At 50.8% G+C, this 65,065-nt stretch overlaps 1 protein-coding gene across 1 annotated transcript; it reads right to left on the reverse strand.

The window, feature by feature from the left end:
* Nucleotides 1-23,841: 23,841 nt before the first annotated feature.
* On the reverse strand, nucleotides 23,842-44,329 carry LOC144275266 (E3 ubiquitin-protein ligase TRIM39-like). The gene is made up of 6 exons (XM_077834460.1): nucleotides 43,858-44,329; nucleotides 38,689-38,784; nucleotides 34,436-34,666; nucleotides 33,920-33,942; nucleotides 33,717-33,820; nucleotides 23,842-26,366 (listed from the first exon to the last, which is right to left on the reverse strand). The coding sequence occupies exons 1-6, from the start codon at nucleotides 44,275-44,277 to the stop codon at nucleotides 25,807-25,809; spliced, it is 1,434 nt and encodes a 477-aa protein (XP_077690586.1). The 5' UTR covers nucleotides 44,278-44,329; the 3' UTR covers nucleotides 23,842-25,806.
* Between the last annotated feature and the right edge of the window lie 20,736 nt (nucleotides 44,330-65,065).

Raw genomic sequence — 65,065 nt, forward strand, 5'->3', positions numbered from 1 at the left:
CCCAAGAGGACTCCAGGCTTAGGAAGAGGGCACCAGGGAATCCAGGGTTATTTCAGATCATTCAAGAGAGCTGGAGCTGAATGAAAGAAGTCTCTGTCATATCCCTGCTTAAAGATTACCTACTATTTTATAATTTCCCTTTCATTTTCTCTTATTACTGAGCTGATTTCCTTGGAAACTAGCTGTGATCACATGAAAGACCTGACAGAAACCATTTCTGGTTCTGTGAGTTGAGTTTCCCACAATTAAAACTGAAATCACCACCTGCTAACCGGGAATGGGATAGGCCGTGAACATTTGACTCTCAAGTAATAAAGCAGGGAAGTTTTACCATAAAGTCACTCTTATCAGTTCCAGTTGCATTGCTCACTATTTACTTGCTGACATTTTCATTTCCACGGTGAAACAGGTGAATTTACTTAGCTGCCCCTTTTCTCAGAAATACCAATGCAAACTAGACAGAACTGGTCTCTAAGATTGCAGGCAATAGGATACCCTAAAGGCTACATGGCATTGTGGTTGTTACAGGCCAGCCCAGTGAGCCGTTGTACAGTCACTCATCTGTTGTGAGTGAACTGAATTACTGGGTCTCCTATACTTCTGAGCCAATTGGCTCTGGGCAGAGTCTAGTCACTATATCCAGCCCTGGGACTCTAGGGCTCACTCCTGGGCTCAGACCATTTATCTACTGTCCTCCCTTAGGATGTGGGGGATCTGTCAGCAGCTTCCTAAGACTCTGAAACCAGCGTTTGAGCCCCTCTAGCCTCCACATCACTTACACACATGCCCTCAGAACTCCCCCTAGGCTGTGGGCACCCCAGACTTACACGTTAACCATTTCAGAAACAATGTGGAGGGGAAGCAAGGCACACAGGCTTAGCAAAGGAATTTCTTAACCATGGAGTCTTTACTCATAAAGCACAGTTGAGTAATATAACAAGTCCAGAGATGCGCCCTCCTGTAGTCTGAGTTCACCCCTTCTTGTACGTCGGTGGTTTGTTAGTGTTTCACGCTGGCCAATGTTGCCCCTGCCCTCCTTCTCCTTCTTTCATGTGGCAATGGTCAGCCCCCTTGCAGAGAAGGCCCCCCACCCCTGAATAGGGCCATTGTGTCTGTGCAATGTGCTTGATCTCCCCACCAGGGCCATCCTTAGGATTTATGGGCCCTATGCGATATTATTAAACTGGTGCCCCTAAACCGGCACATTCGGCTCTGTGAATACGGCCCCGGCCTTCTGCCTCGGAAGGAGACTGCCGCTTGCACTGGGTGTGCAGGACCAGACCCGCTCTTGCCTGCTGTCCCGGTCATAGGCGCGGACTCCAGGGCTGGAGCATCCACAGGGAAATTTTAGTGGGTGTGGAGCACCCACCAGCGCAAAGCTCCCCCCTTCTGCCTCCCTTCCCCAACACCTCTTGCGTGCTGGCAGCCCCACACTGACCAACTCCTCCCCCCCATCCCCCAATGTTTCCAGAGCACCGTGAACAGCTGATTCACATGTTCAAGCTCTGTGAGGGAGGGGGGAGGAGGCGGGGCGGGGGTGGAGCAGGGGCAGGGGTTTGGGGGAAGGAGTGGAGGGGGGAGGGGCCTGGAGTGGAGTGGGGGGGGTCAAGCATCCCCTGGCAAGATGAGAAGTCAGCCCCTATGGTCCTAGTGGTGCCCCAAATTTTCAGGTGCCCTACACAGCCGCGTATGCTGCATATGCCTAAGGACGGCCCTGCTCCCCACTGGTCAATCTGTGTACTTCCTAACAGCCACTCATGCTTGTCCCCCAGCTTCTGTATAGAAATTCTTCTACTCCATAGAGATGGGTCAGTAGCTTTGAGTCATTCAAAGTTGATGGCCCCAGACTGCAGCCTTGATTGATCTCAGGGATGGTCCTTCAATGCAGTATCAAATGCCTTTCCCAGGCAGGGTAGCCTTCTGGAAGGCAGCACTATAAACTGCCCCAGGAAAGTCCAAACTAGTAGAGTTTGAAAGTTAACCCTTCAGCACACAGTGATCTTTCTGTAGTTAATAAATCAGTTTTATATTTTATCTAAAACAGTGTGTTTTGGTTGAAGTGCTTGGGAAATCTCAGGTCAGTTTACAATAGCTAGTTAGTGTGTGTCCTGTCCACATCGAGGGAGGGGCGGACTGGGTGAAATGAACTGACTCTGGCCAGGCTTCTGTGCAAGATGGTAAAGTTCTGGGGTGCAAGGCTGAGGAGCTGGGGGGAATCGGCTGGAGCCTCTCTATTGTTGGTTCATGAGTGGCTAATAAAAGCATTCATGTAACTCAGTTGGATGAGTCCCTGCCGGTGGATGGTGGAGTAAGGGCAGCACCTGCCAGAGGTTTGTAGCTTCTCATCAGCATCACAGTGTGAGGGGCAGCTCAGGTTGGTGGGACAGAGGGCTCAGCAGTCCCACAGTCTGGGGACCCTGTCACAGTGATTAACATGCCCATCTGAGTGGTGGGAGACACAGGGTTCAAATACTTCCTGGTAGGGAGGTGGGACTGAATTTGGGTTCCCCATATTCCAGCGCAGTGCTTTAACCACTGGGATAGACGTTATAAGGTGGGCACCACTATCTCTTCCATTGGACAACTGCTTGAACGGGACCAAATCTGGTAGGCATGCTGGGAGGATCAGGCCCCATATGCGAAATCGGCAGCTGAATGCCAATCTTCCCCGGTCCATGACTCACTTGGGGGCTTAGGTGGGAGATAGGCATCTCACACTCCTAGAATGGGGCAGCCGTGCACACGGCCAGAGGCAGAAACATAGGTGCCAAGGGAACTTGTACCCTGAAAACAGGACATGCATCTTCCCCTTTCTGAACCCCAGCGCCTGCACCCTGTCCCTGATTTCGCCCATCTGCCCCTCTCCTTCCCCTCCCTCATGCTCCCTGTTTCACTCTCCTCTGGACTCCTTTTGGCTCCTACACAAATTCTGCCCATCCCACCCCTCTCATTTTCCTGTGTTAGCCCCCTTTTATTGCAGGAAGCAGATTTTTGTCTCAAATGAGGGCAGAGTGAGGGCAGTGGCTTCAGGGGATGATTTATTATTATTATTCAAAGAGTTTTATTCAATTAATCTTGAAAAGACTTTGGATTCTTAAAGGTTCAATCGTGATCATAGGTGCTTCTCAGCTTCTAGGACAGTGATGGAGTCATAACAGAGGATACTATGTTCAATCGTGATCATAGGTGCTTCTCAGCTTCTAGGACAGTGATGGAGTCATAACAGAGGATTCCTCTTAGGGTGTGCATGGGAGGGCTGCTCCCTGGACAATGACAGACCACATATAGCAAGGGAGGGAGATAGAGCCTGTATCTGCACTGCCAGATTCTGTTTCCTACTGGTCCCTTGATGTTCAAGCTCCCACCCCCCACTATCCCGGGGTCCCACATTCTTACAAGGAACCCCTTGGGTTAGATGTTAACAGATGTTTTGCTGTGTGTGTGTTCCCTTCGTATGCTGCCCCAGCCTTGTGCAGACAGCTAGCACGGCAGACGTTGAGCGAACCACCCAATGACCACAAATTCCGTTAAGGGACGAAGGAACCAGGCTAGGTTTATTGTCGACAAAGCACAGTAATAGCACCTGGCAGCCTCTATGAGGATACTATGACTTGTATGCCCACCACTATGGATGCAGCTCAGTAAGTGGCGGGACTTTCCACTGCCACCTAGGCCGGCCAAAGATACTCCCTCTGAGACACAGCTTTATACAGTACCGGATTTACCATAGTGCCGGGCCCAAGCTCAGAAGGGGCCCCATGACATTTACTTCCTCCCCTCTCACAGCGCTGCAGAAGCGGAACCTCAGAGCAGCAGGTATCTAGCATGGGAGCTGAGAACCCATGGGGCCCTGGGAACTGTAGTTGCTTGGCCAGCTCCCTGCCAATAGAGCCGGCCCTGGAGCAGGGAAGGAACTACATTTCCCAGCTATCCCTTGGCAGCTATCAACAGGTACGGGAGGGCGGAAGCTGAGACCCCATGCACTGCAGCTGATTGTGAATGGAGAGCTGGCTGCTAGAAGGGGGTGGCACTTTGAATGGGGTACAAGTATGCCCAAGGAGTCGAAGGCTTTTGGCCCAGATATCACTTCCCCAGACTGGATTAGCGATGCTTGTGTGACCTCGCCTGGCAGCCCCCAAAGAAGGAACTGGGTGGACTAAATGGACAGTGCACCTCTCCATCAGAAGCCTAGCAGGGGAGGTATGTGGATCCCACCAGGAGAAGTTAAAATGAAAAGGGAGGGAGGGGAGGCTCTACTAGAAGACCTGGGCAGCTTTAGATACAGCAAAGGAGGATTTCTACGTCTGAGCCATGAAAGCAGAAATTGACTTTTCCTTTCCAGATTCATCTAATAGTGAGAAAAGTAATCTTGCACATGCTTTCCAGATTTGAACACCCTCAAAATTCAGGACTGCTCAAGCTCAATTTTGGCCGCTGTCACTTCATTTCTCCCAAATCAAACATGCTGATCCACTGTAATTTGCTGTAGGAAGAGTAGGATAAAATTGAGCAACAAATGCTGGGGTCTTCCCAGTGCTAACTAGGACTGGAGTTGCTATTTTCAACAGCCATTGCCATTTTTCTTAGTTTTATTTGTTTAAAAAGAAGACCGTGATATTGCATTGGCAAATTCCCCACAGAAATGAAGAGTGGAAGAAAAGAATAACAAAGGCACCTCAACTTTTCCTCATTTATGTAGGACAGTATATGGATCAGCTATCCTCCAGTCACACAAGCTGAAAATTGTTCCACTTGACTGCAGTTCTGCAACCACGCGGGAACCCATCCTTTCTGTGTTCTGGACACATCCAGAATTCCTGCTGAATTCAGAAGTCCTTGCTTTTGTGACCACATGGGCTGATATTTTCAGCCCTGGTAAGCGAAGCAGGTTTACACTTAGTAATTGGGCGGGAGGCCTCTCAGAAAAAGTTAGGTGCTGTAGGAGGTGTTGCTTATTCACTAGGTCACGTGAGACCTTTCTGTTTCCATAGTAAACCAGTGCAGCACAGAATGCACCTTGCTCCTGGAGTCTAGAACGGGGTCCTTTGCTTCTATACACAGCCCATTAAAGACAATAAAAAGACTCCCACTCACTTCAACAGGCTTTGGACAGAACTGGTTATACACAGGGTTACTCCACTGTCTTCACAGGGTCCTGGTCCTACAGTGGAGGGGGGCCCTGTGAGTTTGTTGCAGAGCTGCTGCTCAGGGATGGGAACCTCTTGGCACCCCAGCCTCCAAAATCATTCAGGCTGCGCTTTCTGCACGACTATGTGCTAGCTGAGGGGTGCATGGGAATTGGTGGCCTCTGCTGCAGGTGATGGGCATCTCAGTTCCTTAAAGCCATGGCCTAGAGGAGGGAAGCGCCTAACTCCAGAGTCTGCAGCTGCCTAGGGCCAGTGCTGAGGATTTAGAGTCCATAGTGCAGCCATTGCAAGGGTCAAGCATGCTCAGCCTTGGAATTGCCACCCCTCCCTTGCTAGCAGCTGCAACTGTCTAAGGCTGACCTCTGACGATTGGCCCCATGGCTGTAGCCAGAGAAGCTGCAGGTGGCTCTGTGACTACTGGGGGCCATTAAGCTAGGAGCGGATAAAGAAACTGGAGTTAACCTCAAGGAGCAGAGGTCACCTGTAGGAAAGGAATGTCCAGGGGAGCAGGGAAAGAGGAAGCAAATCAGGCTTGCAGGGGAGAATAGCTCCAGCCCAGCTGGCTAGGGAGCATGTCCAAGGTAGAAGGGAAACAAGCATGGGGCGAGGTGGTGGTGGCCAGGCAGTAGACTAGCATGTAGATGGGAGCGGAGGGAGAAAGGCTGGTGACTTGAGGTTCCCAGGGGCTAAGTCCTCACTTTGGGGAAATGATGTTTGCAAGTGGCTTCCTCAAATGGCAGGATGGGTGCTAAGGGAGGGATTTGTCAGAATTGATCAGGTATCTGCTGGCTGTGAAACTTTATTGAGCTGAGCCCAGAACCACACACAGTGACTGGTGACATGGGGTGGTCCTGCAGACATGGCGATAGAAGGTCTGAATGAGGAAGGAGTCAAGGAGCTACATCTGTGGGGAGTTTCCCCTGATCACTATGAAAGTTCTGCTCACTGTGGACACTGGTAAACCCACCTGGGGACAGCTCAGTGAGAAGAACTGGGGGCTGAGGGAGCTGTGTATGGCAATGCAGATAGCCAGGTAGAGGTGTGTGATCAAAATGAAAAATGTCTCTGAGATGCAGCGCCGGCTGCCTGTCACAGGGCGTACTAGGGCAGCAAGGGCATTGCACAGCAGGCCCACACTCGGAGCCCACGACGACGACATGGAGGCCCACAAATATGTTTGGCGCCAGGGCCCACAAGAGGTTAATCCAGCCCTGTCTTTATACCCCAACACAAACACGTTAGTGCGGCCCCCTGACGTCGCCTTGTACATGTTGGTTCCATTAAAATATTGATTGTATATTGTGATCCTGACCTTAGCTTTTAGGAGAGCTCAGGGTGTTCCTGTTGTCCTTGGGGAATGTTTTTGTACCATTCTTGATGTCCGAATGTTTTGGCACTACTTGACATCGGGGTGTGTTTGCGTGAGTGCTCTGTGACTAGCACTTCTTAGTCGGATTCTGTGAACAGCTTCTGCCTCCTCTCAGGCCTCGAATACAAGGGCTTATGTCTCGGGATCTCTTCTTACTGCAGGGTGTAAGCGAGCAGTGCGTGGGCAGGAACCCCTCAAATGACCAGAGTCATCACGCAGAGGATATTTTCTATTTTCAGAGGTAGAAACAGTGTATAATCCAGAGGCGCCAACTTTTGGTTTTCCCAGGAGGTGCTCCATCCCTGCTCCGCCCCAAGGCCCCGTTCCCGCTACATCCCCTCCCCCAAGGCCACACCCTTTCTCCCCATCTTCTCACCCCCACTCCGTCCCTCCCCCAAGGCCTTGCCCTCACTCTGCCTCTTCTCATCCATGCTCTGCCCCCTCCCCGAGGCCGCTCCCACCCGCCGCTTGCTGATCTCTGCCCTCCCCCAAGCCTCTACCAGAGCCCCCCAAACTGGTAAGCACCATTTTTTCCCCATGACAACTGAGACAGAGCTATCCTAAAACCTGCTGGCCAGCCTGAAGTAGCCTTGAGAAAATGCCTGAGGGGACATTGTAGCTGAACTTAAGGTCTAAGGCAGGAGCGTTCGTCACTGGGAGGTGTTGTAGGCTAAGGGTTAGAAAATTACTCTGTGCAACATGTGCATTAACAAGAGCTGTGAAATATCAGTTACAGAAGAAAAAGTTGAAAAATGAGCCAGCACGACATTAGTTGCTTGGTTTTCTTCAGCTTGACCCTGCTCTGATTGAAAAGTTAACACAAACACAAGATAATTTTTTCTTGATAGTATAAGGTTGTTCCCAATTAAATGCTGACCTGTAAAAGTGGCCTGACTTAAGGGAAAAATCCCCTCCCACAGCGCTGGGGCGATTATACCTGTTGAATTCCTTGAGCTCTTTGCAGAGCACAATCATCCGACAGAGAGGAGAAGTTTTCCTTACAGATGTAGATTTTAGACGTCTCCTTTGGATTGTTTATAACGTGATGGGTCTCAGCCTTGGACGTTTGGTCCTTTCAAGAAATGCTGTTCCACATTCAGGACACTGGACTATGTTGAATAACAGCAAAGTAGCAAATTCTAATGGGAAGCAGATTCTGATCCAGAGGAATTGCCTGTGAGCAGCAGCCCAGCGCCTCTGTTCTGCCCCCTGCCTGCAACACCCAGCCTGGGAAGGGGGAGAGGAGACCACACTGCAACCCTCCAGGGTCCAGGCTGGGGAATGGGGGTGAAGGACACAGACACACTGGGGGTGGCAGGGGGAGTTCAGACATCAAACGACTGAAGAACACAATATAAATCTTAAAAGAGAACAAACCATGATGTTGGGGCTAATTTAATGATTTCTTTTGGGGCAGGGCAGAAGCTGACTCATGAAAAGCCCCACAGGGGCCACTGAAACAGGGGAGCAACTTTGGCTCAATCTCAGGACTTCAACAGCCTGTGCCAAGGTCTGCACCAGCCCCTGCAGCCACTGAACAGGGGAGTCCCAAACTGCCTCTCCTCTATCCCTTTGCCAGCACAAGTGTGAATCTGGCCCATTGAGCCAACCAGCTCCTGCCTCAGTTTCCACATCTATAAAATAGTTATTTGTATTCCTATTACAGTCTATGGAGGACGAGGGCCCCATTGTGCTGAGCTCTGCACAAACACTGAGTAAATAGCCTCAAAGAGCTCACGGTATAGGGCCCTGATCCTGCCAGGAGTCAAAGTTTCAATCACGGCAAAGGATCCAATGTGTGTAAAGCTACTTTGCACCAGAGTCTTGGCAGGTTCTGGATCTAGGTTAGGAGAAGCTGCAATGGGAGGATGAGAAAAACAAACTGGGGTTGGAGGGGCAGGGGAGCACGAGGTAACAGGAAATCTCTCCTACAGAGGGTCTTTCTTAAGATGGCTGTGAGGTTTAGTAGCTGAATGAAAAAGGATATAGAAGTGCAAGGGCTCAGATTAATTTGCATCTCGCTTCGTGTGGATGGACTACAAGCTACACCAATATTCCACAATACACCAATATTCCACACGAGGATGGGCTACAAGCTGACAGGAACAGTATCCCTGATGAGGCCACAGCACACCTGGTGGCTGAGCTTTGTGACTTTGTCTTCACCCACAACCATTTCAGATTTGGGGACAACTTATACCTTCAAGTCAGCGGCACTGCTATGGGTACCCGCATGGCCCCACAGCATGCCAACATTTTAATGGCTGACTTAGAACAACGCTTCCTCAGCTCTCATCCCCTAGTGCCCCTCCTCTGCTTGGGCTACATTGATGACATCTTCATCATATGGAACCACGGGAAGGAGGCCCTTGAAGAATTCCACCTGGATTTCAACAATTTCCACCCCACCAACAACCTCAGCTTGGACCAAGAGATTCACTTTCTGGACACTACAGTGCAAATAAGTGATGGTCTCATAAACACGACCCTATACCAGAAACCTTTTGACTGCTATACTTACCTATATGCCACCAGCTTCCATCCAAGACACATCACACAATCCATTTGTGAAGTGTTGGATCACAGAAACCCCCTTGGGAGCTGCCACCTGATGTGCCAAGACTATTTCTGCCCCTGCTTTCCTGCCCTAGCAGCTTAGGACTTCAGTGCCCTGCCTGGTTTGAGCCAGACCTGCTAGCCTGCTGCAAACCCAGGTTTGAACCATGTCCTCTAACAGCTGTAGGCTAAACTGAAAGCAGCTTACAGAAGTGTTCCTGTCTTTGACACTCAGATGCCCAACTCCCAATGGGGTCCAAACCCTAAATAAATCTGTATTACCCCGTATAAAGCTTATACAGGGTAAACTCATATATTCTTCGCCCTCTATAACACTGATAGAGAGATATACACAGCTGTTCCCCCCCCCCCCCCCGCCCCAGGTATTAATACATACTCTGGGTTAGTTACTAAGTAAAAAGTGATTTTATTAAATCAGAATGTAGGATTTAAGTGGTTCCAAATAGTATCAGACAGAACAAAGTGAATTACCAAGTAAAATAAAATAAAACACACAAATCTAAACCTAATACAGTAATACAACTGAATAGAGGTAAAATCTCACCCTTAGAGATGTTTCAATAAGTTTCTTTCTCAGACTGGATGCCTTCCTAGTCTGGGCACAATCCTTTCCCCTGGTCCAGCCCTTGTTCCAGCTCAGGTGGTAGCTAGGGGATTCCTCATGATGGCTGCCCCCTTTGTTCTGTTCCACCCACTTATATATCTTTTGCATAAGGCGGGAATCTTTGTCCCTCTGGGTTCCCACCCCTCCTCACTGGAAAAGCATCAGGTTAAAGATGGATTCCAGTTCAGGTGACATGATCACATGTCACTGTAAGACCCCAAAGCCTTCATTCCTCCCAGCCTGACTCACAGGGAGGCCTGCCTTCAAACAGAGCCATCCACAGTCAATTGTCCTGGTTGATGGGAGCCATCAAGATTCCAAACCACCATTAATGGCCCACACTTTGCATAATTACAATAGGACCTCAGAGTTATATTTCATATTTCTAGTTTCTGATACAAGAGTGATACATTTATACAAATAGGATGACCACACTCAGTAGATTATAAGATCAGCCACACCATCAGGGACTCATTCACCTGCACATCTACCAATATGATATATGCCATCATGTGCCAGCAATGCCCCTCTGCCATGTACATTGGCCAAACCGGACAGTCTCTACATAAAAGAATAAATGGACACAAATCAGATGTCAAGAATTATAACATTCATAAACCAGTCGGAGAACACTTCAATCTCTCTGGTCACTCGATCACAGACCCAAAAGTGGCAATTCTTCAACAAAAATACTTCAAAAACAGACTCCAACGAGAGACTGCTGAATTGGAATTAATTTGCAAACTGGACACCATTAAATTAGGCTTGAATAAAGACTGGGAGTGGATGTGTCATTACACAAAGTAAAACTATTTCCCCATGTTTATTTCCTCTCCCCCCCCCCCGCCCCACCACTGTTCCTCACACATTCTTGTCAACTGCTGGAAATGGCCCACCTTGATAATCACTACAAAAGGGTTTTTTTCTCTCCTGCTGGTAATAGCTCACCTTACCTGATCACTCTCATTACAGTGTGTACGGTAACACCCATTGTTCTATGTTCTCTGTGTATATAAAATCTCCCCACTGTATTTTCCACTGCAAGCATCTGATGAAGTGAGCTGTAGCTCATGAAAGCTTATGCTAAAATAAATTTGTTAGTCTCTGAGATGCCACAAGTCCTCCTTTTCTTTTTGCGGATACAGATTAACACGGCTGCTACTCTGAAAAAAGCTAGTGGAAGTGTCAGTGTGAAATCAGGAAAGTTTGTGACATCCCTAATGTGATGTTTTTGTGATTTGATGTGGACAGGAAACAGCTGCACTTCTAGCGATGGCAGGTCCTTACCTGGCCCCCATCACTGCACTGTCTGAGCACCTCACAAACCCCAATGTGCTTAGGCTCCCCATACTGCTGTGCAGAGACAACCCATACCTGTCCATGGAGTGAGGGCAGTGCCTTCAGCTGATGTTACTGAACATGCTTAGTCTGTGTGAGCGTATTCAATACCAGCCAAGCAACAAATCTGGGAGACACATGACCCCATGTGCCCCCTGCCCCCCAGCCTCTGCTGCTCTGAGATGGGGAAGAGCTGTTTCTCCCATTTTAGAAGAGGGGAAATTCAGGCCCAGACGGAGTTCGTGACTTGTCTGACTTCACACAGAGCAGGGAATGAAACCTGGGTCTGCTTAGCGCCTCATTACTGGGCAAACCTTTTCCTCTGCAGCCAGAACCAGGCAGAAGAGAATAAAGAGATGGATGGACATGGACGTGCACATGCAGAGTTTGTCCGATAATCATCTCATTGACCTTCCCCATAGTTACTAGGCCAGTCTGTGCAGTCAGGTGATGTCACCAGTCTTTGATGGGGTCTTTCAGGGGGTCTCTACTTTCTTTAGTTATCCCTTGATCAAGACAGCTCTTAGCCCCTGGAATCTCATTCAGCCTAGCAATCTGTGTCAGTGCTTTTGCACTGTGTTTCTAGGGACTGTCTGGGACACCAGTATTAGCCCTTTGCTGTCTAAACCCTTTCTGTGAATGTACTCCTTCCCTGCGCTCTCTCCTTTTATAGCAGGCCTCTGTTCCTTATTGGTTGCAGCTGTGGGTGCCTGCCTCCTTGATTGGCAGTTGAGGCAGGTTCATGGGGGTATGGTCAGGCTGTTTCCCTGCAAGCAGGAGAGGCTCCCTTCTCCTGACAAACCTCTGCTGAGAGGAGCGTGGAGCTGCTGTAGTGGTGAGCAAGTCCCAGTTCGTTTCTCTTGGGCTAGGCTCCCCCCCTTCCCTTGCTGGCTGCTTGTCCCCCTTTGCTAGTTGCTGCAGCTGCTTGGGGGGCTTTGCTGGCCTGCCTGTTGGCAGGGGAGTGGAGAGGGCCCCCCCTTTTCCATCTTGTTTGGGGTCTTTCCTGGCTCTGGCTGCTGTTGGCCTGGTGCTCTGCCACTGCAGCCGCTGCTCTTCTGCCTGGTGAGGAGATGAGGGAGCTGCTTTAGGGCAGTGTCTGGGGTCTTTGCAGCTTGCTGTGGGGGTTGGGGGGAGTTTGTGCTACAGCTGGGCCTTTCTCAGCTTGGTCCCAGGGGCGGTGGCCAGAGTGGTTGCTGTGGGGGAACAGGGGGAGGTGTAGTACCCTTCCCCTGGTTTACCGCCCCCCCCCTTTCTGCTACCACCTCTGCTGCCGCTCCCTTTCCTGCCCCATTTACTGCTAGGGGCTTTTCCACACTTGCCCCAGCTGCCTAGCTCCCCTGCTTACTCGCCCAGGGCGTTGCAGCAGCAGGCGAGGTTCATTGTTCTTGCACCCGTGGGGTCACTTTTCCTTTCCTTCCTTGGCAGTTTTCTCCCTCCCTGGGTTGCATTAGGCTGATGGGATCCTTTCCCCTCTGCCTTGCCCACTGTCCTGTCCTTGCAGCTGTTTGTCCCCTTTCCCTTTGCTGCCTGCCCCACCCACCCCCATCTAGCCACCCTGTTTGCTCTGTTTCACTCTGCTCTGTTTCCTGTGGGGCCTCTTTCTTTGGTGGTCCCTGGTTAGTTTACTAGCCCCGCCCTTGTCCCACGGTGCAGGCGTTGTTGCCAGCCCCATTTCCCCTTTTTCAGTTTGGTTGCCCTTGAGCCCACCCTGTTTTCTGTTCCCTGCCTATGGCATACTTGTCCCTGTCCCCCCCTTCATTCCGCTCCCTTGCTGTTTGCCCCCCGGTTTACCCTTTTTGCCTGCGTGCCCCCGTTCCTTTTGTAGGCGCTTAGAATTCCCCTCCCTCCCTCAGTTATTCCCCTCACAGAGGCTCCCTTCCCCCCCTTAGTGGAGCCAGGGGAACTGGTTTCTTCCTCCTGAGCTGGGCGTTGTGTTCCTTGTTTCCTGTGTCCCTTTCTGTGGGTGCCCCCCCACCCTGCTTTCAGCCGAGCGACGGGGGTGTGGTCACCATTTTCCCCCCCCTTTCCCTCCATTCCCTTTGTTCCCTGCCCTAGTGGCTGTCCCGAGCCTCCCTTCCTGGGGTGGGAGATTCAGGGGGTGGGACGTCCCTGGACGCCCTCTCAGTCTCCCTTCCCACCCTCCCTGGCGCTGGCTGCCTCGACCGCCGCCACCAGCTCAACTGCCATCGCCTCCACCGAAGCCCGACGATGGCGGCGGCCACGGATTCTGCTGCTGCTGCCGTGGCCTCTGCAGCCTCCATTCCCGAGCCCGCTCCCTTGGCCGCGGGGCAGGGCTGGGGGAGGAAGAAGAGCAGGTCCCCGCCCAGAAGGCGAAACCTCCCTTGGGGGTGGTCCCCTCTCCTGCTGCGGCCCTGCTGACCGCCGTGGCCCTCCTTGTTGCCGACCCATGGTTCCCTCCACCATCCCTGGAGATGCTGATCTCTTAGCCCCCAGGGGGTACGCCCAGGTAGCTGCAACCCCCTCTGCTCACTGCCTTGCTGCCTGCTCCAGCCGCCCCTGTCCAACGGCCCTTATGTCCCTGTAACGTACGTCAGTCAGGGGGTTGGTCTAGTCGCATCCCTGAGCAACATAAATTCTGCCGACTTCAGCTGTCGTGTGGACACAGCCTCAGGCACTTATCTTGGGGAGAGGAGCAGGGTTTAGGATACCCCTGTTGTTAGCATCTCCCATTGGCTAGTTTAGATGGCTCCCCACCTAGGGTGCTGGCTCTTGTGGATGGCATTGTAAGGCACCTGCCTGTCTCCGTTCATCGTGGGGGGAGACGAGGCATCTAAGTCAGGCTGTGGGGGTCGCAGTGTTCTTCTTGTGATGTTCTAGGCACCTAAAAATTAGGAGCAGGTGATGCTCAGCAGTGTAACACCTGAGTCCCTTCATGGATCCCACCCCCAGTCATTTACATTAGAAGCTCACAGAAAGCAAAGACCCAGACCTGGCCAAAGGTGGGGTGTCTCCTTTTTCTCCCTTTAGATCCCATCTTTTAGCTCATGGCCACCCTAGGAGAAGGGGTAGGTTTTTTTCAATGCAGTAGCAAACACAAGGCAGTGATCTCATTATACAGTCCCCGTGGAGATGAGGCAAGTGATGCTTTCACCTCAGTGTAGCTACTGAAGGTGATCGTTCACCCTCCCAAACGCCCCCCAACGCACAGAATTCTTCTTGACCAGTTACACTGAGGTGAAACCACCACTTGCCTTGTCTACACCCAGATTGTACAATGAGAGAGAAAAACCTGCATCCTAGTGTAGACAAATCCCCAGAGACTGTCTCAGCAAATGCTGATGGGCAGAAGAAATGCAAGCAACATATTTTGTATCTCTTTAGCCACCATTGAAGAAATTCAACACCTCTGGAAACAGAGGAGAGTCAGCACCACGTGTTCAGCCCCCTCTCCACTGAGCCCAGCTGAGGAAGTCCTGATTGACATGGCTATAGCCTGCACAAGAGAGAGCACAGGCTGGATAGCAGCAAAACCCCAGCTCCCATTCTAGGGACATGCAGGTATTTTCCCTGTTGGTGCTGGGACACACAACCAACTAGGGAAGCAAATCCCTCAACTCTAGACCCAACAATTACAGCTGGAAAATCCAAAAGGGACAAATCAGAATTGTCTTTCATGCTTTATTTACTGTAAATACCCCTCAGAGAACAAAGGAGTTGAGAAGCAGCTTCAATAATCACAACAATGGAAAAAAGAAAAGGAGTACTTGTGGCACCTTAAAGACTAACCAATTTATTTGAGCATGAGCTTTCGTGAGCTACAGCTCACTTCATCAGATACATACCGTGGAAACTGCAGCAGTCTGCTGCAGTTTCCACGGTATGTATCTGATGAAGTGAGCTGTAGCTCACGAAAGCTCATGCTCAAATAAATTGGTTAGTCTTTAAGGTGCCACAAGTACTCCTTTTCTTTTTGCGAATACAGACTAACACGGCTGTTACTCTGAAACAATGGAAAAGAGTCCCACAGGTTTTGGGAACAGTTACTTTTGTTGCCATTTTAGTGTAATTAAAGTCAAGGAAGTAACATATGAAATTAATGAGTGACAGTCTCCACTTCAGTGATGCTTTATAAATCTCTATCCCTCTTGTGTTCCCTTTTCTTCTCCCTTCTCTGTCATACTGTTCATTTTGACTCACCATTTTTCTAGCCCTCATTTCCCATTCCTGTTTATTTCTCTGTGTCTTCCACTCTCCTCTGATCCCTGTCACAGCAGATCCTTCCCCTTCATGTTCTCCATTCGTTCCCCTGAGTTTATCCCTTCAGCTCTCGTTGTCTTTGGCCATTCCCCTCTTCACAGTGTTTTCCTTTCCTTGGTTTGATACCCCTTTCTCCAGGACTCTGTTTATTTTGTTTTACTTGATCTTTTCCTTTTGTTTTCTCTGTTTCCTCTAGTTCAGCCCAGCCTGCACCCTCCCCAACCTGTGACACTCGCATTGTTGCCAACCCTAGAACTTAAAAATCATGAGTCAGAACCCAAAATCATGAAATTACCCCCCCCCCCAAAAAAAAAAAAAAAAAAAACCATGAGGGCTCAAAACAATATATAACGTATCCTGGTTTATCTTCTGATTTTTTTTGAACTCTCTCTGCCCATCCCCCGTGTGACAATTACAGTGTTACTGGCTCTCCCATAGTGCCAGGGGAAGGTGATTTGGGCCCCTGTGGCAGGAGCTCTGGCTGGGAGACCCCAGCGAGATCTAATCTCACAGATTGGTACAAAACGCTCCCTGCTGCTGCGGAGCTTCCTCCAACCCCCAAACCCTGATTGAGTCATTCTGTGTCCCTGCCACCCCCACATCTGTCTGTCCCCAGCCTGGCTGTTAGTTCTGCCCCCTGCCCAGCCCCCACATCTGCCCCTCAGGGCCCCTCTGCCCATCCTGCATCTCCAGGGGTTCTCCCCCCCCACACACACACACTCCTGGGGCTGCAGGGAGGGGGAGGAGCTTGCAGGGGTCCTAGAGATGAGGAGCCAGGGGCTGGGTCGATGGGAGTGCTCCAGAGACATAGCCACTGGGGTGTGAGAGGCTAGAGATGCTAATTTCGGGGTCACCGGTCTCAGGGACACAGTCTGAGCCAGGATTTGCACACCAGCCAGAGCCAGGGGCGGATTCTCTTCCCAGGGATGGAGCCCGGTGGGAAAGTGAAGATCGGGGGCCTTGTCACCAGCATCAACAAATGTCACTTGCCCCCGGTCACAGTCCAGACAAACCCAGACCCTGCTGGGAACCTGGCTCAGGGGGTCACAGGGGAGGTGAGAGCCCGGAACTCACCCCCCCCCCCGACACCTCTGCACAGCCCAGATCCCCCCCATAAGGGCTACAGCTGATCCGTCCCTTCCTCCCCACAGACTCTCTGGCCACCCCCACAGCCCAGTATCGCCCACTCCTCACCTCCACCTCCCAGCAACGTCTCCCTGAGGTGAATCCCTCGCAGCCCAGGACACAGAGCTCAGTGTCAAATCCCTCAGGGTTGTCACGCAGTCGCTGCCCTGTATTTCCCCATCCTCAGATGGGACGAGTTGGGGATGAGCCGTGTCTGGATCCAGAGTCACATTCGCTGCGGGGAGAGAGACAATCAGAGCGTTAGGGGCAGAACACAGCCCTGGGGGAGGGTTTGATGGTATCCGTGACAGAATCTGCCCCTAGCAGCTCTGAGATCTCAGCACAGGGCTGGGGAGAGTCACTCCCCTGGCAGAGACGGGCCAGTGACAGGGTGAAAGTATCGGCTGGGCCAGGCCTGAGACTCAGAATCTTTCCCTTCCTTCCCCCACCTCTCCCCAGGGAGGGGACTAGAGACACTGGGAGCCCCAGCAGAAGGCACAACTCAGTGAATATTGAGAGAGCTCCCCTCCCCCACCCCCTCCCCACCTTCAATCCCAGCTGCCCCTGTGCTGGACTTTGGTATGGGGCCTCCCCACTGCACCCTGCCTGCTCTGAAATGTCACAGCTTGGACAGCAACAGGCCACACGGTACCAGGATTGAACATGCCCAGAATTTCACTACAAATCCCTGCAAGCTGCATGGAAACTTTTTAAAGACACCATAATAGAGGTTCACTTTAAATATATACCCCAAATTAAAAAACATAGTAAGAGAACCAAAAAAGAGCCACCATGACTAAACAACAAAGGGAAGCAGTAAGAGGCAAAAAGGCATCCTTTAAAAAGTGGAAGTTAAATCCTAGTGAGGAAACTAGAAAGGAGCATAAACTCTGGCAGATGTAGTGCAGAAATATAATTAGGGAGGCCAAAAAAGAATTTGGAGAACAGCTAGCCAAAGACTCAAAAAGTAATCGCAATTTTTTCTTAAATGTACATCAGAAGCAGGAAGCCTGCTAAACAACCAGTGGGGCCACTGGATGATCAAGATGCTAAAGGAGCACTCAAGGATGATAAGGCCATTGCAGAGAAACTAAATGAATTTTTTGCATCTGTCTTCACGGCTGAGAATGTGAGGCAAATTCCCAAACTTGAACCATTCTTTTTAGGTGACAAATCTGAGGAACTCTGCCAGATTGAGATGGCATTAGAGGAGGTTTTGGAACAAATTGATAAACTAAACAGTAATAAGTAACCAGGACCAGATGGTACTCACCCAAGAGTTCTTAAGGAATTGAAATGAGAAATTGTAGGACTACTAACTGTAGTCTGTAACCTAACATTTAAATCAGGTTCTGTACCAAATGATTGGAGGATAGATAATGTGATGCCAATTTTTAAAAAGGGCTCCAGAGGTGACCATGCCAATTACAAGCCAGTAAGCCTGACTTCAGGACTGGGCAAACTGGTTGAAAATATAGTAAAGAACAAAATTGTCAGACACATAGATGAATATAATTTGTTGGGGAAGAGTCAACTACCCTCCAGCATATCTACCACTCCTCCCAGTTTAGTGTCATCCGCAAACTTGCTGAGGGTACAATCCACACCATCCACCAGATCATTAATGAAGATATTGAACAAAACGGGCCCCAGGACCGACCCTTGGGGCACTCCGCTAGATACCGGCTGCCAACTAGACATGGAGCCATTGATCACTACCCGTTGAGCCCGACAATCTAGCCAACTTTCTACTCACCTTGTAGAGCATCCATCCATCCCATACTTCCCTAACTTGCTGACAAGAATACCGTGGGAGACCGTGTCAAAAGCTTTGCTAAAGTCAAGAAATAACAAGTCCACTGCTTTCCCTTCATCCACAGAACCAGTTATCTCATCATAGAAGGCAATTAGATTAGTCAGGCATGACTTTTCCTTGGTGAATCCATGCTGACTGTTCCTGATCACTTTCCTCTCCTCTAAGTGTTTCAGAATTGATTCCTTGAGGACCTGCTCCATGATTTTTCTGGGGACTGAGGTGAGGCTGACTGGCCTGTAGTTCCCAGGATCCTCCTTCTTCCCTTTTTGAAAGATGGGCACTACATTAGCCTTTTTCCAGTCTTCCGGGGCTTCCCCTGATCGCCATGAGTTTTCAAAGATAATGGCCTGGCTCTGCAATCACATCTGCCAATTCCTTTAGCACTCTCAGATGCAACGCATCCGGCCCCATGGACTTGTGCTCGTCCAGCTTTTCTAAATAGTCCTGAACCACTTCTTTCTTCACAGAGGGCTGGTCACCTCCTTCCCATACTCTGCTGCCCAGTGCAGTAGTCTGGGAGCTGACCTTGTTCGTGAAGACAGAGGCAAAAAAAGCATTGAGTACATTAGCTTTTTCCACATCCTCTGTCACTAGGTTGCCTCCCTCATTCAGTAAGGGGCCCACACTTTCCTTGGCTTTCTTCTTGTTGCCAACATACCTGAAGAAACCCTTCTTGTTACTCTTAACATTTCTTGCTAGCTGCAACTCCAGGTGTGATTTAGCCTTTCTGATTTCTCTCCTACATGCCTGAGCAATATTTTTATACTCATCCCTGGTCATTTGTCCAATCTTCCACTTCTTGTAAACCTCTCTTTTGTGTTTAAGATCAGCAAGGATTTCACTGTTAAGCCAAGCTGGTCGCCTGCCATATTTACTATTCTTTCTACACATTGGGATGGTTTGTCCCTGTAACCACAATAAGGATTCTTTAAAATACAGCCAGTTCTCCTGGACTCCTTTCCCCCTCATGTTATTCTCCCAGGGGATCCTGCCCATCGGTTCCCGGAGGGAGTCAAAGTCTGCTTTTCTGAAGTCCAGGGTCTGTATTCTGCTGCTTTCCTTTCTTCTTTGTGTCAGGATCCTGAACTCGACCATCTCATGGTCACTGCCTCCCAGGTTCCCATCCACTTTTGCTTCCCCTACTAATTCTTCCCGGTTTGTGGGCAGCAGGTCAAGAAGAGCTCCGCCCCTAGTTGGTTCCTCCAGCACTTGCACCAGGAAATTGTCCCCCACATTTTTCAAAAGCTTCCTGGGTTGTCTGTGCACCGCTGTATTGCTCTCCCAGCAGATATCAGGATGATTGAAGTCTCCCATGAGAACCAGGGCATGCGATCTAATATTTCACGTTGTAGTCGGCAGCACAACTGACTTGCCCTTACTACAGAGTTTTTGCAAATCTCTGACAAACTTCAGGGTATATCAAAAAATTCGTGACTGACATTTTTTATTCCCAAGTTCAGTGCTTTTAATTAGGTACCTTCTGCATGTCCAGTCTTCACATTCTGGCATGCAGTGGAAAATATGCTCCATTTTCTTTAGAAAGAAATTGCAGAAGAGTGTGTTTTTTGGTTTTTGGTTTTTTTTTCAAATGTCATTTGCTTCATTTGGGTTCAGGGATTTGGCTGGAAGGGGGTGATCAGGGAGGGGGAGGGAGGAGAAGAGGGAGACAGTGGGGAGGGGGCGGAGCCTGCGGCAGAGCAGGAGTGGAGTACAGGCTGGGCCCAACTTCCCCAAGCAGCAGCTTCACCCACTGCCCGTAACAGCAGCTCGTCTCCCGCACACCCAGTGCACACTGCAGTCTCCTTAGGCAGGGGCTGTATTCACAGAGCTGAATGCATCGGCGCCACGCATTCTGCGTGAGGGAGGGGGTATGGGGGTCTCTGCAGGGAACTGTGACTCTCTGCTGCCATGAGACGGGCTGGGCAACTCAGTATCCTTTGCTGCCTCCCCTTATCCTCCGGGTATAGGGGCACCAGTTTAATAATACTGCGTAGGGCCCCATAATCCCCAAGGACGGCCCTGCAAACTAGCTAGAGACATAAAGGGTAACAAGAAAACATTCTACAAATACATTAGAAGCAAGAGGAAGACAAAGGACAGGGTAGGCCCATTACTCAGTGAGGGAGGAAAAACAATAACAGAAAATGTGGAAGTGGCAGAGGTGCTTAATGACTTCTTTGTTTCAGTTTTCACCAAGAAGGTTGGTGGTGACTGGACGTCTAACAAAGTGAATGCCAGTGAAAATGAGGTGGGATCAGAGACAAAATAGGGAAAGAACAAGTTAAAAATTACTTAGACAAATGAGATGCCTTCAAGTCACCAGGACCTGATGAAATGCATCCTAGAACACTCAAGGAGCTGACTGAGCAGATATCTGAGCCATTAGCGATTATCTTTGAAAAATCATGGAAGACAGGAGAGATTACAGAAGACTGGAGAAGGGGAAATATAGTGCCCATCTATAAAAACGGAAATAAGGACAACCCAGGGAATTACAGACCAGTCAGCGTAACTTCTGTACCAGGAAAGATAATGGAGCAAATAATTAAGTAATCATTTTGCAAACATCTAGAAGATAATAAGGTGATAAGTGACAGTCAGCATGGATTTGTCAAAAACAAATTGTGTCAAACTAACCTGATACCCTGTCAAAGAAAGTTAACAAGCCTTGTGTATGGGCCGGGGGGGGGAGTAGTCGGCACCAAGGTAACTGTGGGCAAAGCTGCTGGGTCTGTCCCAGTCCCTTCCTTGCACCATCGTCTCCAGGAACGTGGCTGTTCGCCTGTCACAGTCTGGTGCTTTTGAACAGCTCTAGAACCATCCCTGGGAAGACCCCTTTAGTGTAGCAGCCCCCTTAGGGTCACAGTCTTTCACTTGGGCAAGCCACTTGGCTTCTCCACCTCCTGGGTCCGAACCTAAGAGCTTTCAGCACCTCACCTTTGGTGAGTCCACCTAAGTTGGACACCTGAAGCAGACTTGTACCCCCAAAGGGAACCATGCACCCTACTTATGCTATAAAAGCAGAGGGATTTATTAGATGTCTGGAACACAGTGCAGACAGTGCTTAGTTAACACAGACAAAGGAAAGGTACAGCATGGTCCATCTGGGTCAGTCCCAGCACCCTCTGACCCCTCTGTAGTCCCAGTTCAGAAGGTTCTCTCCTGCCTCCAGCAGCCCACATTTAACAACCCCACCTGGCCCCCCTCGAGTCCTTTATCCAAATGGAGCCAGGCTCAGCTCCTGGGCGCAGGAGCCCACTCTGAGCATGCCAGAGGGAACAGGGGTGCTCACTTGGCCGCTGTCCCCAGAAGTTGATCTTGGGTGGGAGGCAGCCTGCTGTCAGGGACGGTAGGTTTGTATAATTTTTGGTGGTGCCCAGAACGGGTCCAGCTCCCACCCCTGCCACACACCAGCTTTGTAAGCCGATCTATATTTTTTAAAACAATGTAAAAATGGACTGGAAACAGTGAGCGTTTAACAGTTTCCCTCTATTGCACAATACCAGTATCGTCAGAAAAAATTATTTAACTAAGAATGTCAACTTTATTAATACACTTTTGAATATGGAAACAACCCAGCACTCTTGGATCAATAGCCCTCAAAAGCAAAGACTTTCTATAATTAAAACAAAATGTCGCCCCTTCTTTTGCGATGTTCTTCAGGAGGCAGCAAACACTTATCGTCGTTGTCCAGTGGGGGATGCGGCTGCCCCTTGCCCAGCCTGGGGCAGGAGTGGTGACGGGGAGGGGAGGGGAGGGCAGGGTGTCACAACATTCACCCAAGCCCCAGCTGCTCAGGCCTGGGGGGGGGGGGGGCTGCCGTTATATACTTCTGCTGCTGCCCCTCACCGTAGCCTCACTAGGGGTGGGGGATGGGGCTGCCCCTTGCCGAGCGTGGGGCAGGAGAGTTGACTGCAGATGGGTGGGGGGGGGCAGGATGACACGAGTCCGACACTCACCCAAGCCCCAGTTGCTCAGGTGCAGACTCCAGGAAGCCCCCGCGGAGTCGGAGTTGTCTCCCTGTGGGTGCCGGGAGGGGGGCCGCCATCACATGGGCACCTCCTCCTCTCTTCCCTCATCAGGCGCAGCAGCCGCCTCAGCCTGCCGCCGGCCCCTTTCTTGTAGCCAGCAGTGGCAGCGGCCGGTGAGGTAGCGCAGCCCGGAGCGGCAGGGCAGCCGCCAGCTGCCCAGGGCACAGCAGGGACGCTCCGGGGAGGTGCGCGGGGGAAGCAGATGGGACTGTGGGGAAGACACGGCCCCGAACATTGGTGGAGCTGGGCCCCCGGGCCCTGAATATTTCTGGAGCACAGGCAGCATGGGCCCATATAACTCACCGCCCCTGCACAGCGTATTTATGCAAGTTTTTCAGTTGCAGAAATTTGGCCTGTATTTATTTACCTCTGAAAAACACCAAAAGTTAGATTCTGACTGTGTGGACACATCATCTATTATAGAAACCACATTAGAACATTTACTTTGCTTACTATAGATGGGATTATAATAAAAATGTCATAGGAAAGATTGGAATGGTTACTCTAGCCTGTGTTCTTGCACATAGGTGGTTAAACCATGGGAATTGCTGAGAGCAGATTTAATCGGGCGATATCCAATACCACAGAAGCGATACCAGTAGGTACTGGCAGCTACAGATGATTTTTCAAAATAGGTAGAAGAATTTCCACTTAGAACTATGACAGCACATGAGGTGGAGAAGAAGACATGTGAAATGATATATTAACATGGCTGTCCAGAGCAGATACTGGCAGATCTAGGTTCTGAATTGAATCATGAGGTAACAGTTTACATTTGGTGTTATTTTCACTGTATGGTCAATTACACACTCATGGCCGTGTGACAGGGGGCTGTTAGCAGCTACAAACTGAGCCCTTTGGAAGCCAGCACCCTGGTCACAGAGAACACCCGGGCACCGGGTGCAGTTGGAGGAGGAGGGACTGAGTAGTTTGGGTTTGGAAGGGTAGAGGGGATCACTTGCATGGGTAGGGAGCCTGATGATGTCTCTAGCTCAGCACTGAGAAGAAAGCAGCAGTATAAAAGGCTGAACCAGGGAGCAGGAAGGGGGCTCCTCATAACTGCTTCTATGTTGTAATGCACCATAAAAGGTAATAAAGACACTTGGTGGAGGTTCCTTGACAGACTGGAGGCTGCTTAATTCACACAGAGCTCTGCCAGCCTGGGGTTGCGGGAACTGATGGGGGAACCCATTCATAGTTAGAAATTTTAAAATGAACATTGCCTGAAATCTCTTCATGATACTTCATGCTGTAAATTGTGAGTGACAACATTTTTTTATGTCTTGTCAGATAGTAAAAACCATGTTGTATATTAACCTATTTGCCAACATATTTTCCCATGTAATAACACAATAATGTTGGATAAGAAACCACAGTAATTACACATAATTCAGTGAGAAATAGGGAAAGGAACGCAGATATTTCTGAAGGAAATTTTAGGGAAAAATTATCTATTTTTAGATTAACATTTCCCTGTGTTAAAAACTAGGAAAAACATAGAGCTTCAGCTGCCCACACCACCCAGACACCAGCAGACTAGATAAAAACACAAATGAATCCATCACGAGATCATTTCAGGGCATTTACTTTCAAATAATCAAGGTAAGTTTCGGGCACACTGCCGTGAATGGCATATTGTGAGTAAATCTTCAAAACTGAATTATGACATTGAAAATGTTCATAACGCATCACGTTTAAAACAAACAGTAGTCCTAGCAATGCCATGCAAAGTTTCTTCCCTCATACTCCACTCAGCTAGCTCTTCAAGGTATTAGGTTCAATGACTAATTTCAAGGATACAGATCAATCAGTCACTATTTTTCCAGAAAGTGGTGGACAGAGCCCAGAGGAATTGTGATGAATTTCCTGGAGCAACTTTATATTCTTTGTACTCTAAACCTCACATGACAACAAAAACATCACCCTTTCGACTGATTTGTGGCCGAGAAGAAAGGTTTCCCAATAAAGCTTCACCAAATTTCATGTTATGTGTCATTAAGTGCCAGCGTCTTTACTACAATTAAGTTAATTTGTGATGATTCACAAATTTTGCAACAGAAAAGCTTCAAAAACAGACTCCAAGGAGAAACTGCTGATCTTAAATTAATATGCAAACTAGATACCATTAACCTGGGTTTGAATAGAGACTGGGAGTGGCTGGGTCATTACACATATTGAATCTATTTCCCCATGTTAAGTATCCCCACACCTTCTTGTCAACTGTCTAAATGGGCCATCTTGATTATCACGACAAAAGTTTTTTTTTTTCCTCCTGCTGATAATAGCTCATCTTAATTAATTAGCCTCTTACAGTTTGTATGGCAACTTCCACTTTCTCTTTATGTACTTATATATATATATCTCCTTACTATATGTTCCATTCTATGCATCCGATGAAGTGGGCTGTAGCCCACAAAAGCTTATGCTCTAATAAATTTATTAGTCTCTAAGGTACCACAAGTCCTCCTGTTCTTTTTGCGGATACAGACTAACACGGCTGCGACTCTGAAACCCCTTCTCTATTTCTTTATCAAACTACATTTATTGTGTCCTTATAACCAAGAACATGAAGAGCCCAGCAGTACATTGAAAGCAACAGTGGACACTGACAGTACATTGCCTGTAAATAATATTTCTAAAGAAAAATACACTAAAAATGGAGATTGTAGAAGAGATTTCTATGTATAGGAAGATAGCATTTGAGGTTGGGGACTGTATTTTGTTAATTGATGTGAGAAAAAGAAAGGAAGGGTCATATCTTGATTACCGATGACATGTAGCTAGAAAGTTAAAAATCACATGATTTAATGCTGACAGAAGTTCAAAGAATATTATATAATCTTGTGTGAGTTAACTGAAATATATTGCTTAATGAATTCTATCATTTTTCACCTATTCATTTTCAAAGGTGTAGTGCAGGAGGTGGGTGTATGTGCCCTGCCTCCCAGAGAGAACCAGTCAAGACAATAAAGAAAGGAGGAGAGAGAGAGAGAGCAGCTGCACATGTGTGTAGTTGTGATGTTTATGACACACGTACATTGTAACTGAACAACCCCGTCTGACAATTTAATAATTTATTTTGTCAAGATAAATATTTTGGATTTCTTGAAATTCCACAGTTGAAATACAAATGACGTTATACAGAGAAGTTAAACTTCAATATAGATTTGAGGGAAGAATCAAAAATAAATGTAAATAATTCCATTTCTAAAAATACATTTAGATGCTTGTTTCTGAAATACTGTTGAAATGTAAATTGAAATATTCTTGTGTATTTTCTAAATTAGAATTATCTTTTTTCTTTTCTATTTTACATTGAGATTTCACAGGGCTAGAAAATGCTGACAGGAGTGAATGACCCCATCACCCACCATCTGCTGCCCCTGGGGCAGGGGATGGGGCAAGGTGAGGGCTGGGGGTTGCCAGGTGTCCGGTTTTCAACTGGACCCTCCAGTGGAAAAGGGAAACTGGCAGCGTCCGGTGAGCACAAAAACTCCAGTAGCTGCAGTAACCGCCCCCACCACAGGGGGGCGGGAGGAGCAGCAGCGCTGGGGGGGCCAGTCTGTGCCGCAAGGTCACTGTCAGGGACCAAGATTCCCCCCGGCCGGAGCCTGGACCGGGCAGATGATCAGGGGAGCAGCGTTTCTACCCCCAGCATTGGAACCGGGATTGAAATAAGGGCGGAGCGTCCTGGAGAAGGTGTCAGTGAATGTGAAGAGATGGGACCCGTCAGTCACATTGTAAAACGAGACCTCGCCCGCCTCATAGTCCAGGAAAATCCCCACCCGGCTGGGCCGGACGCTCACGGGGAGGGGGGTCGGGGGGTCGGTGAGGGCCGCGTATTCCCCATACCACTGCCACATGGCCCAGTATCCATTCTCAGGTGTGAATGTGACCCACCCCTTCCTGCTCACAGATTCCCTACAAACCCCCAGAATCCATCTCGTCTTGTCTCCCATCCCCACCTCCCAGTAACGCCTCCCGCCCGCGAACCCCGCAGCGCCCAGGACACAGGGACAAGGATCAAATCTCTCAGGCTTGTCGGGCAGATCCTGGTGCGTGTCTCCGTCTCTCACACGTTTCCGATCCTCGGACAGGACGAGGTGGGGATTTGCCGTATCTGGATCCAGAGTCACGTCCACTGGGGAGAGAGTCACAGAGTCAGGGCCGGGGGCAGGGGCCCCCCATTTCCAGCACAAATGGCCCAACTTGATGATCACTTTAGATAAGCTATTACCAGCAGGACAGTGGGGCGGGAGGAGGTATTGTTTCATGGTCTCTGTGTGTATATAATGTCTTCTGCAGTTTCCACGGTATGCATCCAATGAAGTGAGCTGTAGCTCACGAAAGCTCATGCTCAAATAAATTGGTTAGTCTCTAAGGTGCCACAAGTCCTCATTTCTCTGTTGTTCTATCACTGTAGTCCCCATTTCCCTATTGTTTGTCCGTATAATCTCTGTCTGGTTCTGTGATTGTTTCTGTCTGCTGTATAATTAATTTTGTTGGGTGTAAACCAATTAAGGTGGTGGGATATATTGGTTAGATAATCTTGTTACAATATGCTAGGACTGGTTAGTTAAATTTCAGTAAAATGATTGGTTAAGGTATAGCTAAGCCGAACTCAAGTTTGACTGAAGACTATATAGTAAATCAGGAAGTAAGGCGGGGAATAGGACAGGGAATGGGGATGGGGGAATTGGAATCATGTTTTGCTAAGAGGGGGGAATGGGAATAGGGAATGGGAACAGGGACACAGGTAAGGCTCTGTGGCATCAGAGGTGGGAAGGGGAACACTAAGGAAGGAAACTGGAATCATGCTTGCTTGAAGTTCACCCCAATAAATATCGAATTGTTTGCACCTTCGGACTTCGGGTACTGTTGCTCTCTGTTCATGCAAGATAGACCAGGGAAGTAAGCAGGTGAAGGAATAAGCCCCCTAACAACGAGAAAGGCAGGGGATGGGGCAAGTCATGGGGGCAGAGGGGCATGGGGAGAGTGGAGTCAGGGAGCAGAGGTAGTGAAGGGGGATGGGCACCAGGGGAAAGGGGGCAAGAGGAGGGGCAGGTGCCAGGGAGATTGAGGGGGCTGAACAGAATGGCAGGAACAGGGAGGGCAGAGGAGGGAGGGACAGGCACCAGGGGGCAGAGAGGGGTGAGGAGAGAGGCGGGGGCAGATGGGTCGAGGGAACTGTTAGGAGAGGGGATCGAGGAGGGGCAGGAGACAGAAGGTCAGAGTGGGGCTAGAGGAGGGGTGGGCACAGGGGGATGAGGGAAGGGGTGGGTTTCGGGGGTCAGAGAGGGTGGCAAGAGGGATGAGTACAAGGCGGGGCTGAGGGGGGTGAGAAGGGCAGGAGCCAAGACAGCAGAGGAGGGTGAGGGATGGGGAGGCATGAAGGGGAAGAGGGGGTGAGGGCAGTGGTAGGCACTAGGAGGGCATGTGGGGGGCGAGAGGAGGGATGGGAGACATGGCAGCAGAGGGGGAAAGGGGAGAGGTTCACGCCAGGAGGTAGCAGGGGGGTGAAGTGATGGGTGGGCTCCAGGGTGCAAAGGATGTTTGTGGGAGAGGGGCAAGTGCCAGGATGGTGACGGGGGAGAAGGGAGGGGTGAGTTCCAGGGGGGCAGAGGTGGGGACAGAGGGGCAGGGATCAAGGGGAGCAGAAAAGGGGTGAGAAGAAGGGTAGCAGTGAGGATAGAGGCAGGGGCCAGGTGGGAATAGGGGTGAGGGAAGGGTAAGGGAGGTGCGGGAGCCAGGGGGCACAGGGGCATAAGAAGATTGGCAGGTGCCAGGGGGGCAGAGGTGGGTGGAGGGTAGGGGCACATGCCAGGGAGACAAAGTTGGGGGGAGAGGGGCAGGGGCCTAAGGGAGCAGCAGGAGTTTGGGGTGAGAGGGAGGGGACAGGATAGAGGCAGGGGTCAGGTGGGCACAAAGGTGGAGGGAAGGGTAAGGGAGAGGCAGGTGCCAGGGGGAGAGAGGGAGGTGAAGGGGGGCAGGAGGGAAGGTGAAGGGGGCAGGCCCCAGGGAATCTCTGTTGCTCTGGGGCTGTGTGTGGCTGGTTTGTTGCTAAGAGTAGGTTGCTGCCATCCACACACACACTGGGGGTGCAGCCCTGCCCCACGGGGCGCAGCTGGGACTCTCCATGCGAGGACATGGGCAGGGTATCTGGGCTTGCTGGAAGGGGGATGAGACTTGAGGGGTGCTGGGGGGAACAGGGGCCATTGCTAATGAGGCTGGGGCAGTGGGGAGGGGAGGGGGCATTTCCCCACTTGCTGCCCACTCCATCTGGGATAAGCTGCACCAGGGGCCAGTCCCAGTTCACACCCGCGCAGCGCATCTGCACTAGGGGTTTTCACAGGGGCACCGACATGGCTGAGACACTGCTGTGCCAGAGGCCATAACCCCCCCCCTCACTGGGGTTATGGATCAATAATTACAGGGTCACTGGAGCAGGGGAGCTGGATTCTGGGTCTCCCAGGTCGGGGCCTGACCCACTGGGCTGCAGTCAGTCTCGCTCCCATGCTCTGGTCCAGTGCCCATGGCAGTGTTTAGACACGATTCAACAGGAGAGACTGAGGGAGCCCCACATCAGACACCTGGAGCCCAGTAGTTCCAGCCCTTATCTGAGGTGGGGAGACCCACATTCCAATTCCTGCCCCACATCACCCGGGGGGATTGAACCGGGGGCTCCCAGCTGAGGACCTTGCCACTGGGCTAAAGGCTAGAAGGGAAGCGGCAGAAACTATTCAGCAAACTTGACAAGGATTCAGGAATAGTTTCAGTTGACCTAAAATATAATTTTTCAGCAAATAAACTATTTGCCCCCAAAATTACACCCAGCTCTATTTCAAATGTGTCCCAACAACTTAGGAGTCCAAATCCCAGTGACTTTCAGTGAGTGACTGTCAACACCCCCAGAACCTCACAGGTACAGCCAGGCCAGGCTCAGGACATCAGCTATGAAACACTCCAGAGCTGCTGTTAAATTTGCCCTTGGTAGAAAAATTCGCCCTCGGGCTCCCATAGCTCTTTACTGAAGGCAGCAGGAAGAAAGATATGGCCAGTAGTAATTAGACACTAATAAGGAGCTAGTCTGAATGAGAGATACCTTAAAAGAGACTAGCTGCAGATTTATGTGAATTCAGGGGACATCTTTACCTGGTAGTCGTGGACTATTTTACGTAACACACCAGGATGATATAGAGCAACTGAAGGGCACTTTTGGTCATTTCAGGGTTCCAGAAGACCTTGTGACAGAGCATGGACCACAATTCAGAGAAGTAGAATTTTATTTATCTCAACAAAATATGATCTTCCTCATATTACGAGAAGCCCATATTACTCACAAGTGAATGGAGAGGCTGCGAGAGCTGCACAGACAGTGAAGAATATCCTTCAGCAGGAAGATCCATTCTTTGCTCTACTGAGTTATAGATCAACCCCAATAGCAGCTACTGGATATAGTGCAGCACAACTCCTGATGGGAAGACAGCTCAGAACTACCCTCCCAACTTTGGAAAAGAATCTATCTCCAAAGTTCCCAGACATGGAGAGAGTAGCCAAATCACATAAAAAGGCAAAAAGAGCTTGCAAACACTTTTACAACAGACATCACTCAGAAAACTACCGGGGCTAGAACCTGGTGACCATGTTTGTGTCAAACTGGATGGAGAAAAAGAATGGAATACTCCAGCTGTTGTAAAAAAAGATAATTCAACACACAGGTTGTATGTGATCAAGACCAAGAGAGGAGAGTTCAACAGAAACTGTCAACATCTGCAGTTTGTTCCTCAGAAAGAACAATCAACTCAGCAAACTCTGCAGATGGTGGATGCAGAACAAGAACATGACTCAAGGATTCCAGACTGATCACAGTCAGATAGTGGAACTAATGGACAGCCAGATGACCAACCTGTTAACCTGTTTGGTTCATGCAATTAGAAGACCAGTACCATTCAGAGACACCTAACAGACTGATCTGCACTGAACTTCAAAGACAGTGCGATAATGCAAATATTATAAATGGTAGAATGTAGAACTTAAAGGGGGAGATGTAATGGAACGCTAAACTGTAATATGCTGTTCAACCCCTAGGTAGCGCTGTGTGTAAAATACCATATTTAAGCTGACCTCAGCCATACTTGGCAGAACATTAAAGATTTTCTGATGAACACATCTGGTGTGTATCTGGCTGAGAGGGAAGCTCTGTAGCCAGCCCATATCTGCTACACGACCATCACACCAATGATGAAAGCCCAGTGCTATTGACTACCTCTGCTATGGCCAAAGAGTTGTTCTGAACTGTGACATGCTGAAGACTATGTGGGATTTTACCCATGACATAAGCTACATAGAAAGATGGGGAATCAAATTCCCAGACTCTTCATACTTCAGTGATGAGAATAAAATTATGACTAAGGGCCTTGCAGATTTCCTTGTGGCAGCAAGGCAGGAAATACCCCCCACCTCATCCAGGCTGCAGAACATAACCAAGTGTCAGCCATGGTCAAGACCTACCTATGAATACAGGTTGGCTCTGGGGGTGGGAGGAAATGTATCAAGAGGGCTGGCCCTTTTAAGGGAGTCAGGGACAAGACTACCTGTGACAGGCTCCTGAAAGGGAGTATGAGACAACCCAGACCAAGCTTGAAGTCATTAAATCCCTAGGTGGCTACTTGATAGTGAAACAGCTAATAAGCTAGATAAAGATAAAGTTACCAGGGCTCAGCTGAAGGGATCCTAGGGACAGGAAGGTACTGAGGAGAGGAGCTCACAGGAGAGCTCACCATAGCAAGGAGCCTAGAAGGGGTCCTCCTGGAGCATTGGTCCCCAAACTGTGGGTTGTGTGGAACATTTGGAGGGCATGGCAGGGACTGGACCAGCCTCCATGGGTGGCAGGAAGGGAACGCCACCCAGCCCTGCTCTGCCCCCAGCTCCACTCCGGCCCCACCATAAGCCCCAGCTGCAGCTCCGGCCATGGCCTCAGCCACCGACTCCTGGCCCTGTTCCAGGCTGCGACCCCAGCTGCAGCTCCAGCCCCAACCATGGTTCTGCCCCCAGCCAAAGCCCCCAGTTCCTGGCCCCAACTGCGGGTGCATTCCCACCCACGGCCCCCGGCTCCTGGCCCCAATTGCAGTCCCGTTCCTGGTCCTTCTCCCAACTGCAGCTCTCAGGGTCGGGGCACAAACCAGGTAAGGGAGGGGATGACGAAAAATGGTTGGGGACCACAGTCCTAGACAGAGGAGCTCCCCTCAGGGGGAAGAGCTGCCAGAGATGACAATGACAGCAGCAGCTGTAGCAGGACAGAGCCCAGGAGAGCTGCCCCCGGCTGGAGAAAGTTGATGCAGAGAATAAAGGCACAGCCTGAAATTACCCCAGCTCCAGAAAAGAGGGCTAGAGTCATCTGATTCCAGGATGGAAAAATCCAAGCCCAGCTCTGGGAAGGAGGACTGAGGACTCCTGACTTGAGGACAGTGAGGAGCTTGAGTGAGAGCTGGAGGCTGGAGCAGAGTGAAGGAAAAAAATTTATTTTGGGGTTTACTTGGACTCAGAGCAGACCCCAGGAGGGGATTTTCTGTCAGATCTTTTGGACTGTGAGGTGTAATTTAAGGAGTGCTGAAGAGGGTAAACTGAGGCAAGATGCTTGCCAAGACACCCTGAAATGGCAGAGGGTTCTATCAATAATAACACTCACTGCCCAGCACCTGAGGTCTGCATGCAGCGCGGGGCCTTCCCCATTGCACACGGGGACGCTGGGGTGCAGGGATCCCTGGTTACTCTGCCCCACACATTCACCCAGCGACTCCCCCGAGCTGCCGGACCCGGGTCCCTGGGGTCAGAGCGTGGGCAGTCGAGTGGCAGTGACCGGCCGGGGCTGCTGGGGTGGGTGGCAGGAAAGGGTTAATCCCAGCGCGGTGGCGCTTTGCTGCCCGGCCCTGGCTGGTCTCTGCCCTCTGGGGGCAGCACAGGGCGCGTGTCTCTGAGCAGGTCCCTGCCCACTCGCCCGGCCACTTGCCCAGACCCAGAGAACCCAGGTGCCGGGGGAGGAGCAGCCCCAGCAGCGCCGCATTGGCCCTGGCACGGGCTGAGCCTGCGAGCGCAGCACCAGAGGCCGCGGCGGGGGGGGGGCTCAGCCATTGAGAGCAGCAGGGTCCCCCCCCACCCGCAGGGGAGGGGTCGGCGCTGGGACAACAGGCCAGGCTGGGCCAGGGGCTGGGAGCTCTGGCAGCCAGCGCGGGGCCGGCACCAAGGGCCCTGCTGGAGACCCTGGGCCTGGCCAGCCGGGAGCAGCCAGCGAGTGACTCAGGGCCTGGGGCCCTGCCCAGGACGGGGTTTCCGGGGGGTGACAGGAGGCTCCCCAGGGGCTGCTGATCCCCTAGAAGGAGGCACGGAGGTGACTGGCTCAGGATCCCCACAGGCTCAGGGGCCAGGGCTGTGGAATGGCCCAGAGCCCAGCCGTGTTCAGGGTCCGGTGGGCACAGACTGGGCTGGGCTGGGGGCAGCGAGGGGGGAGGGGAGCAGGGATGTGCTGGCTCCAGCCAGCCACAGAGAGGAAGCTGCTTCCCCCACAGCCTGGGGTTCCTGCTCCCCGGAGCCCTGAGATCCTGGCCCTGCAGCCGGCACCCACTGCGCAGCCTCCATCGGCCGGGACAGACACACCCAGCTTGGCCCCTTCGACTGCCCCCTGCTGGGGGGTGGGTGGGAAGAGAGGAGCGGTGGGGGTAGGATGAAAGGGCCAGTTCAACTATCACAGACCGAGCTCACTGAACCTTCCCACTCCCCCTCTCCTCGGCCTTCACTTCTTCTCTATGCATCCTCGCTGTCAGGTTTCTGCCTTTCTCCCCGGTCTCTGCACTGAGGTTGTGGGGAGGGGTTTGGATGGGGGCAGCTCACGCTCAGACACTGTGACAGGGTCACACTCTTGTGAGTGAGTCTCACTCACTGAGCAGCAAACCACTGACCCAATCTCACACTGGGCTGTGCTCAGAGCAGACGAGGGGCCCGTAGGATTCAGCTGGTTACCCAGTAACACACGGCTCAGGTCAGACCTCAGCAGCCAGACCGGCCCCTCCTCCAGCTCAGAAAGCTCAGCCAAGCCTTGGCTAATGGGGGCTGGGGCAGAGCTGAACGGTGGCCACACAACACAGCCCTCACGTGTCCCAGGAGCGAGGCACAGACATGTCATCCATTACCAGTCTGTGCAGCTCCCAGCACAATGGGTCCAGTCCAGGCCTCACAGCACCTGGCTCAGGGACACCCATTAACTCAGCCACGGAGGGGTCAGGATGTCACAGTGATGGGGCCTGGTCAGACACCTGGGCAAGTACCAGCAGGTGGCTGTAAGTAGGAGGCAAACTGCCCAGCACTCAGCGCATCAGCCTCCAGCTCTCACACAGCTCCAAGCCTGTCAGCTGGGTGCAAGTGTGTCCTGGGGTCCCAGGCTCTGTCCAGATCCCCAGGCACAATACAGCTGAATGTCCCAGTACACGCCACTCACCTCCAAATCTCTTCAGCGCTTCCCTCATGTCAAGGGAAATTTTATACACGTTCTTCAGGTCAGTAGAAACAGCTTCTGGTTCCTGGAGTTTCACATTCTCACTCCTATGAAGAAAACGTCCCATCATCACTCAGCTGCTCTGTGCACACGTCATCCCAGAACCACCACCAAGAATATAAGAGCAATGAACATAGGAAATACACCTGCTCAATGTGCTTTTCACATTCTGAAAGGAAAAAGAGAATCAATGTCCTGTATTAACACAATGTGCATAAAACTGAGTGAGTCTCACTCTGGGCATCAAACTTTCATCTTGAAAATAGATCAACCCTCCCAGGCTTAACTGTTTTGAACACTTGTTTCATATATTTAGGGGAGACAGGAATTTAGCTCAAGGGTTCTCCCTTCTAGGGACAAAACCCATCAGTATCTGTGTTTATCACCTGTGTTGGGGCCAATGTTCTGGGGTCAGAGCAGTGAGGGGTTTAGCTCAGTATCATTTTTGTATTATCCATTTAATCTCCCACGGCCTCACTGGGTCTCCATGAGGAGAATTCCCCTCTAACATGATCTGCGATATTTGGGAACTGATGGAGCCCTTAGCCTCATGTTCTGTTTGTCAGTAAACCACAGAACATATTTCCTCGAATTGTTGGAATCCAGACCCATGGATCTCAGTTATAATTCTGGATGGGTGGAGAATTTTGATGCCGTCTCACCTTTAGCAGCTCGACAACTGGTTGCTGACACTTCTCCTCTATCTCTGTGATCAGCTGCTGCAGAGAGGAGCTTTGCTGGGAGAGCTTGGTTACATTTTTCTGCAGTCTCTTCAGAGTCTCCGTCTCCTCCTCCTCCAGGCTTTGCAGAAGCAGCTGTTCCTCCTCTCTCAGCAGTGTGTGCAGTTTGTTAAATTCACCTGCAATCATCTCTCTCTTATTCTTCACTTTCCCCTTGAGACAGAAAAAAAGGAAAGGCACAGAGAAAACGTGAGCCAGATGGTGAGTTACATGGACTGGGCCTCTGTCCAGGAAGCAGGTGATATTAAAGCAGTATCAGGTTTGTCAGGATATTTACTTCTTTGGAAAACATACCATAAAGGGTTTCATTTAGTTCAGAGTTAATATGGCCAGTTCCATAGCGGGGTTGTCTAGGGTGCTTTGTAAAGATGCAGTATGTTATTGAAGGTGACATGGGATGGACACAGTGGAGTGGGGAGAAATCGAGGGGACAGTAAAGATTTACAGGGGGCTGCACAGGGCGTCTCTGGCGGGATTTGGTGCCTAGTGCTGGGAACTCAGACACCCGGGGGAGCCGTCACAGCAGGATGTGAGTGATGCTCCTTCTTTGACAACCAGCTCCCAGGGCTGCAAAGTTCAGGACCTAGGGCTGGTGCTAATAGTCCTTTGGGTGCCATCCTGGGGCTCACATGGATGTTGGGCACCCAGGGCATTGTCAGGGCTGGCTTTGGCCTCACCCAGCCAGCCGAGTGCCCCATGCCCATGTTCCCAGTGCCCCTGGGATCGCAGCCTTTAGGGAGCCCTCTAGGCTCACAGAGCAGTGGGTTGCTGATGCTAGCTGTGTCCCCACCTGCTCTCTGAAGGGAGCCGTGGGAACGATGCTGAGCCGGTGCTGATCCTGGCAGAGGAAGGGGCTGGCTGCTCTGCACTGGCCTCTCTAGCTCCCCTACAGCTCAGCACAGAGGTGCTGGGTTACCCTGGGGTGAACTTTCCCCCCAGTGTGATTCGGGCCACAGTGATGTTGGGGAAAGTCCCTCTTCCTCTCCCTGATATGCCAACAGGGCCAGGGGCTTCAGGAACTTCCCCAGCCCCTGTCCCCTGCCCCCAGAGCCCTCCTCCCTGAAACCCCAGTATGTGAGCCCCAGCCCTTCCCCCCACCAGTCTGTGCCCTGTGCTGACCCCTCTCCCCTTTCCTGTGCAGCGCTCTAACCCGTCTGTCTGTCCATCCGGCTCCCTGTGTGGTGGGGGAGGGGCTGTGCTCAGTGTCTGTGTCTGAAGAGGCAGCTGCTTGAGCGCTGTAATGTCCACATCCTACCTCTGCCCCGGCTGACCCGAGCCCCCAGCTCAGCCCTCCAGCACCCCTGGGCCCCTCTGCCAATGGGCTTTGGACACCGACCCATTCCCCAGACGACCCTCACCCCACCCTTGGGAGCGCTGCAGCCACCATGGGGCACTCAGACAACTCGGGTACAGCCCTGACAATCCCTAGATCCCTCAGGAGACCCTCCTGGCACCTGCCCGAGGCTTTTTGAACGTGGCCTGGACCCTGCAAAGGGCCGTGGGCCTGCAGCCTCCTTCTGCTCCTGCCCCCTGGGAGCTGTTGAGTTACAGCTGATTCGAGTGGCGCAGCATTACCATATCCCCTAACATCTCCCCCCATCAGACACGGACAGCGCATCCTTCATGGGGGCCTGTCACCTCCCGGGCCCTGCTCCCGCCCGTGGGGATACTCCCCACCTGGCTCAAGCCCATGACGGCCCCTCTCAGTGGGTGAGTGGCCGCCCCTGCTGGGCCTCATCTCACAGTCGCTGGGGCTGCAGTTACTCTGCACTGAGTGACACTGATCATTGGGCTGTGACCTCTGGTGCTGTAGGACGTAACTCGCTCTCACTGGGCGATAATCAAGGGTTTCAGAACCACCCCAGTGACTGTCCCAAGGTGCAGCTGCCTCCATGGTGCCGGCTGGGATCTTTGCCGGACACATTCAAACCTGGCTGTTAATTGTTATGCACCTAAATCCCTTTTGTCTGAGGAACTGAGCACCAACTGCTTCCAGTGCGGGGAGTGGGAGCTGCTGCAGTTCTGTCCTCTGGAAACCAGCCCACTTCCGCCGGGCTCTAAATACGGCTTCAGATGCAGAACCAGGGGCACCCAGCTCTGAGCATTTCAGCTCTTGTAAATGGCCATTTTTATGTGAATCATGGGACACCTGTTTCTCCTCTCCTCCCTGCTGCTGGCATCTTCCTCACGCCCCCCACGCGCTCTGCAGGGATTTCACTGGAAAAGGCAGGTGAACCGGAACAGACATTTTGTCCCATGGGTTCATCACCTGGCTACAGACGAGCACAGGTGAAGTCACAGTAACAGTAGCAGGTGCCTGGGATGAAGTGGCCACGTGATGGCAAGACAGGCTGTGAAGTGGCCGAGCGCTGCCTGGCTTTACACTGACCCACCCCTGGCTCTGCTCACTCAGGGGGTGTCCACACTGCAGTGAAGGTCTGACAGCACCGTGTGTAGACACACCCCAGCTAGCTTTGATCTAGCGAGCTCGGGTACTGGTAGCTATGAAGCCACAGCAGCACGGGCTGTTCACACCCAACCAGACCCCTGGGTGTCACTCAGGGACTAGCCTGCAGCTAGCTGCTGGGGCCATGTAGACGCCCCTGGGGGCAGATTTTCCACAAAGCTCCACACCTGCCACTGGGTTTGATGCTCAGAAGAGCTCAGCTCCCAGCGTGCCCCCAGCCCAGCCAGCTGAGTGAATCTGAACCTCACCCATGGGGGCAAATCCTCCTCCCAGCTCCCAGCTCCAGTGTCTGGCCCAGGCACTGGGCAGATTCATTGCAGGGACTCTGGGTGCAGGGAGAGAAGAAACAATCTGTTTCCTCCAGGCTGCAGAGAAGCTGCAGAGCTTTGTCATGGAGGCCACTGAAAACCGATGGCTGGAGCAGCCGACACACCCTCCCCATCTGCAGGAGGGAAACAGGATCCATGGAATAGTGAAAACACTGCACCCAGTATGGAGAATTTGCCCCCTCAGAGATCTCAGGGGTGGGTCTGCACCACTGTACAAGGGCCAGGAACTGCCCCTCCCCCTCCGCCTACAGGAGCTGCTGTGCTGAGATCCCCACCAGAGACACAGCCTGATGCTGCCAGCACCCTGGATGGCAGGTACCACAGGCCAGGGGAGGCTGAGTCTCCCCAAACAGGATGCAGCGCCCCTCCCTTTCGAGGCAGGCTGCAGACCTGCCGCCTTTGGAGTCCTGTCTGCGCCTGGCCCGGAGCCCTCGCTCCCGCTCTTCCCCCAAACCCCACAGCACTCGCCGCTTGCCACCCGTCAGCTGTGTGGGGGGCCCCACCACTTGCTCCTCTCTGCCCCACCCCCGTCACTCTTCCTTAAGGCAGGAGGGGGCAGAAAGGAGCAAGTGGCAGGCGAGGGGACAGGGGGGATGGGGTGGGGCATAGGAGCTCCCTCTGGGTGCTCGACCCCCCTCTGCCCCCGACCCTGTCCCGACTCCGCCCCTGCCCCACCCCTCCTGCACCGCCCCATTTCCAACCCCTTCCCCAAAGTCCCCGCCCCAACTCCACCCCCTCCCTCCCCCTATTCCGACTCCTTCTCCAAATCCCTGCCCTGGCCCCACCTCTTCCCTGTCTCCTCCCCTGAGCGTGCCGTGTTCCCATTCCTCCCCCCTCCCTTCCGGAGCTTGCTATGCCGCCAAACAGCTGTTTTGCGGCGGCAACCGTTGGGAGGTAGGCAGAGGAGCGGGGACGCAGCACGCTTTGGGAAAGAGGTGGGGAGGAGAGCTTGGCTGCCGGTGGGTGCAAAGCACTCACTAATTTGTCCCCATGGGTGCTCCAGCCCCGGAGCACCCACGGAGTCGGCACCTATGGGGTAGGGGGAGGACCGAGCTGCAACAGTGAATGGTCAGCAGGGAGCCTCTGGGGAGGGGTCTGAGTGGGAGCCAGGCATGGGGCAGAGCAGCAGTGGAATGTGGAGGGGGGCCTCAGCGAGACGAGGCCAAATGGGGGTGAAGCAGTGAGCAGGGCAATGATCTGGGCACCGGGGAAGTTCCAGCACTCACGCCCGGCCTCCCCAGATGCCGGAGCCCATGGCTGTGCAACGGAGCAAACAACTAGAGCAGATTCATAACCTCATCCTGGAGCTTTACGGCCCCGTCATTCCTGGGAATGCTGCAGGGGGGAGGGCTCAGGGAGGAATAAACCCGGACACCCACCTGCCACTCTGTTGTTTTCTCCTTCTCTTTAGACGTCAAAGCCAGGGCCTCTTTCAACTCCTTCCTCAGAGGGCCCAGGGCTCCCTGGAGTTTCACCTGCAGGAGCACCGTGTGCAATAAACAGCCATTAGTCTGCCTGTCCGATGGGTGGACAGTACTTTCCATATTGGCATTTCATACATGAGCATTAAAATACCCTGGAATTGAGCAGCAGACTTGTCTCTGCCGGCCCCAAAGGCCTCGTGGGGGACTAGAGGCCAGTCTCAGAGTGGGGGCTCCGCTTCGTGCAGACACTCAGGACTTCTCAAAGCCTGTGTTTTAGCTAAAGTTTCCCATCCCTGAGCACAGGCCAGAGGTGAAGCAGCTGGGAAGGTTCTGAACGATCCCTCCTGCCAGTGCGAGTGAAGAGGTTGGGACAGCATCTCGCTCCACTGTACCCCAGACCCACGCCAGGAACAAGACCCCACTGCGCTCTCGTCTGTCTAGGCGCCCACGTGGCCTCCCACGGGCAGCAGCTGAGCACCTGAGCCCGTGCAGTCCCATTAACTGTGCAGGGTGAAGCTGTGATGTGGCTGGAGGTCAGTGAGGAAAAGGGAACACACTCGATCTGGGGGAATGGGCCACCCATAATTATAACTGCTCCAGAGCTGTAATAACCCAGGGCTCTCTTCCCCTTTGACAGCGTGTGATTCATTCACACAGCACAGCAACATGCTCCTGCCCCATCAGCCCCGCTCTGTGCAACACCCATGGCAGCCCCCCAGAGTCCCCTCCTGAGCCCCCCACCAGAGATCTCCCCATTTCACTCTCTCTCTTTTCTCTGAGCCCTTGAGTTATCTCCTCCTCCTCCCTGCCCAAGGGCCCAGGCTGCAGCTGCTGCTGAGAGCTCCTGGGGTGCTGCTGCAGGGAAGCAGGGAGGGAGGGAGGGAGCCAGCCAGGGCTAGTTAGAGACAGGAGGCAGAAAAGCAGCCTTTGCGTCAGAAAAAGAGCTTCGTAAATGAGCAGGGATCAGAAAGGTCACGGGGGGGGGGGGGGAAGGGATGTGGCTGGATTCTTTGACGCTCCACCCACAAATAAGCTCTGCCCATGTGAGTCACCAAAAGGAGACACCATGATCTGTTCACAGTAGATGGTGCAATGTTCAGAACAGGATGGAGTTGCTGATGGGCTCCAAGGGGCTCCTGGGGCCTGGCTCCCCTCATGGGGCTCGAATATACTCCTGGGGTCTGCTGGACTCTCTGGGCTGGGTCCTCCTTTACTGGGGGGAACAGAAGAGGTGGCATCTCCCAAACATCACCCACTTGTGACACCGGAAGGAGGCGTCACTGGCAATAAATGGTGCCGAGCTGCAATTCTCCTCTCCGCTCTCACAGGGGAACGAAATAATTAACAATGTTGATATTTAAATGATCATCCCTGGGCATCTGAGCTCACCCCTCACTGAGGCAATGGGGCCATTCACACCTCTCAGAGCCGCTGTGCCCAGCTCTCTGCATCCCCTACATCTGGGTCACAGTTTTGAGGTTTTCTTCACAACCAAAACAGCTGGAGACTCAGTTTAAAGCAAATTGAAAGCTGAGATCCCGGAGAACACGGCAGGTGCTTCGCGGGAGAAGTGCCAGCACTTCCCGGCTGTCTCTGAGCCCTGTCAGTGAGCACAGAGGCTTGGGCCTGATCTTAACATGACACTTCAGTTGCCCTGGCTATTGTGCTGCCGGGCTGTAGCTGTGCTGTTGAAGCCCCTGCAGTGTCGACGTGGCCTGTGAGTTCCTGGGGCAGAGAAGCAGCTCAAAGAACAAGGGACTTGGAGCAGAAATTTGGGACAGTTCAGGCCAAGCTGAGTGTGTCAGTGAGTCTGGTCCCTGTGGGAAGGGAATTCAGGCCATTTCTCTCCCTTCCTTCTGCAACCCTGGGCAGGGCCCTAACATCCGCCCATGTCCTCCCCTCTCTCCCAGGCTGAGGGCAGGGAACCTCAGCAGCGTCTCATCCCCGGCCTCCCACTCTCCAGGACAGACACGGCCCCAGATGGGTTGGGAGCAATGACATGTTTCTTTAATGTGGTTCCAGAACCGTGTTGTCCACCCAGGCTGTCAAAACCCAACCATGTCAGGACACAGGTGGCCCCAACTTTGTCAGACAATTATAATACCCTGGCGTGTACATCCTGGTGTACAATACATGGTGTACGTCAGCTGTAAGACCCCCCCATCCTCCTAATGTTATCTGGGCTAATGGCTGCAGGAGTCAATATGAGTGGAGCAGGGCTGCTGGACGGGGAAGAGCTGAAGGAGGAGAGAAGAACGAGATATGGCAGAGAAAGTAGAGCAGGACACAGGTACCAGCTGTGGCTTTCAGTGACACTGACGTGCAGGGATGTGTCAGGGTCCAGATTGTTTCGTGTGCAAGCAGGGTGTGAATGAGCTCTCCCCTGACAGCTCGCTGTGGAGGGGAAAAGGCTTCAGGTGCAGACTGTATTTACATGAACACACCAACTCTGCCTAGGTATCCAGCATACAGGGCTGTGTTGCCAAAGTGATCAACTGTGGCTGGTGCTGGATTACAAATGTAAGCAGAGTCAGGATGAGCTCCACCCTGACATCTGGTGGTGAGGTGTGGCAAGTTGTGGAAAAGAACTTCAGGGGCTGATCTCATTTGCATAGGCACACCCACCCGCCTAGAATGAGGCCATAGCTGCCCAAATGGTCATTTTGGCTGCTTTGGGATCCTCAGTGTCTCTGTTATTGGGGCAGGAAGAATAAATTGTTATTACCCTGATTACAGGAACTGTGCTTGGAACTGTACTTGGCCTTTTGTTATGATGGAGGGACTCACCATCAACTAAGTAGCACTCACTAGGCAAGCGTCATGGGTTCCAAAACTCTGTGAATTGAGAGAGACTGGGGATAAGTATTAATTGCTGGTGGTATGGGTCTCTTGGTGAGTGCCTTATGTGCTAATTGTACTTTCTCCTCTCTTCAGTGTGGAATTCCATTAGGAGTCTAGTTATGGGCTGCTGAGCTCACTTTGGGCTAATGGTGCACCAGTGCTGAGATTCCTCTTCTACAAGCTGAATTCACCAAAAAGTTGAACTGACTAAGAGCTGAAATCACTGAGGGTTGTGTTAAGTAGTGGGGGAGCCTGAGGATATATTGTAGAGCAGTTTGTGGGACCGCGGGAGCTGCTTGTGGGACACGGAGTGGAGCCCTATGGAGCTGCAGAGCAGTAAGCTTCAGAGCATGTAAAGTGTCCCTTACCTCTCTTTCTACCCCCACCCCCCATTTCCACCCATTTTGGGAGGTAAAGCTCTGCAGATAAACGATCGAACTCTGGGGCTGCCCTGACCAGGGATAGAGACTTTTGGGTCATTGGACTTTCGGTGATTTCAGGTTGCTGGACTCAAGAACCAAAGGGAAAGGACACGACCCAATTTGCTTGGGATGGGTTTTTGCTCATGGGTTGTGTTATGAATCCTGTTGGTTGTGTTTCCTCAACATAATGCCACATTGTTTCTGACTGTATTTACATGAACACACCAACTCTGCCTAGGTATCCAGCAGACAGGGCTGTGTTGCCAAAGTGATCAACTGTGGCTGGTGCTGGATTACAGATCACTTCGGTATTGAATGTGGAGGTAATGAAATAGTGTTATCTTTACTGTATGAGTAAAGGGCAGCAGAGCAGAATTTAGCCTGTCCTGATTGAGGGGATCACCCTCCACTGAACTGAACTCACTACGCGGGGGGCTTGGATGCCAGACCCCTGTGAAGGTTAAGAGGAGGTGGGGACAGGTGTGCTTTCTGGGAAGTGTGGACTTTACCGAAGAGTCCTATGCATGGTTTAACTTGCTCCTCTCCACTGTTCACAGACAGAACTAATTAAGGCTCTATTCGGAGTCTTCTGTTTTTTAAGTGATCACTAGAGCTGAAATCACTTGATGTGGGACAGCGTTTCTGCCCAGCCTGCTTCAGCAAGGAAGTTCCCCCTCTAAGAGTTGAAAATCACTAAGAGCAGCATAGAACCTCAAGAGACGTGGTTTTTGTGCAAAAAGGGGACTTTTTCTGATTTAAATTGCAAGTGTAGACAGGCCCTGATCTGTAGAGATTATAGCAGAGAAGTAGGTGATGGCTGGCAGGGCGGCCGGTGGAGTGGGCCAGTGGGGTGTGCGGCAGGGTGGTGACACCAGAGCAAGTGCTTGGACAGTGGAGCAACCAAGGTGCCTCTTCCTCCTCCCCCATGCCCCCAGGGTGGGAGGTGAGCTCACACAGATGCATCTCTGAACCCTGAGTCTTCACTGACCAAGGACAGCCACTGTGAGTGGGGTGGGGTGAGGGAGCAGAGAGGGGCACAGCAAAGGAACTTTTGGTTATTGAACTCCAGAACCTGAGGCAGAAGACACTGACCAACGTACACTGGAGAGGGTGTTTTGCTCATGGTTTTATGTTTATGAATCCTGCGTGTGGCATTTTCCTTAATCAATGCCGGTGACTTCCCTCCTCTCATTTAAAGTTTTTTTTCTACCATCGGCACCGACTCTGTGGGTCCTCCAGGGCTGGAGCAACCATGGAATAAGAATAGTGGGTGCTCAGCACCTACTGGCAGCCCCACCGATCAGCTCTGCCCCTGCCCCGCAATGCTTCCTGCCCGCTGGCGACCCTGAGACAAGCTCCTCCCCCATCCTCCCAGTGCCTCCCACCTGCCACAGATCAGCTGTTCAGAAGCTGTTCCCAGAAGCTGGGAATGGGCAACAGGGGATGGATCACTTGATGATCCCCTGTTCTGTTCATTCTCTCTGGGGCACCTGGCACTGGCCACTGTCAGAAGACAGGACACTGGGCTAGATGCACCTTTCGTCCGACAGGGGATGGCTGGTCTTATGGTCTTATGTTCTTGCTGCCCTCTCCACCTGGCAGATGGGTTGCAGGCACACAAAGAGCCGTCAGCCCTGTTCTCTCTGTTAGGTATTGGAACTTGCAGCCTTGGAGCAAAAAAAGTTTGGATCTTTTCCCATTATCCACAACCCCAGTGCTCATCCCCTCTGAAAACCAGGCCCCTTTCGTTTAGGTGCCTAACTTTAGGCAGCCAGGTGTGAATGTTTGTCCTTGTATTGATGGGGGATAAACCTGGTCTCCTTTAGGGATTTAATTAAGCAAAGTCAACAGCATTTCCTACCTTGTACTCCTGGGCAGCCTCCTCAGTGGGAACCACAGTGTGGAACTTGTGGTCCCGGGATTTCTCACACACCAAGCAAATAGTTTCTCCGTCATCCTCACAGAAAAGTTTGAGACGTTCCTCGTGTCTCTCACACAGATAATCCTTTTGCCCTTTTCCTGGTTTTAAACCCAGGTGTTTGATCTTTTGTACGATGCTGTTCAACTGTGTTTTGGATTTGAACTCCCCTTTTTGGAACCGGGCTCTGCACTGGGGACAGGTCAGGGGTGTCCCCGTTCCCTTCTCCTCACTGTACTGGGTGAGGCAGGCTTGGCAGAAGTTGTGCCCACACGCGATAGTCACCGGCTCCGTCAGATACCCCAGGCAGATGGAGCAAATAGCTTCCTCTTGTATTTCCCCTGCTGTAGCTGCAGCGGCCATGGCAGCTGGGTGAGTATCTGTTCTCCCTGCCAGTGGCTCTACACAGTGTGGGCTTATGCTGACACTGGGAGGGGCCGCCTGCAAGTATCTGCTAGTCCCAGCCACAGAAGGAGAAGAAGAAAAAGGAGGAGCCAGGACCGGACGGGGAGAAAACAGGAAAGTGAAACTGAAGGAGAGTAAAAGAGGGGGAAGGTCAGGGAGAGGGCAGGAGAGACGGAATGGATGGAAGTGAGGAGAAGGGATGGGAGAACAGGGGGCAATGGAGAGAGGTGGAAGGATATGAACCAATCTGATGTGTATTGCTGGAAGGCTGGAAGGGAGAGCATATCCCCTGCCCCACAGGCAGGAACTATCTAACCCACCCCAACATTCACTGGGGATTGAAGTGGGGACCTACAGCGCTTAGCACACGTCTCTACAGCTGGAGCTAAAGAGTCAGTCCGTGAAGTTCAGAGCTGTAAAAACCCACAAACCCTGTGCGTCAGCCATCAAGGGATGTGTGTGACACACACTCACCAGAGGGTTACAAGTGCCCTGAGAGGATTTTTTGGCTCCTTCGGGAGAGGGGGGAGCGTCACAAAACTCAGGTAGAAAGTCAGGGTTACGGATGCTTTGGAAATTTCTGTAAATATAAATGCTACAGGACACTAAGGATTCAAAGCCCCTGCCATTTTGAACCTCACTTTGCTTTGTGTGGCAAGCTTTGGCCAAATTCTCCTGTCCGTTGGACAGTGGAAACCGGAGACCATTTCGGCTATGTCTACACTACACAGCTGTTAGCGACAAGGCTGTGTTAACAAAGCGCCATTTACACTTGCACTTGCCACAGCAAAACTTTTGTTGTTTTTGTGTGAGTGGGGGTGTTAAGCACTTGTGAACGACAAAAGTTTTGTCCTTCAGTTGCAAGTGTAGCCTAAGCTACAGCCCCTGAACTCTGCCTTGCCCGCAGTGAGGGCACTCTGCAGGCAGGCCGTACAGCGCAGGCTGGCACTGCCTGATGGCACAGCTGATATTCAATTCCATACAGAAAATGACATTGAAAAAATGGTTAAAGTGGTGAAGTCAAGCATGTAAACACTGTGAAGTGCCAGAGTTAAGGTGCCTGAACAGCCAGATCACCAGCATCAAGAGTCGATAGCTCAGGTTAGAGCATCATAGGCAGGATTTTTAGTGTAGTAACAGTAGCTTTAATTGTCTGTGGGCTCCATGGGAGTGTTGACATTGTCTTCAGTGGAAGCAGAATCAATCCCTATATAGGCAATAGAATTTGGGGGCTTGGGATCAACTGCTAGAAAGGTCCAGGTGCTGCACCTTGGTTTTTGCTGCATTGTTTTCCCAGAAGCCATTGGTGTCCAGACTTTTTGGCTTACTCTGACAAGCTACAGTTGATCTCATTTTGAAGGTACAGCCTGAGTGTCTCTCTTTTGATGGCACAGTCTGGGAACACACATTGTCAGGCTATAGGTGGATTCGGGTTTTATCTTTGACCCCTGCCCCTCATAGTTTATGCAGCTGTAGCCATGGATCTCAGCATGCTCAGAGCTGCACACCTCACGGGGGCCTGGGAAGGAAATGGCTTGGGGACATTCCCCTTTGGGAGCCCCATGACCTGCTCCTGGGGGCACGCAGATCCCAGAGCTCTTTGGCTTCGTTGGAGGAATTTATGGTGTCTGCCATGACTCAGAAAGCTGCACATCTCTTCAGATACCTGTTAAGAGCATCCCAACTGCAAACAGCAAGTGTTGCTGATGTCTGGTTCACAGGCCAGAGAGCCCATCTAATGGGTTATAAAGAATGAGACATGGGAGGAACACAGACATGAGGAGAAGTTCATACCAGGGTGGTTTGATCAGGGGTTCATGGGTGCACTGACGCCCGCAAAAACCCTGCAGTGGTGTCTTCTGACCCACAGGCTGGGCCTGGCTCCCTGCTGTGAGTGTTGTGACCTGGAGGCTCTAACCACTTGCAGCACCACCTTCCACCTCTGCACTGTGACCCTAAACCCAGCCTGGTGGAAAGGGGCAATGGGGGGAGGGGCTATAGAGTGAGCCTACCCTCACTCAGCCTGCAATGGGGAGCCAGGCATAGCCCCATGGGACAGGACACAGCACTGCAGTGTCTCAGTCTCAGGACACAGCACTCACTCTCCAGCCCCCTACCCTCTGGCCTCCCCTCGGCACTTGGCGGGGATTAAGGCTGCGGTGCTCAGGCAGCGGGTGCTGTTGTGGTTTGTCTGAGGAGGAGGAGGAGGAAGAGGCAGTGGCAGAGTGAAGTGGCCATTAGGGAAGCCCATTTGTGCAAAGCCATCCACGATGTCACGCATGTTGCCCAGAGTCACGGCCTTTCAGAGTCCAATGGTCAACTTTCCCACTCCGCACTGGTAAGCGACCGATCAGTAGCAGTCTGGAATAGCTAGCTTCCACAGTGCAATCACCATGTGCTTCTCCAACGACAGGGCAGCTCTCATTCTCATGTCTTTGGGCTGCAAGGCTGGGGCAAACTCATCACACGGTCCTACGAATGGGGCTTTCCTCATCCGAAAGTTTTGCAGCCACTGCTCGTCATCCCAGACGTGCATGACAATGTGATCCCACCACTCAGTGCTTGTTTTCTGAGCCCAAAAGCTGTGTTCCACTGTGGTCAGCACCTCCATGAATGCCACAAGCAATCACGTGTCATAGCTACTACACATGGGAAGATCAATGTTGCACTCCTCTTGCCTTTGTAGCTTAAGGAATAACTCCACTGCCACTCATGACGTTGTGACACTCTGTACTGTAGAGTACACCTGCACTCCCATGTTCATCCTTATAACATGATTGTGTGGTATCCAATGCAAAGTTTGTCATCTTGGGTGTCTTCGGAAGGCTCATGATGCACTGAGAATTGTTGTTATAGTAATGTTATAGGTTGTAATTTCACGTATATAGTTATGAGGCTGAAAATGTGTCCTCATGGCTTAAAAGAAGCTCAGGCAAAACTCTCCAGGAGCAGAGGGGCAGTACACACCTCATCAGGATATGTATGGGACAAACCCAGCCCAGCTTCACAGGAACAAAGGGCACTGGCCTAGGCAGCAACAAAGGATCTATTGGACTCTCAAGTGAGTCACCTCCCTTCCCTTGGTCAGTTTGGGACTACAGTGAGGTAATGCTCACCTGACTCTGAAGGGGGGGGGGCAAAGCCAAGAGGGAAGAAAGAACATGATAAAAGGGAGAGACCTTTGCTGTGCTCTTTCTCTTCCACCTCCATCTACAGACACCACCACCAAGTGACTGAAGCACTGATCAAAGGGGAGAGCCTGGTTGAAGGGCAGCCAGCCAGCTGTGGTGAGGCGTATCTAAGTTTGTAAGGGCACTGAAAGTGTTAAGATCAGCTTAGAATGTGTTTTCTTTTTATTTCATTTGACCAAATCTGACTTCTTGTGCTTTGACTTATAATCACTTAAAATCTATCTTTTGCAGTTAATAAATTTGTTTGTTTATACTACCTGAAGCAGTGCGTTTGGTTTGATGCATGTCAGAGACTCCCCTTGGGATAACAAGCCTGGTACATATCAATTTCTTTGTTAAACTGACAAACTCAGATAAGCTTGCAGTGTCCAGTAGGCATAACTGGACACTGCAAGACGGAGGTTCCTAGGGTTGTGTCTGGGACCGGAGATATTGGCTAGTGTCCTTCGGTTGCACAATCCAAGCAGCAGCTGGCCAAAAGTGCTCACTCATGTAGCTGGGAGCAGCTTACATGCTAGAGGCTGTGTGTGAACAGCCCAGGAGTGTGGGTCCCCACAGCAATGCAGGGTAAGGCTGGCTCCCAGAGTCGAGGATTGGAGTGACCTAGCAGATCACCGGTCTAGACAGCACCAGGGGAATGTCACAGTGTCCCATCTATGTGCTTGACTAAGCTCTCTGCAATATGGGGCTACTCATGTATATGTAACCCACTATTTTTTGTGGATGTTGTGTGGACGGTAACAGCCTACTGCTGCTGCCGGCTATTGTAACTAGTTCTTTAGTTCAAGTGGTGAAGAGCTGCGCTGCAGTGATGAAAGACCAGCGTTCAAACCCTCGTGATGATGTAGGGGATATTCCAATTATACTGAAAATAACTTTTATGTTTTAAACAGTAGGAAATGACTTACCAAAAGCTACATTACCAACATTGTAAATAACAAGAATTACTGTGGCCGTGGGGAGCACTGAGCATTTGCAGGATTCCTGTTTGCTAGGACAACCTAGAGCCAGTGGGGTGTGAGTGTCCTGGGGAGCTGACCCATGCTTGGAGATCAGCGGTAGCTCCCGAGCCCCATATTCAGCATTATTCACAGGGTTAAATGTGTCCAGAGCATCAATGTGGTGACAGTTTATCGTTCGGGCAGATGCCAGGCATAAGGGCGAATGGTGATGAGGGGAAACATCTCGGTTGGTGTTTCACAGGGTAGAGGCCCATCTGAGTGCACTGGAAATGCACATGCAGAAGCGCACAGACATTTGCATGCACAGCTACCAGAACCCCCCCTCCCCCTCCCACACACTAACGTCCTGGCTCCTCTTCCCTCACTCATTGGAGGAGCCCCATTGATGTCAGGGCACCAATGAGATGGCTCACATGAACCAGGGCTGCAGGATGGGGCCCACGGGGGCGGGATTATGCCCACAACCAGCCCGTGCAGCAAGGCCCTTCGCAAGCACATTCTGCAGTCTCCAGGGCAGAAGCAGGTACAGAGCTGAGCTCCCATTTTCAGTGCACGAAGCTCCATCCTCCAGTTCTGAAACTTTGAGCCCATAAGTTAATTCTATATGGAAAGGTTTCAGACAGCCGTGTTAGTCTGTATTCGCAAAAGGAAAAGGAGGACTTGTGGCACCTTAGAGACTAACCAATTTATTTGAGCATGAGCTTTCGTGAGCTACAGCTCACTTCATCGGATGCATACTGTGGAAACTGCAGCAGACTTTATATACACACAGAGAATATGAAACAATACCTCCTCCCACCCCACTGTCCTGCTGGTAATAGCTTATCTAAAGTGATCATCAAGTTGGGCCATTTCCAGCACAAATCCAGGTTTTCTCACCCTTCACCCCCCCACACACAAATTCACTCTCCTGCTGGTGATAGCCCATCCAAAGTGACAATCTCTACACAATGTGCATGATAATCAAGTTGGGCCATTTCCTGCACAAATCCAGGTTCTCTTTCACCCTGACCACACCACACGATCCATCGTCTACAGCCAAGCTCTGCGATACAACCACATTTGCTCCAACCCCTCAGACAGAGACAAACACCTACAAGATCTCTGTCAAGCTTTCTTACAACTACAATACCCACCTGCGGAAGTAAAGAAACAGATTGATAGAGCCAGAAGAGTTCCCAGAAGTTACCTACTACAGGACAGGCCTAACAAAGAAAATAACAGAACGCCACTAGCCGTCACCTTCAGCCCCCAACTAAAACCCCTCCAATGCATTATTAAGGATATACAACCTATCCTAAAGGATGACCCAACACTCTCACAAATCTTGGGAGACAGGCCAGTCCTTGCCTACAGACAGCCCCGCAACCTGAAGCAAATACTCACCAACAACCACATACCACACAACAGAACCACTAACCCAGGAACTTATCCTTGCAACAAAGCCCGTTGCCAACTGTGCCCACATATCTATTCAGGGGACATCATCACAGGGCCTAATAACATCAGCCACACTATCAGAGGCTCGTTCACCTGCACATCCACCAATGTGATATATGCCATCATGTGCCAGCAATGCCCCTCTGCCATTTACATTGGTCAAACTGGACAGTCTCTACGTAAAAGAATAAATGGACACAAATCAGATGTCAAGAATTATAACATTCATAAACCAGTCGGAGAACACTTCAATCTCTCTGGTCACGCAATCACAGACATGAAGGTCGCTATCTTAAAACAAAAAAACTTCAAATCCAGACTCCAGCGAGAAACTGCTGAATTGGAATTCATTTGCAAATTGGATACTATTAATTTAGGCTTAAATAGAGACTGGGAGTGGCTAAGTCATTATGCAAGGTAGCCTATTTCCCCTTGTTTTTTCCTACCCCCCTCCCCCCAGATGTTCTGGTTTAACTTGGATTTAAACTTGGAGAGTGGTCAGTTTGGATGAGCTATTACCAGCAGGAGAGTGAGTTTGTGTGTGTATGGGGGTGGGGGGGTGAGAAAACCTGGATTTGTGCTGGAAATGGCCCACCTTGATTATCATGTTATCATGCACATTGTAGGGAGAGTGGTCACTTTCGATGAGCTATTACCAGCAGGATAGTGAGTTTGTGTGTGTGGTTTTTGGGAGGGGGGTGAGGGGGTGAGAGAACCTGGATTTGTGCAGGAAATGGCCCAACTTGATTATCATGCACATTGTGTAGAGAGTTGTCACTTTGGATGGGCTATCACCAGCAGGAGAGTGAATTTGTGTGGGGGGGTGGAGGGTGAGAAAACCTGGATTTGTGCTGGAAATGGCCCAACTTGATGATCACTTTAGATAAGCTATTACCAGCAGGACAGTGGGGTGGGAGGAGGTATTGTTTCATATTCTCTGTGTGTATATACAGTCTGCTGCAGTTTCCACGGTATGCATCCGATGAAGTGAGCTGTAGCTCACGAAAGCTCATGCTCAAATAAATTGGTTAGTCTCTAAGGTGCCACAAGTACTCCTTTTCTATATGGAAAGAGACTCTGCCAGTCCTAGCTCTTGCTGTGCTGTTCTCTGTGGCTGGGGCACTTCCCCTCTTCTCACAAACACCCTCCCTGCGGAAGTGCCGGGGCTGCAGCTCCCCAGATATGAGAGATGGTTCCTTTAACCCTTCAGCTGCTGCAGAGACTAACTCATCCACCTCCCACTCTGGAGCACAAAGGGCCAGAGTCTTGGGCCAGGCTGAGCTGCTATTTCAGCAGGACTTGAAGGGACCAGGGCAGAGTCCAGTGGAGACATTTTCAGCCCCATCTGGGCCGGATCTGGAGATTAAAACCCTGCAAAAAATTCCTGCCACAGAACGAACTTTGAAAAGCTCCACCCCCCGGCCAGCCCCTGCCATCCTCAAAGACCTGAGGAAATTCATAGATTCGGGGGAGGGGAGTGCTTTTGTTAAACTGGAGCTAAAGGTGGCAGGGGAGAGAAGTATCACTGAAGGGGAAAACTCCCTGTACTAAGAGAATATTGTAGTTTTCTCAAAACCACTAAGGTTCAGAAGCCTGGAGATTCTAAGTGAAGGCGACACTTTCAAAACAAACCCCAATATTGGACAGTCTGCCAGTGCACAGTTAGGTCACCAAACAACCCAGGTTCTGTCCTGTGCCAGCACCAGCCTCTCACCCCCACCCCAGTGAACCATTTGTGTGTCCTGGGCACGGAGTGGGCTTCTATGGGGGAGGACTCTTTCTAAATGAGTGTTTGTTCACGGAGTTTCCAGGTTGGCGGGAGCTCGAACAGGCCCACAGCCACAGGCCAGGTCTGCACTTGAAAATTAGGTCGACCCAGCTACGTTGCTGAGGGGTGTGAAAAATCCACACCCCTGAGAGATGCAGCTAAACCAACCTAGCCCCCGGTGAAGACAGCGCTAGGTCCATGGTAGATTGCTTCTGTCGACCTCGGGAGCTGGATTTCCTACTGTGCTGCTGTAGTGTTTTTAGTGTAGACATGGTCTCTGGTTGCAGAAACCTTAAAGTCTGACAGTCCCCTGGATTTGCATAGTTCATCTACCTGTGCCACAGACCCATCCAGCCATTACCATCTGGCAACGGTTAGGCAAGGGGCGAGTTCAGACTTCTATTTTTCTGCTGAACTCTGTCAACTGTATTACCAGATTGGAAAGGCCAGATCTTGAAGACATTTTGTAAAGGACGAAGTGGTAAGATTCAGACATGACTCGGAAGTGTGGGGCTACAGAGAGGGCTGAATCAAAGACAAAGCTCAGTTCATGGCCTGAGTGACCACCCCCATGGCGCTGCCCATGGTGACTGAGAAAGGAGGGTGAGTGGGAGGGTGGATGTGGGGAGATTAGGAGCTTTGTGTCACGAAGTGTGAATGTTCTTAATGTTTTCTCTGAATACTGTGTGTGTTCCTCAGTTTCCCCTATGCACTTCTTAAGTTTCTAAGTGGTGGGATACGGGTGTGTGATTGTTGTAGAGCTGTAGAGGGCAGGGGTGGTGCAGTCTGCACAGAGAATGGCCGACACCCTGTCTCCTGGCAACTGATGGCCTGGACCCCTCCCCTGCAAGGTGCCAACTGAAGGTGTTGGAGAACAAAGAGATCAGGTGGCCTCCTGGCCCAGGGAAGGAGACAAAGGCCAGAGGCAGGGCTGGAGGAAGTCTCAGTTTGGAGCTGGCCGGGGAAATGGAGGGAGGCCCAGATCTGGGGTCTGGGCTCCCTATATCCCAAGATGGACCTGACTGAGTGGTCCTGTTCTCTGTACCTACAAGCTATGTTTTAGACTGTGTTCCTGTCATCTAATAAACCTTCTGTTTTACTGGCTGGCTGAGAGTCACAGTGAATCGCAGGAAGTGCGGGGTGCAGGGCCTTGACTCCCCCACACTCTGTGACACTTTGTTTCAACCGTGTTGCATTTAAGCTGATGGTGGGATACCAGTGAGGACAGAGACAGGGAGACAGCCTGGAGGTTTTAGTTTGGACTGACAGAAACAGGCCTAGAGTGGATAGGCTGATCTAGGAGTTGTCAGCATAAAGATGATAATGAAAGCCATGGTTTTTAATGAGATTACCCAGAGATAAGGTGCAGAGGCAGAAGGGAGGAGGAGAGGTGTGGTGTGAAGCTGAGGTGCATAGACTATGAGGAGGGGAAGAGGAGGAGGAATAGTTTTACAGTAGTGCCTAGGGACCCTACTCATAGACCAGGGCCTCATTGCGCTAGGTGCTGTACAAAACCAGAACAAACAGAGCATGGAATGCTTGTGGCTTGTGGCCAGAGATGCATTGGGGACACCACTGGGATGAGCCAATGGCTCTCCTCCAGCCGCCTATTGCAGCACAGTACTGAGGGCAAAGGGGAATTCTGCCACTGACTTAAGTGAGGCCTGAGAGTATCAAGGCTGAAGGTCTCATTGCACTCAACTGCAGTGACTGTCTGTGTCACTGATCTGCAGCTCTTCCAGGTCACTCTCAGCCAGTTAAAGTGACTTTGCACCATAAGTGCAGTTTCAAGGGGATTTTAGGTGGTGGCTGTTTTTAACTGTAGAATTGTTTCATTTGCTTCCGAAGCCCTTGCACAGGATGTGACAAGGCTGAAAGAGAATTTATAGCTGTGCGGCTCACGCTCTGACTACAGCCGGCCTTTGCTTCCTCTGCAGGTTCCGCTTGTAAGACACCAAGGCTGGGAATTGGTCTGAGTTCAACGAAATGAAATTCAATTAAAATAAGTGCAAAGTATTTCATTTAGGAAGGACAAGTCAAATGCAAAACTACAGAATGGGGAATAACTGGCTAGGAGGTAGTACAGCTGCAAAGGATCTGGGGGTCATAGTAGATCACAAATAAAATATGAGTCAGCAATGCAATGCAACTGTGAAGAAGCTAATAGTCTGGGAAGTATTAACAGGAGTGTTCTATGTAAGACATGGGATGTAATTGTCCTGCACTGAAGCCTCAGCTGGAGTACTGAGTGCAATTCTGGGTGCCCCTCTTTAGGAAAGATGAGTCCAGAGGTGAGCAACAAAAAATGATCAAAGGTTGAGAAAATCTGACCTCTGAGGAAAGGTTAAAAAACAACCAGGCATGTTTAGTCCTGAGGAAAAAAAGCTGAGAGGGGAATCTGAGAACAGCCTTCCAATCTGCTAAGGGCTGCTCCAAAGAGGACTGTAAATAGGAGAGCAGAAACCAGTAGGAAAGACAGAAATTAAGTGGCCAAAACATTAGTGACTAGAACAAAGTGGAGCTAAGGGCAGCAGTCCCTGGCAGTGGTTGAAAGCTGGGGCAGAAGGAAGGGGTGGCAGCCCTTTTAGTGCCCCTGGCCACCACCGTGTTCCCTCTAGTGCACATCAGGCCTGATTCTCCCCTGCCTGTTCCCTTGCGTCGGCGTTCACACCTGTGCAAAGTGAGGGCTAGCTTGGTTTAAATGCCACTGTTGGTGTAAGTGAGAGGAGAACTCTGGCTGGCAGGGTTTACCCCCCACTCTGCCCAGGTGTAAATGGCAGCAGGAGTGGCAGGGCAGGGGAGAATCATGCCACTGTTGCTTAAGACCCTGGCTGACAGTCAGCATCTGCTCCCTCCTGCCTGCTCGCATGCCATGGAGCTTTCCGGGGGAAGCCCGGTGACCATGTGAATTTCCTTCACTACAAACTGTCTCTCTCTCCTGCTACTGCCCTGCCAGCTGCCTTGCTCAGCGGCTCTGCTTCTGCCCTCACACTGAATCCCACACACAGCCCCAGCTCTCTCTCTGGGGACGTCTACGTTGCAGCTGAAGGTGGAATTTCCAGCTGGGGTAGACGTACCTCGTAAGCTTTGACTGAGCTTGTGAGCTAAAAAGACCAGTGTCGCTGTGGCAGTGGGGGCAGCTGGAGAGGCTGGATGCTCAAGTATCTACCTAGAGTCTGGGGCGGGATCGTACTTGGGTGTCTGGCCTATCGCACCACCCGCACCTTCACGGCTACTCTGCTATTTTAGGTGTTGTACCTTGACCAAAGCCAGCACGTGTACGTCTCCCCTGATCCCTTTAGGATCTCTTGATGAGGGGGCTGGACTAATTCAGGGAGATCAGGGGGTTAAAAAGCCAGCTCATAAACAACCAGCGGAGCTAGTGAAGAGAAGCAGCAAACAAAGGAGTTCTGTGAGAGAATTTAGAAAGGGAGCGTGATAGCCAGATACACCTAACAAACAGTCTCTAAACTCCCTCCAGTCCTCAAGAAAGAAAAACACATACAAGGAGCAAACATACAACCCCCCTTACGAGAATCAAAGTAATGCAGGCAGAAGTCCAGCAGCAGGATGGGGGCTCTCCAGTTATTGCACTGAATGCAGCGTGTGTTATTACCTGCCTTGTGAGCAGGTGGCGTATGTGGGCATTAGGTGCAAGCAACCCCTGGCCCACAGCGACCAAGTACAGGCTCTGGAGACCGGAGTGGCGGAAGGTTAATGGGGAGACATACATACACTGGAAGGAGAGATACCGGGATTTCTAAGACCATAGATAAGTCTCACGCAGTGAAATTTCACCCTGTCAGATGCTCCCAGGGTGTGAACTATGGATTGAGGCTCCGGGTGTACAAGCCTTCCTGCTGCCTGTGTCACAGATTTCTACGCCCCAGGAAGGGTCGGGGGTGCGGGCTGTAGCTGTGCTGTCCGGTTTGCCACGTTCTTTGCTTGAGGGGAATGATGTTCTGGCTGTGAACACAGAAGGGCTGAATCAGCCCCCTCAGGTAGCTCCAGACAGGCAAAAGGATGTCTGAGCAAAACCGCAGACAGAACAGCTGATGGGGAAAGGGGGGGGTCACATTCCCTGGTTAGACTCCCAGAGCATGGGCAGTGCGTTCAATAGGCAGGGAAAGGCTGAGCCTGCCTAACCGGCCCCGCATGGCCCCACCCATGCTCCGCCCAGAGGCCCCCTCCCTCCGCTGCTACTTGGCCCCAGCCCAGGCAGGCTGCTCCTCTCCCAGGAAGGGAAGCCGGCTGGGGCTGGGGGTAGGGTGGCTGGGACTTGGCGTAGCTGGGGCTGCCCAGTGCCAAGGGGGTCCCAGCACTGGGGCCAAGCTGTTCAGCGCTCCAGAGCTGGGGGGGAAAAGGGGGACTGCATGCCACCTGCCACTCCGGGGCTCGGGGGGTGTCTACGCCCACCCGCTGCTCTAGGGGGCCATGTGCTGCCTGCCGGCCCGATGCTCTGGGGTTGAGGGGGTGCCCGGCGCTCTGGGGGTGGGGAGTGCTCATGGCTGCAGGGGGATCTGGGCTTGGGGGGAAGGGGGAGGGTGGGCTGCGGCCTCAGGCAGAAGGGGTGGGCTGGGGCCTAGCCTCCCCGAACCGGTGGCTCACCCTCCGCCCATGTCCCAGAGGAGTTAGGCAACACCCCCAGGTTTGCAGGCAAAGGCCTGAGGAGGAAGCGGGTGAGATCCCTGCTGCTCCAGAGGAGGGACAGAACCTACTGACTGAAAGGGAAATCCACTGGGCCCTACAGTTCAGCTCAGGTCTCTGCTAACCCATCAGAGGGACCCAGGAGCTGTACAGACCATGAGGTTGGCAGTGTCTCAGGCCACAAGTAGGGACATGGAGGCAGCTGCAGTGCACTGCCAATCTATGGCACCCAGGCAGGGGGGAAATGCCCAAGCGGTGGATCAGAAGCTGCTTGGGAGATGGTGAAGGATCCTGAGCCAGAGGGGAGAGGGAATTCAGCTCACCTTGACTCAGGGGGCGGGGAACCTCCATCCAGCATTGGGGCAGCCAACCCTATGGGGGACAAAGGGACCACCAGAAACGTCCTAGGCACTGCATGAGAGGAGAGAGGGGGAGAACCAGGTCTCAAGTTTACATGCAAAGGTTTTGGGATCTAGCAAGGGTAAGAATTGGCATGAGAAAGTTCAGCCCCATGGGATCTGAACTGAGAACTTATTCAAGACGGCTGACAAGCGACTCTATGGATTTTGGAAGGATGCCTGCTGGCTTACTAGCAGAATATTTGTTATCTGAACACACGTTACGGAATTAGGATAAACTTTCTTGAATTAAGTTAGATCTCATTGAATTAGGGTTAATACTTTTGGGGTCCATTGTCTTAAAATTGCAATTGTGTGAGTGTTGTTGTTGCATTGTATGTAGGGAGGGGGGATGCTAATGAACTTCCCCCATTATCAACCCTTGAAGTCGCTCTTTCCCCCACCCCCCAAGTCTGCATATTCTAGTTGGAACTGGATTCTGTAGAGACCCAGAGACAAAGAAAAGCTTTTTGGATAAAAGCCTGAGTTTAAAATGACACAGGGCCTTCTTCCTGGTCCAGCAAATGGACAGAACCCTGGTCCCTCCTCCTTAGGGGAGGATTGGAAGGACTTGGCCTGCTGAGGCCTCATAACATTGGGTGCTTGTTCTGAGCTGAAGCTCTGAGGAGCTTGAACCACAAGGAAACCCCTAGGGTGGGGGGATGCCCGATAAGCTTATTAGCATGTGTGTAGGTCCTTCTATTATCTTTAATGTCATCTTTTTACCTCAAGAATAAAGCTAAGCTTGCTTAGAAAGAGCTGGGTGGTTATTTATTCCTGTAGCAATTACACTGTATCCATCTCTGAAGGGAAAGCAAGCAGGTGTCCGAGGGCAACCTGTCTGTGCTGGGAATTACACAGTGAAGGCAGGGCACTGCGCAGCCTGGACTTACCCTGGTCAGAAGGGAGAATGACGTGGGTCTCCACCCAACAGAAGCAATGGCTGGGGGAGCTGGGAGCCTGAGAGTGGGTGCCCTTGCTGATTCACTGAGGGGAGATACAGGTGCAGTTGTCCTGAACTGTGACACCTATTTCTGTGAGAGCGGGAGGGCTTAGGACACATCTTTCTCATCAGCATCTCCCATTGGCTACCTTAGGAGGTGTCACAGATCCACAGGATCCGTGCTATGCCCCCAGTTTTGAAACAGTCTCTAAGAGGAATCAGTTCAGTGTGCCAGACCCCCTTGGGCGTCTCACTCCTCCTCCAGGGTAAGCCACGTGGCCTCACAACCTCCTTACACTGAGCCTCTGAGCTCCAGCACTCCTGCTTCACACGAGGAGCTCTGTTCAGCGAGTCCAGCTGAGATAGACTCCTGGGGGAGACTCGTCCACTCTTCAAAGACTAATGCACCTCATCTGGCATTTGCAGTGACACTCAAACAACATTGTCCAAAGAGTAGGATTTATTAATCATCTGGAAACAGCATAGGAAGTCCTTAGATTAGCACAGAGAACTGAAGGTTAAAGCATAGACCTTTCTATGTGGGTGCAATTCATCCCATCATCCAGATCATTCATAAAGATGTTGAACAAAACCGGCCCCAGGACCGACCCCTGGGGCACTCCCCTTGATACCGGCTGCCAACTAGACATGGAGCCATTGATCACTACCCGTTGAGCCCGACAATCTAGCCAGCTTTCTATCCACCTTATAGTCCATTCATCCAATCCATACTTTTTTAACTTGCTCGCAGAAAAACTGTTGGAGACTGTATCAAAAGCTTGGTAAAGTCAAGATATATCACATCCACCGCTTTCCCCATATCCACAGAGCCAATTATCTCATCATAGAAGGCAATCAGGTTGGTCAGGCAAGACTTACCCTTGGTGAATCCATGTTGACTGTTCCTGATCACCTTCCTCTCCTCCAAGTGTTTCAGAATGGATTCCCTGAGGACCTGCTCCATGATTTTGCCGGGGACTGAAGTGAGGCTGACCGGTGTGTACTTCCTCGGTTTCTTTTTCCCTTTTTTAAAGATAGGCACTCCAATAGTCCAGGACCTCCCCCGATCGCCATGAGTTTTCAAAGATAAAGGCCAATGGCTCTGCAATCACATCAGACAACTCCCTCAGCACCCTTGGATGCATTAGATCTGGACCCATGGACTTGTGCATGTCCAGCGTTTCTAAATCGTCCATAACCTGTTCTTTTACCACTGAGGGCTGCTCACCTACTCCCCATGCTGTGTTGCCTAGTGCAGCTGTCTGGGAGCTGCCCTTCTCTGTGAAGACCAAGGCAAAAAAAGCATTGAGTACTTCAGCTTCTTCCACATCATCTATCACTATGTTGCCTCCCCCATTCATTAAGGGTCCCACACTTTCACTGACATTCTTCTTGTTGCTAATGTACCTGTAGAAACCCTTCTTGTTACCCTTCACATCCCTTGCTAGCTGCAACTCCAATTGTGCCTTGGCCTTCCTGATTACACCCCTGCATGCTCTAGCAATATTTTTATACTCCTCCCTAGACATCTGTCCAAATTGCCACTTCTTGTAAGCTTCCTTTTTGAGTTTAACAGTGAAATCTTCGGTGAGCTTAGGTCAAGCTAGTCGCCTGCCATATTTGCTATTCTTTCTGTACTTTGGGATGGTTTGTTCCTGGGCCCTTAATAAGGCTTCTTTAAAATACAGCCAGCTCTCCTAGACCCCTTGCCCCCTCATATTAACCTCCCGGGGATCCTGCCCATCAGTTCCCTGAGGGAGTGTAAGTCTGCTTTTCTGAAGTTTAGGGTCCAGATTTTGCTACTCTCCTATCTTCCTTTTTTCAGGATCCTGAACTCAACCATCTCATGGTCACTGCTGCCTAGGTTGCCACCCACTTCTACTTCCCCTACCAATTCTTCCTGGTTTGTAAGCTGCAGAGGAGCACGGCCCCTAGTCAGTTCCTCCAGCACTTATATCAGGAAGTACTCTCCAAAAACTTCCTGGATTGTCTATGCACTGCTGTATTCCTCTCCCAGTAGATGTCAGGGTGATTGAAGTCCCCCATTAGAACCAGGGCCTGTGATCTGGAGACTTCAGTTAGTTGTCCGAAGAAAGCCTCGTTTACCTCATCCCACTGGTCCCGTGGTCTATAGCACATACCCACCACGACATCACCCTTGTTGCTCTTGCCTCTAAACTTAACCCAAAGACTCTCAACAGGCTTTTCTCCAGTTTCATACTGGAGCTCTGAGCAATCATACTGCTCTCTTACATACAATGAAACTCCTCCGCCTTTCCTCCCATACCTGTCTTTCCTGAACAGTTTACACCCATCCATGACAGTGCTCCAGCCATGTGAACTGCCCCACCAAGTGTCTGTTATTCCAATCACATCATAGTTCCTTGATTGTGCCAGGACTTCCAATTCTTCCTGCTTGTTTCCCAAGCTTCTTGCGTTCGTGTACATGCACCGAAGAAAACTAGCTGATTGCCCTACCTTCGCCGTATGAATCAGGAGGCTTTCCATCTTGTACCCTTCTCTTTGTGTTTCCTCCCGGTATCCCACTCCCCCACTTACCTCTGGGCTTAGGTCACCATCCCCCGGCGAGCCTAGTTTAAAGCCCTCCTCACTAGGTTAGCTAGCCTGCCTGTGAAGATGCTCTTCCCTCTCCTCATTAGGTGGATCCCATCTCTTCCTAGCAATCCTTCTTCCCAGTACAACATCCCATGATTGAAAATTCCAAAGCCCTCTCTCCAACACCACCTGCGTAACCAAGCACTCACCTCCACAATTCGACAGTCCCTACCTAGGCCTTTTCCTTCAACAAGGAGGATAGATGAGAACACGGCTTGCGCCTCAAACTCCTTTATCCTTCTTCCCAGCATGCAGTCTGGGACTGTGGTGGGTCTGCTGTGCACCCCTGACTCTCTCCCTCCCTTGCCCCTGCTTGCCCCACCCCTTGTCCCTGCTTCTCGGGAGCCGATCAAAAAAAGAAGCAACAAGCTACAACAAGCAACAAGCCAAAAACTAGCCAACAACCAACTCACAAGCCAATTAAGCCAAAAACAAGCCCAATTTCTGCATTTTTTTCATGGGTTTGGTATGTCTGGTGTGACTGTGGAGTGAGTAAGGTTTGTTTTGTAATCGTTAAGCAGCATTTAGAGTATTACATACTAACACTGTTTCCGGTATCTGCCTGCTCCCCATCCCATAGGGAGACCTCTGTTGTGGGTCTAACAGGTCCAGGGGCTGTGTGCAAACTTTTGTAGAACTTGCTTACAAGGGGTGACCTCTTGCACAAAAGGTAATGACTTCCCTCAGGGCTATCTCTGGATTGCTTTCTCTTAAACATTTTTCCAAAGGTGCAAAATTCCGCATTGTTACTCAAAATTGTTTATGTGCTACTATTTGCCTGAGCTCCTATATCCTCAGAGCTGGGTCTTATACAAAAAGAAAACACTGCCTAAAACTCCTAGAGAGTTTATTCCAGTCCCAAACAGAGCAAGAAACTCTTAAGTTCTCCTCTTACTGCGGCTCTCTATGACCAAGGGTGTGCACACTAATTTTGCAATAAACAATCAATTTTGCAACTTTACAGTAAAGGTGGGGTGTGGCCACATTTCCGCTTTTGCAATTCTCCACCAGAAATGTTAGGCTTATAAAACTCACAGAATCTTTTTCAGGGGACAAGGGAATACACCGCGTTTATTAAAAAGTTAAACAAGTATTAAAATCAGTATACGAGCGTGCACACACACACACAGACACACACACACACACAAAAGGTTCTGCAGCTGGTGTTATAGTTACCAGTTATACAGTGTTATAGTTACCAGTGTAATGATACTGCCTTTGACGGGTCACTACTGAGAGTATCAATTCAGGACAAATTGCTTAGAGCAGGGCAGTTACAGCCCAAGGCTGGGGTTTCTCCACTTCTAAGGCACACCAAACCAGCCAGACAGAGAGGACTTTGGTTTTACCCCACTGGCTAACCGTAAGTCATACAAGCAATTCCCTTAGACACTTCAGTTTCCCAGTATCACCACCTGTGCCACTCATTATGGGGGCAAATGGTTATGAAAACCAATACCCCAGTAAAGGGAAAAAGGTTCTCCCAATCCCAAAGGACCAAGCCCCAGACCCAGGTCAATATACAAATCAGATCTTATCCACAAATCATGCTGTTGCAATCCTTTAGAATCTAAAATCTAAAGGTTTATTTATAGAAAGAAAGAAAGAAAGCAAGAAAGAAAAGTGAGAGTTAAAATTGGTTAAAGGGAATCATTACATACAGTAATGGCAAAGTTTTTGGTTCAGGCTCGTAGCTGTGATGGAATAAACTGCAGGTTCAAATCAAGTCTCTGGAGTATGTCCACAGCTGGGATGGGTCATTCAGTCCTTTGTTCAGAGCTTCAGTTTGCAGCAAGGTTCCTCCAGAAGTAAGAAGCAGGGTTGAAGACAAGATGGAGGGATTTCCAGGGCCTTTTATATTCTCTGCCCTGTGGAAGGACACCCCTTTCTTCTTACTGTGGAAAATCACAGCAGCAAGATGGAGCTTGGAGTCACATGGGCAAGTCACATGTCCATGCACGACTCAGTTTGCAGGCCAGCACCATTGTTTACATGTTAGTTTGAATGTTCCCAGGAAAGCGCAGATGTGGATTGGCATCTCCCAAAGTTCATTGTCAATTAAGTGCTTCTTGATTGGGCACTTACTGAGAATAGTAAGAAGCTGACCAAATGCTTCACTGAGGCTACTTAGCCCTGGCCTACACTGGGGGGTCGATCTAAGATACTCAACTTCAGCTACGAGAATAACGTAGCTGAAGTCGACGTACTTAGATCGACTTACCGCGGCATGTTCACAGAGGTGAGTTGACTGCTGCCGCTCCCCCGTCGACTCCGCTTGCGCCTCTCTCGGCGGTGAAGTAGAGGAGTCGACTGGAGAGCGCTCGGGGATTGATTTATCGCGTCTAGATTCGGTGGGTAGTGTAGACCTAGAATCAAAACACATTGAGAGACACATATATAGTTAATATTTATAACTTCAACTACAAAATGATACACACATACAGATAGCATAATTATAACCAGCAAATAATAACCTCTTCATAGACACCTCACTCGACAACCTTTGTACAATATTTGCTGCAAATATATAACAGTGGTTGCAACAATGATCTATACAGTTACAGTTCACGTCAATAACATCACACCGGTCATTTTCCATTTCATATTACTACTTTAGCTTTACAACAAATTACTACTAACTTAATAAATCTAAAACAGCTTAAAAGATCAAGGCAACTTTGTCAGGGCTTGGGTTCTTTTGCTAACACCTCCACCGGTGTGTCTGAGGTCATATTGGCAGGAGCAGGGTAGCAAGGGTCTGCAAAATGGCAACCTCCATAATAATACCAGACAAGACTACACCTGGTATTGGACAGGGACAAACCTTTCCAAAATCAGCACTGTCCAACACAAAACTGGACAAATAACCTGCCTAGAGATGCACCTTAAATAAGTTTTTAAACCAGTTTAGTTTAACCTGCATGAAAGGCTGTGTGGACACTCTTATTTTGGTTTGAACAAGGCTTATTTCAGTTAATTTCAAATTAATCTAAACTGCAATACGCTGCTTTTAAAATGAAATAAGAGGAGCATCCACACAGCGATTTGCTCTGGTTTAACTAAATTGGCTTAAAACACAATATCAGTGAAACTGGTGCAACTGTCTGATGTAGACAAGGCCTGAGGCCTTGCCTAGATTCCAAGTTGCACTAGTTTAGTTAAACCAGTGAAAAACCCAATATGGACACACTTATCTTGGTCCAGAGTGGCCTATTTTGGTTTACCTTAAGCCAGTGAGAAATCTACTTAAGTTAAATCAATGTGAGCCCCTCTTAGGCCCGTGTGGGTCCCAGTATAACTATTTTGGTCAGAGATGTGACTTTCCACCTAAATTGTTCTAGCACTACAAACCATGGTGCAGCTGCATTTAGATCAGTATAAAAGTGACTCCTCCTGGTAGAGCTTATTCACCTCCCCATAAGGGATCAGCTATACTGATATAAACATCTTTGTACAGGTATAACTCCATCTGCACTATGGGGGCGGTTAATCACGTATGTTTAAAAAGGCACTGTTAGTTAAACAGGTGTGAATGCATATGCAGCGAAGGCCCAACATTCACAGTTGCGGTGATGAACGTGTTAATTCACAGTTAATGAGCTTGAGTTAAAAGAGGCCCCAACATTCTACTGGACAAACCAAATGAGGAGTCCCTTCCTGTCTTCCCATCCAGGTGACTCCAGGTGCAGACTCTGTCCCACTGACTGGCTGTCGCACAGGAGAAAGTGCTCCTGGGTTTCTGAAGACAATACGGAGGGGACTGGGAGCCATGCGATGGCTTGGCAAGGAGGGTTCAAGACCTAGGGATCCAGGACTTGGATGAAATGGTGATGTGAAATGTGGGGGCTGGGAGCTATAGCTGCAGAGAGACCTGGTCTTTCCTGGAAGGCAGAGCAGAGGAGTACCAGGGGCTGGGGAACCTTTAAAACCTTCCCTGACTGCAGGAAGCCCCCATTACTGCTGGGGAGCGGGGAGACAGCCTCCCAGCAGCTTCGGAGCAGTTATTTGTCTGCGCATGTCCTCTCCACTTCCCATGCAATGATCCTGCAGCCTTCAGCTATAAATACAGTGCACACAGGGAGTCAGCCCCCTGCATGCCTCGGGGTGTAGCAAGTGATGGCCTCTTTGCCCAAGAACACTATCACATATGCTAAGTATGCAGAGACATGAAGACAGGAGATAGTGGTGTGGAAAGGGTGATGCCCCAGGGGCATGGAGGGATATGGTAAGAGAAGCAGAGACATCAAAGACATGGTGGAAGGTGTAAAGAAACCATGTTCCATGGGAGTCAGAAGGGTCTAATGATTATGACACTGGCCTAAGAATCAGGAGACCTGGGTTCTGTTTCTGCCCTGCTGAGTAAGTCAGAAATTCCTAGTGCACAGATTGTAGATTAAAATAGGTTTGACTTCTTCCGGGGCAAGAAACTGTCCAGAGCTGTGGCATTTGAGGCCCTTTCAATTATCATGTGCTGGTTCCATCAGGCAGTTTGTGTTTTCCCTGCTTGGTTTGGATCCCTCTTAGATCTCCAAGGAGACCTTTGCGTGCTCTGGGTAACGTTCTCTGGTTTCATGGGAAAGACAGCAGAGAACCCAGGGAGGTACAGAAGGTTCTGCTCACCCCGGTGCCTCTGTCATATGCTTTGCAGGAGTTCATAAATTGTATATTCTTAGTTAAATAATTTTTTCTTACAATAGTGATATTGTGTAATATAGGGAAACTGTTAAATGCTTACTGTTTCCAGTCTATATTTACAGTATTTTAAAAATATAGATCGACTT

Source organism: Eretmochelys imbricata, chromosome 14 (assembly GCF_965152235.1).
Source record: "Eretmochelys imbricata isolate rEreImb1 chromosome 14, rEreImb1.hap1, whole genome shotgun sequence".
NCBI lineage: Eukaryota > Metazoa > Chordata > Testudines > Cheloniidae > Eretmochelys > Eretmochelys imbricata.

Excerpts from the sequence above, each read along its gene's own strand:
- LOC144275266 (XM_077834460.1), bottom strand. The coding sequence starts at position 44,277 with ATGGCCGCTGCAGCTACAGCAGGGGAAATACAAGAGGAAGCTATTTGC. Across the intron at positions 38,785-43,857 it reads AGGCTGCCCAGGAGTACAAG|GTGAAACTCCAGGGAGCCCT; the intron begins GTAGGAAATGCT and ends GTGCTCCTGCAG. Across the intron at positions 34,667-38,688 it reads AGAAAACAACAGAGTGGCAG|GGGAAAGTGAAGAATAAGAG; the intron begins GTGGGTGTCCGG and ends TTCTGTCTCAAG.